The sequence below is a fragment of the Aythya marila genome (genome assembly GCF_965140915.1).
Source record: "Aythya marila genome assembly, chromosome: 1".
NCBI classification, from domain to species: domain Eukaryota; kingdom Metazoa; phylum Chordata; class Aves; order Anseriformes; family Anatidae; genus Aythya; species Aythya marila.
Window position 1 is genome coordinate 163,323,629 of NC_139042.1, and position 70,655 is coordinate 163,394,283.

Consider the following 70,655-nt stretch of genomic DNA (forward strand, 5'->3'; position numbering starts at 1 on the left):
GTTACGGAGAGGCAGATCCCCAGCTGGAAGGGACTTGGCGATGCAGGTTTACCCAAGGTGAAGAGCCGATCAGCAGGAAAGCTTAGTGGCATCCTTCTCAGCACAGCCCATCAACATTGCTCACTACTAGCATTTAGCCAGCCATTTAATCCCAATCACAGCAGAGCTCCAGCCAGGACCACAGAAAGGGATATCTACATCTCTGACACCAGACAAGGACAGCTCAGACCGCTTCTGCCCACCCCCAGTCCCTCTGGCTCTGTTGCAAGGAAATTTCTGCCTGGTTTACAGAGCCTTGCCACTGAAGCAGCGGGACTCTCATTTGCAGAGTTATAAAACACCAATTTTCTAAAGCAGCCCACAATCTGAAGGCTTAGCATAGACCAGCCTCAGGAGGAACTGGAAAGCTATTTTGTCAGGGCTCAAACAAGCAAATAAAACGTCCAGGCAACAAGAAAATAACCCAAACAATCATCTGTCTCCAGCTGTTCCCTGTTTAGCACAGGGCAAACACAGTCCGGTCATGCTGCAGTTGTAGCTCCTTGAGAAGAGGAAATGAATTGCTCTGGGACAGGGTGGGATGGGGACACTGGATGCATGCAAGAAGCCCTCCAGGGTGTCCACATGGACACCAGGGCCCAGCTGAGCTCTGAATGACCCTGGTGGGAAACCCACACAGGCACATCAGGGCACCCTGAAACACCCCAAACCCAGCCTGTGCTGGGAAAGGGTGACAATGTCCTCCATGATGTCCTGGTCTCATGCTAGCAGCAGCTCTTGGGGTTTCTGGAGGGAAGGAGGACCCAAGGGAGCTCCAGCACTTCCCTTCTCTGCTGCCTGCCTTGTACCTTCCACATTTCCAGTGATGTGAAAGAGGAGTGCTGCCCAGCCCACCAGCACCCATGTGCCATCACTGCAACAAGCTAAGCAGAGATCAGAAATATTGTTAATACAACCAAGCAACAAGAAACACTTCCCCATTATTATTTTTTTTTTTTGGCACATCTCTATGACTGTGTTGTAAGCAACCACAGAGCGTTTAATTTGATCTCCTCTCTGAGGACTGCCACTTTCAGTTGTTTTTCTAAACACAAGCAGCCTCAGTCTGAAGCTTGCTTATGACATACAAATGGGCTGCTGCATGTCTGTCTGGGGGTCTCTCAGGCCACAGAAGAGCTCCAAGACAGTTAAATCCCTCTGGCAAGAGCAACACCTGCAGAAACATTTGAGTTTTTCTCCTTTGTCCCTGGTCCAGCCTGCAACCTTTGGGCAGGTGCAGATTCAGCAAGCTGAGGGCAAAAGGGGCTCGGATCCCTCCTTCCTGAGGTCTGACAGCCACAGCAAGCTCCCACATCAGTGCTCTGGGCATGGGCACCTGCAGCAGCGCTCAGACCTCCCATGCCAAGACCAGGTGTTTGCACAGGGAGTCCTGGCTCTCAGAGGATGCCTCAAAGACCAACGGGGGCCACAGGTCTGGCTCTGCAAGCCTGCAAAGCACTTCAGAGCATGGATTAACCAGGTGTTATCTAGCCAGGCTGGTTAGAAGGAAGAGGGTGACTCCCAAGGGTGCCTCAAGATGTTTCACATCAGAAACACCCACCATTTCTGGCCCCATGGCCGCACACAGGCACACCACACAGCCGTGGGGCTCCACAAATTAGACATCTGCAGAGCTGCAGCTATCTTTTGGCCTCTTGTTTATGCTGAGGAGGATTCAGGGCTGGAACTGGTTTAAATGCCTGGGCTCATTGAAAAATCTGTGCACACCTGCACTGCTTAAACTTGCCTGAAATACTCTTGCTGTAGGTACCAGAAAAAGTGGAGTGTTTTGCACCTGCTAGGAATGTTATTGCCACTTTTCCTGTTTCTTGCTTTTATTATTTCTTCCTGTTAGCTTTCACTGCTTGATTGCATTTTATTTTGTTGTTTGAACAAGCATTTCCTATCTATTGCAGTGTCTGCTCCCATGTGAGTTCTCCATCCTGGAGAGACTCAGCCAGGCACAAGAGGAACAAGGATGGTGCTCCCAGCCCTGTCCACATAGCCATGGCCAGCCCTGCGAATGAGACGGGTAGGATGAGAAGAACAGGTAAAAACATTAGCTTAGGGCACATAGGAGTGCAAAGATACTGGGTATTTCTTTCCTCTGGACAGCTGAGAACAGCTGCTCCAGCTGCGGTGTGCACCTCCCAGCTGGTTCTCTGTACAAGTGAGCCAGGCCTCCACCACAGCACAGCATCCTGGCCACCACATCTGACTGGAGCAGTGAAGAAACATCCTTCCTTAAGTCTCCCCTTCTCACCATTTCCTCCACAGTCTCTCACAGGTTCTTAAAACTTCCTTAGGCGGAGAGGGTGCCACCATGAAGCCAAAGGCAGCTGTGAGTCTCTGTCCCCTTCAGCTGCTGAGCACACATTTGATAGCCCCGAAATGGCTGCAGCAGGGACGGGGACTTTTCCAGTGGCTGGCCATGTAGGCTGTGTGTGGCTCCCTGCTTTGGGTGGAGAGGGCTCAGCAGGATCCCTGAGGCAGGCTATGGCAAGTCTGTCTGTGTCAGACACCCATGCTGTGTGCTGCAGGCTGGAGCTGTGGGACAGCTGGCTGCCAGGCACCCCCCAGAGTAGACATGACACGATGGGCCATATGGCAGCCGTAGGGCCTATCAGACCTTGAAACACAGAGAGGTGGAAGGTGATGAAGGCCTGTACCTGGTTGGAGAGCAGCAGATGAAACCTGTGTCGTATCCATTGTTCCAGCACAGTCAAAGAAGCCCACAGTTGCAAAACCAGATAGGACATCCTGGTACTTATGAGACGAAGGTGCAGCACAGAGCTATTCTTATGGTTGTTGTAACCTCTCAAGCCACAAGGGTGCCTGCTGCCTTCCTGGCAATGAACTAATTTCCTAAAACAGCACTAAGTACCTAGGGCTGCCAACGACCCCACTTCTCCACACATGGGAACCTGCATGATTGTTCTGTAGGGTCAACAGACCAGGGGTGAGCTCAGCAAGGGCTCTCCCAACATCACATTCCCTGCCCCAGCTGCCTCCTCACCTATCCTGCAAGAAAGAGTCGGGCCTAGCAGAGCAGCAGGAAGACTGCCGTTGCTGCAAAGATCTCACAGAAGAGGCATGTGGCACTATCACTTTTCAGTGGGCAAGATCAAAAGGCCAGGCATCAGCTGCAAAGAGGGAAGAAAATCAGTCTGATTCAGACCCATGCTGAAGGCAGGTGATGTTGGAAATAGAAGGCAGGATCAGCAGGGACACACCGGGCCAGCATCTGGCAGCTCCTACAGAGGAAAAAGGGCAGCACTTACCACGGTACAGAAAGGACAGCACTTCTCACTTGTGGGACATTCAGTGTAGGTTGGTCCAGTGGCTAAAGGTGAAGAGAACTGAATACAAGGACCTCAAGGCAGGAAGGGGATGATACATGGCCAGTCCCAAGAAGAAATAAAGGAGGAGAAAAAAAAACCATATAGCTGCAACCTGGATGCAGGGTTAGAATGCATTATCTGGGACTGCTGCACAATGCAGCTGCCCACACATGTCATTTTTCTGTTGCTGTTCAAGGACATCACCCCTCTCTGTTCACATAGACTGAGAGTGAAAAGGTAATGCAAATGGTGACACTAAAAAGTCTTCCTACTTGTGTGTCATACCATTTTTGAGTCAACTGCAAAGTATCCTGCACTGGTCATCTTAAGCTTGGATATTGCTACAAATTGTGTAGTCAGATGAATAATGCAACTTCAACACACCAGCATTTCAAAGGAGATGGGTCAGGTCAGAAATCAGGCATCCAGCAGGGCACAGATAGTTTACCTCAGGCAGGGAGAACCTAAGCAGGACAACAAGTGCCAGTCTAGACAGAGAAGGCTTGCACAAGTGTAATGCTGATGAGGGGCTTGCAGCTGCACATTTCCAAGCTTTTTGGCTTGTAATGTTTTTCTAAAAAACAAAAAGCATTGCAAGCCAAAGCTCTCAGACTTCTATGCTTATGTCCCAATATCCCATTTTTCAGCATTTGGCTTCTTCAAACAGCTTTGAAAAAAAATAAATAACAATTCATGTAAAAGCAACATTCACATAAATGAATGATTTATTTGCAACTTCAGTTTTATTTTCACAGCTTTTTGATTGATATTAGTACACTTGACAGGTCCAATTTATATGCAAATCAGCTAACATTCACAGTGTAAAGAAGAAAAACTTCATTTTTCATGCTTTGGATATCATTAAACTCTCTGAACACTTTGCTCAGCCAGATGTTCCTCAAATACATCAGTTTTTGCTGCAGATCACTTGCCCTTGCTATCCATTAGGCTTACAGAGATCTCAGGGGTTGGGGAAAGAGACATTTTTGTGGGTATGCATGAATTTAAGAGTGGGTTATGCTGTACCACAAACACACGAGCACTGTAAACTACAGGCTCTTGCAGTGTATGTGTGTGTGCCTGATGTGAGAAGACCACAAATGAGGACAACAGATTTTCCAGTTCCCAGTTCTGGCTGTTTTCTCTTGCAACCTAGCTCCCAAGTCTAATTGGTGCCAGAAGCATTTTCTTAGAAAGAGCTTTTCTTCAGGACAGTTCTTGTCCCTGTGTATCACAAGATTTTCTAACTGAGACTTGAAAAGCATCCAGGATCTCTCCCGTAAATATTGACATAGTTACAGGATCACTATGGCTCCTAAATCAAAAGCTGGAGGAGGGGAAATGGCAATATGGAACAGGAGTGTGTTCTCAGAAAGACCTAGAAAGGAAGGAAAAAGAATAATTCTGATGGCTTTTGCAGAGTTTGCCGTCTGAGATTGTCCCACCATGTGCTGTGTTCTCAGGAAGGTCCTGATCTGAAGCCTGGTGACATCAGTGGAAAAATGTCCAGTGGTACCAAAAGGTTTGGGATCAGGAACTACTTCTTTTTCCCTCTTTCAAGTTTGTTTTTTAAAACAAATAAATAAATAAATAAATAAGTCTCTTCAACAGTTAAACCACTTGGTGTCTCTCTTCTGCTCCTTCCTTACTGTTATTATCTAAAGAGTTTCAGGACAGACTTGGACAGGAAAGGGTGGTACATTATTTCCAGGAACAAAATAGGGAAAAAGCAGCAGCAGCAGTTGCTTAGAAAAAACGATGCAGTCTTTAGGCAGTCAGACTTTCTTTTCTTGTATTTAGCCAATACTCTTCTCTTCTCTGACAAAACAATCAGTCTTGAGAGCTCTCATACAAATCATGGCTTGAAGAAGTGCTGGTGTCAGAAGGCCAATGTGTGGGGCTGGGAATCAGAGTGCCAGAGCCTTGTGGCTTTGGGGAAACCACAAAACCCTCCTTGCTCAAGTTCCCCATTGTGGGAAGGGGAGAGTTCACTCGGGAGCTTGCCTTAGGCTATGGTGAAGATGGAGGAGAGTTCTGGAAAATGCCTGCGTGGTCATTTGTACAGTAATTAAAAAAAATAAAATAAAATGTTGCAAAACAAAACCAAATGGCAAAATAAGCCTTCTCCCAACCAAATTCTTCCCAAGAATGTAGGCACATGTTTATACCAGGAACAACTCAAAGGACTGGCTCTTGCACAAACCACTTGGGACGAGGAGTGCAATTTTGCACGCATCTGCGCCCAGCACGCTGTGCGGGCTGCCCTTGGCCGGGGCTCAGTGCCGAAGGCTAGATCAAGCCTCGCAGCACCCCACAGGGGCGAAGAGCCCTGGTTTGGGTAAGACCGGTCCTGGCCTGGCAGAGACCCTCGGCAGAACTACATTCCCCAGCGTGCCGCAGGAGGGAGCATGAGGCAGCGGGCGGCGCGCCTGCTCACTGCGCTCTCCACCATGGCCACGGTGCTGTCCCGGGCGCTGAAGCTGCCGGGTGAGGGGCTGCGGCCGCGGCCGGCCGGGAGGGAGCGCGGGGCCGGGCCGGGATGGGCCGGGGCGGGCCGGGGGCAGCCGCTCCCGCGGCCGGTCCTGCTCCTGCTCCCGGCGTGGTGGGGAAGGGGCCGGGGCTGCGGGCGCTGCGGGGGCCTCCTGCGGGACTGGGGCTGGCTGCGGGGGGCGTAGGGCTCCAGGCAGCCTCGCAGTGCCCTGCCCGAGGCCCTCCTGCCGGTTTTACCCCAAAAAGGCAAAGGGCAGGGGTTGGGTACGTGTCGCTGAGCGTAGCCAGGTGGGTGTTCAGGGTCTGCCTCGCTTTTCTGTGTAGTTCCTGGCCGGAGATGTTGAGCGAGATGAAAGGATATGGGAACATAAGGGACTATTGTGCTGGGAGCCAGATCTTCCAAAGATAAGGCAGCCAGCAGCAGTCCAACCATTCTCTTTGGCATGGATATTATGGGTTATCAGGGTACATTGCTAAACCACGCCTTGAGTTTGCTAGGTGCTGTTGAAAGCACTGGCAGGACTCTGCAGGGGACGCTGCCAAAGCACCTGGCTCCATTACCCCAATGGCAAGGTGCCTCGGTGCCCCTCCTGGCCACGTCTTGCCTTCAGAACAGCCATGGGACAGAGGCTCCTTCCCAAATCTGCACCCCCGTATGATCCCGCAGTGCCCCAATCCATGAAGCAGCATCCAGGGCAGGCAGTGCCTTCCTCCTCTGTTGGTCCAAGAAGGTCGCAGTAATGTCTGCAGGGCCCTTCCGGCCTGCCTTTGGTAACCCACAGCAGTGCTCAGTAGTTTTGTATTTACATCAGGACTGTTTGGTCTCACACACAGATTCACTTGCTACTCCATTTCTTCTTGGTTTCATGAGACTGTTGTTCCTGGCAGCAGGAAAGAATCGATTTTACGTGAAGTTTATTTAGGACAAATGCAAACTGGTGTGTGTGTCTATTGGTGTGTGACCACTGGGAAACTGTACAGTAACAAGGACAAATCTCTCTTGGGATCTCTGGCACTAGCAAGAGCTATTTGAGATCTGCCATTGGGAGGCACTGATTTGGGAAAAGAGCACAGGCCTTGTAGCTACAGTGAGGAAAATTGTTCTTGTATCAGTCCTTAGGTGAAACTGCATGAATCATACTTTGTTCATGTGGTTAACTCCTGAAAAATGTAGCTTTCGACAGCAGTGAAAAAGCAGAAAGCCTATTGCTAGAGCTGTTTTTTCTGCTGCATCTCATTAAATTAATTACATCAATATGTGGCAACTTACTTCCCTATGGGCTGAGAGATATGTCTGCAGTACCCAATGACTGGTGCCTGCCAACTGCAAAAAAAACAAAAGAATAAACAGAAGCCTGAAGCGAGTACAAAGGATACTGGAACCAGTGTGTCATCATTGGAATAATGCGCTGAAAATTGCACTTGTCTGAAGTCCAAGGTTTGCTCTTTTCACTCTAAAGTAGATGCAGAAAAAAGCATTTCTAGTAAGTCAAGAAAGAAATATGACAATTTAATAGCTTTCAAGGCATCAGCACTAGCAATGAATATTTCATTATGAGCAGGACCTGATTTAACACGGATCACCTCACAGGTGCCTCCTTTCCAAGCTGTAGCACAATTCATCTTTTCTTCTGTGGGAGGTCACATTCTACTGCTGCAGCAGTCACAAGAGCAGCCTGTGCAAAAAGTACTGTCAGGCAAATGCATGGTGATTTTCAAATTAGTAAAGTGCATTTTGGAGTCCTACTGCCCTTGGAAGTTAACAAGCTTGGGGCATTTTCTTTCTCTTCTGCCTTGGAAAATCTCCTTCTTTGGTATTTGCTTTTTCTATCAGTGATTGCAAAAAAAAAAAAAAAAAAAAGGAGTATCATTACTGATAATTTATCCACAGACCACAACCAGCAGTTCCCCTGGTTGTTTGTAACCACAGGCCACTGACTGGGAACCTCTGTTTTATCATTAGTGTCATGAAAAAAAACACACACAAATACCAGTTAGGTGAGGTCAGGAGGGAAGCTGTTCATTAGCCACAGGTGAAAATGCAGATCAGTAGAGAAGCTGACTGCTGAGGAGAGTACTGTCCCAGTAGAGTGGGTGCAAAGTTTATATACACTTAGGGACACTGTGCAAAAGGTAGATAACAGAATGTGAGCTACACAAGTCTATTACATGTCCAAGGCCCCAGATCTGCTGCAGGCTCGTCTGGCGTCTGTTTTATTTAGTGCAGGATTGTGACAGTTACACATTGATTATTGTTTCAGGAGATAGGGTGAGATCAAGAAGAGTTTGATCAAGAAGCTGACTTATTTTTACTTGCACAGTGGAAAGTAGAAACTGCACAGGAATACTGGATTTTCTGAGAGCTCATCGCTTAAAACAATGGCAGCTTCAGCAATCTCTCGATGGACAAACTGCCTTCCCCCTGCCTGAGCCTCTGTGCTGACCAGAAAGGAAAAAAATTGAGTCTGAAGTCAGTGAGCACTTCTTAGTAAATGATAATTCTCTAAATGATGTGAGTGGCCTTGTTTTCACAAATCCTACTGCTATTTAGGTCTCTCTGTACTTTTCTGTTTAAAAATCTTGGAGCAATCAGTGGAAACCTGGTGTGGCATCCTTCCTTCCCGCGGCAAGTGACCTGAAACTCAGGTGAAGAGTCACGTCCCTTCTGCTCTTTCTCCAGCCAGGTGAATGCAGAGTTACTTACTCATTGCACTGCAGAACAGCCTCAGGAGGCTGGGCTGAGCATGTGCACGCCAGATGTGTTCCCAAAGCACTGACAGATCGTTTGTTAGGGTATTTTTGGAGCAGTGGGAGATAAGCATGTGAATCCTCTGAGGTTAGATACACACTTGGGTTTCCTATGGGCTAGGTGAGTGCTCCAGCGGCCTGTGTTAAAGGGCAGTATCTTCTCTCCTTGTGGTTTAAAAAAACCTCATCAGGGCATTTTATGCCTTGTGAGAATCTCAATTAATCTTTATTTACCTGTATAGTAGCTGTTTTCTAACATCTGACAAGTGGATTGGGATTCTTACTTGGTTCTCAGCAGGAACGGTGTTCCTGTCACAGAACCTCTGTGGTGGCTGACATGACTGTCCATGTTCCCAGCATCTCGGTCCCAGGCAGCACAAGGAGTGGGTGAGCCATAGTTTCAAGGTCCTTTCTGTTTCCTAGAGATCCAAAGCAAAACCATAGCAGATAAAGCTCATTCCTGCCAATACTTTTAGTTGCTCCAAGGATGAGCAACAAATTTTAGTCTTCTGGGTCCACTGTCTGGAATTAAAATAACTAAGGAAGTCACAGTCTATTTGAAGTGTAAGCATGCTGTTGTACTCAAAGTACACCAGGGTTCAAAATCGGGAGCAGTCTGGCTAACATCAGAACTGTCCACCTTTGACTTCCCAGGCCAAATATTTGAAATACCATTTACTCTTGGGTCAGCAGCATTTACTTTTAATACCACTGTGACCTGGATCAAGCTGGCACATCTGGATTTGTAGTGTGATGCTGTAAATACCCTGCCAGTGAGTCCTCCGTGGAACTCCTTGGTTTTGCTGAATTCTCTTTTAGCAGCGTAGCACAATCCTACTGCATAGACGGCTGGGAAACTCACACAGCTTGCACACTGCAATCTCCAAGCAGAGAGCTGTGTGCCACTGAGGTCAGGCCAAGACTTTCCCTGAAATGCGTACACTTTGAGTGCATGTTATTTCAGGGCAGAACTATGTCAAACAACGCAGTGTCTCACAAGGATACACAGTCCCATAGGAACGCAGTGCTTTTTAGCTGAGTGCTCTACTGCTTTTTTGAGTGGGTTTGTGCACCAGAGTGTTTTAATGGGAGTCCTGCGTGGAAGCACGTGGTTCAGAAAGGAAGGGTCTGATTTAGACATATGATCTGTTGGGATATCTTTATTTCCCTCTGATCAGTATGGGTGGCTTGCCCTGGCTGCTCCTCTTACTGTGAGGCTTTTGACCTGTATTGGGATTGACTGTTTTTCTTAAATCTTAACTAAATGTTACAGTACCTGTTTAACCGTGGGTCTGCCTTTTACAGGAAAAACAGAAGTAAGGCATATTATCTTATGCAGTAAGAATAACCATGAGAGTCCTTAAACTTCCACTCAGTAGAGCCTTTCTGTTATCTTAGTGTCTGAGAATAGTTATAGCTTGTGTTTTTTTTTCCCGTTATTTATGCCTTGCATGTATCCCTTCAGGCATCTCCAGGCACAAGTTAGCTCTTGTCTCAGGTCAGCTTTAGGCAAAGGGAAATGAGATAGATACCTGGGATAACAAAATCCCAGCTTGGAATAGAAGAGAGAAAGAAACAGACCGAAACCCTTTAAACATCCAAGCAGCGGCCATGGCTCCGTGCCCAGCCCAGTGGCTGGGGGCAGCTCCCTGAGATGCGCTCCTGCACTCGTAGCTCAGAGCCTGAGGCTGTGTGGATCTCACCTGCCCCCATGACCAGATGGCCCTGGCCTTAAGCCAGCAGGTAGCACCAGGCTCTGCCCCTGCCCTCATCACACTCCCTGCGGCTGGCAAGGGCTTGGGGGAGAAGTCATCCATGTGTCAGGCATCTGTGGTGCAGGGGCAGGAGCTGGGAAGGCTCCAAGAGCTTGGCTAGTTTCTTGTACCACCACCTGAAGGCATCAGCGCTATGGTGTTTATCTCAGCAAGGCCGGGCACAAGCTGTCAGCTGAGGTGGGAGCAGGAGCAGAGCAGGAGTGCTGGTTTCCCACTGTAGGGGCTGGCTGAGCCATGCAGAGAAGGTGGTGTCTCAAAGGAGCATCCCTGATCCCTTCAGACACCAGGATATACTGACCCAACAGGCCAAAATCACTTACTTTGCCATAATCTTCATGGAGTTGATACCCATTTTTACCAGCAGTGCAGACAAACCTTTCACAGAGCTTCATCCCAGCTGAGACCCTTCCATCCCTCATGAAGCAGGACAGCAAATACACCACACCAGAAGGCAGCAGTGCTGCTTGGACCGGGAAGAAGAAGCAGGGGAAAAATGAGTTGCAGATGATGTCCCCCTTGGGGGACATAGCCTACAAGTGAAGAGGGGCTGTGTTGGGATTAGGGTTTGGCAAATGCTAAAGGAGTTCAGTCTGAAGTCAAGAGAGTGTTGCAGTTTAGGTACTCAGAGGACTAAGCACGATTCATGTCCATGTAGCTCACTACCAAACAGGAAAGTATACATGCATACTTGTATCTATGTATGTGTATAGATATTTTATATATATATATATGCCTTTATCTTGGGGAAATAAATGGTTGGCATCACTTCTCCTGTAGCTCCTACTCCAAAACCTGGACCCTGTCTTTTCTCTCACAGCTCTCACTGGGATCTCACCTGGCTCACTGTAGCCTTTTCTCCACTGAAATCCTGAAAAAGCAAGGAGCTAATGCTTTATTGTCTGTCTCCATCTCTCCTCAGGAAAGAAGAGCCCGGACCTCGGGGAGTACGATCCCCTCACTCAGGCTGATAGTGATGAAAGCGAAGATGACCTCGTACTCAACATACAGAAAAACGGGGGTGTCAAGAATGGAAAGAGCCCCCCTGAGGAGATGCAGGATCCTGACTCCGATGTGGAGGTTGGGATGACAAAGCAGCGCACGTCAGAAAGCGCGCCTGAGGGTTATCCTGCAGAGGCGGCTGGGAGCTTGGAGCAGAAGGCTGCTCCCTCCCTCATGCCATACCTGCGCACAGCGGTCTTTTTGCTCACTGTGGTGATCTCGATGATTCTTGTTTTGGTGTGCGCGTTTCTCATTCCCTGTCCCCCTAGGGATTTGCATAACACCTGGAACCGCAACCTAGGTCAGGGAACAGGTGAGAAAGCCCCAGGAACAGCATCTGGCGTGGGGGAGGTGGCAGCTCCCAGGCTGGGCATCGGCGGGAGAGACCTATCTGGGAGAGCCAGCTCAGAGCAGAGACCCTTCCTCACCACTGCAGATCCTTCAAGGTAATAGACAGGCAGCTCTGTCCTGCTTGTTCTTCAAGCTGAAGCCTGCAAAATCTGGCTCCAGTAGCTAACAGTACCACAAAATCTTGTTTCTGTCAACACCGAAAAGCATTTTGACTCTTCTCCCATCCTACCTTTTTGTCTGGATGGTGTGCTCTGTTTCAGATACAGATGGCCCAGCCCACCTTAAAACATAGTGCCTCCCTCTCTAGACCCTGGGTTGTACCAGCACCTCTACACTGAAGTGTGTGGGAGTGTTTGGGAAGAAACAGATAGAAATCTTTGTGTCTCCTGACTGGCTCAACTAACCTTATTTCTTTTGTCTTGCCCTGCTTGAATCTTTAAATCAACATTTGGGATCTTTTTGCCAACTTACACAGGCCACTGATAACATTTCTGAAGTATCTCCCGTTCTGACCTCTGAAGTAAAGTAACAGTAGTTTGTGAAATAATTTCTGCCAGGTCTAGATATGTCTCTCCCTCCTTGCTTTCTGCCCCTGGCTTCCAAATCTAAGCTCTTCATAAGATGTGTGTCTCCCACATCACCTCAGAAAGTGAAGTGGGAAACAGATATCTTTTTCTGTCAGTTCCTGTATTTTTCCCTTTCCTTCCTCTGTCTCAGATGCTACATTTCTGCCTTTCCATGCAGTGAAAGATCTAGCTGTGGTGGGAGCTGTCTGGCATTACTGCTTCCCTAGCAGACTCCATGAGTCTGTTTTTTGTGCCAGCCTTCTGCTCCCAGTGTGAAGAGTGGGCTGAGTGGCTGCTCTCTCAGCAGCGCGGTGGTTCTCTGTGACTGTTGCAGGTGGAGTGTTATCCCCACTGGAGCTGTGTGATGTGAACGGCGATGGGCTTCCTGACATCCTCATCGTCTTCACAGCCTTGATGAATGCCAGTGTCATGGGTAAGCACCACAGTTCCTTCCACTCCCCTTTCTGTACTTGTCAGTACAAACCTTGGTATATTCGTCTAGCGCATGGGAAAAGTCCGTACCCCTACAAATCCACCTTGTTGTTTCTTTCATTAACATGGCTTCTGTTCTGTGACTGTGCTTTGTCATGCTGTTCATTATTTTCCTTGCAAGCCTCTGCTCCAGTACCTGTTCTCAGCCAGTCAGTCACCCATTTCCCCTCATCTCATCTTGGGGCAAGTCCATCTCTTTGTCCTGTACTTGTGCACACTTGGCTTGAGGGCAGAGATAAAGCAATCAGAAAGCACTGCGCTACAAATAGCAATTAGAAATAAGGCGTTATTTTTCCCCCTTTGCTAATTCTCAAAGCTCTTAACTAAAAAGCTCTGTCTCTATACCTCCATTTTACAGATAGGGAGATGGAAGCACAAAGAAGGGAAGCAGCTTGACAAAGATCATAGACAGGATTCAGTAGTAGTCTGGACTCTTTCCTGATCCGTGATCTGGTCTCCTGGCCATTGCTAAGGGTAGCTGGCAATAGGAACAGTGATGACAGACTGACTGCTTGAGTGCTCTGATTCTTCTGAGCTAGCTCACTGCTTGCCAACAGGGAGCGTTATGGATTTTCTTCCCTGGAGCTGCTCTGATTCCCTGTCTTCCCCGGGGCCAAAGAGGGCTGTACAAACTTCTTTTATTGCAGTGATTCTGTTGTTTTTAGAGCAGCTGCAGGTTGGTGTTGGAGGAAATAGCCCCACCTTGCTGCCTTTTTCTCCATGTCCCTCCATATCCCTACCAGGCTCCAAATGTTAATTCATGTACGATAAATTGGCTGATGGTGGGGAAGCTTCTGTGCTTGACTGTTTAGCAGGGATCACCCTTCTTCGTTCTGGTGGCTGCTTAGAATAGGTTCTGGTGGACCAAGCTGTGACATTGTTAGATATTTAACCAGCTTATACACACAGCAGTTGTGAGCTGCATTGAAGAATTAGGTGTTCTAGATCCCTGCCAACCCAACAAAAAGAATTGATCCTTAGCGTGAGCCATATGATTTTCAGTTTGAGAAGAGGGTAGGTTTAGATTTAGAGGGTGGGCTCAGACTTGATTTTAGCCAGTGGCCCAGATACACTCTCCATGTAGTCAGGTCATGCTGAGTTTTGGCAGTAAGACGGGAGCCAACAGGAACTGTTGTTATCTTGAAATGTATGGGAGTTCATCTTAAGTTGTGGTATGAATGTCCAGGGTGGAGATTGCAGTAACCACAATTGTATCTGAGGAGAGGCTGAGCTAAAAGTTGTTGGCATTTGGAATCAGAGCCAACAGTCTATTGAAACAGCAGCATAGGACGCCTTTTCTCACTGTTATTTTGTGCTAACTGGTGAATCAGGAAAAGACCCTGAGTTACACCAATTTGTTGCATTCAGTCTGTTTTTCACAGCAACAACAAAAAAAGTTGGAAAACAAAGGAAAAAGCTCTCAGATTGTCAGTCACTTTCTGGTGCCCCAGAATTACAGACAGCCCAGACCTTCCACATGAGGTGGCAGCTGCCTTGGGAGTCACTTAAGACATCCCCTCAGTGGTGTCCATTGGCTTAAGGAAGAGGGGATCGGAAGGGTCAGTCTGGTTTGACAGCAATGTGTTTCACACCAGGAAGTCAGCACAGCTCAGCAGGTTGTCCCCAAAAGGAGCTTGGTTTCTCTGTGCCCACCTGGCCACATTTCTTGCAGTGTGCTCAGGTCACTGCTAGGCTCTGCAGGCAGAGAGACTAATCCAAAGGGTGGGATCTGACCTTTACTTTAAGACAGTGTGGAGATAACTGGCTTGAGCCACTCAGCTTCAGGAGGCGGAGCTGGAACTTAAGCACAAGGACCAAAGACACTATGAAGATAGCCTTTGAAGCCAAGGGATTTCACTTTCTCTCTCTCCTGTCTCTTCCAGGTGTCTCTAAGCCCTCTGTGACTGTGGTGGCCCTTTCTGGTATGAATGGCAGCACTCTATGGTCCATCCAGCTTCCAGAGGAGACCCGGAGTGTGCAGTGCAAAGGGTTGTCTCTGGGGGCACCAGGAGAGCCCACCTGCCTTGTGACAGGAACATCTAAATTCCTCAGCCTTCTCAGCGCTTCCACAGGTAAAGGCAATTACTAGCATGTTAGAAAGATGCTGCTGCTTTTGCCTTTCTTTTGAAGGGCCAATAAGCACGAGTGATTCAGTGTTGGCACTTTGTGCTGGCTGTTATCTAGTGACACACAGGAAAGAGTGAAAGCACTAATAAGTTTCTAGTTACAAAGGGTGAGAGAGGCAGCAGACCATTGCCACTCTCTGGTAGCATCTCCATCCTACCATCTCAGAGCATTTCAAAGTGTTAATCTTATCTGTTCATCTGTAATAGCTGCGTGGCATAAAGGATATGTAAGGTCTGTTTTCATCTACAATGAGCTGTTAGTACAGCTCTGCACCTACGTAGCAGCACTGGGAAGCTGAGCACCAGATCGAGAAGTTACACAGAGACATATGCTACAGCTAGTAAACCCATCAGAGAAATTAGGCCCATAGAAAAATTGATTAAATATGAATGAATATTGCATTTTTAATCACATGGTCATGTGCATCTCCATTCTCTGATTGCTGCTTGTTCTGCCACATTAATTCACTGACAGAAATATTGATAGGTAACTATAGGAGAATGATTTTGGAATCAGAACAGAGGATGGAGAGAGACAAGAAACTTTGGGTGTAAGTGATAGATTCAGTCAATGAGCAGCAGTACTTACCTTTCAAATATTTTTAGGGACCAGATCATGTGCACGGCTCCATGTTTGCATCATGAGGACCACAGGCTGTCTTCTTTACCAGCAGTAGCAGCTTTAATAATGTACACTAGTGTTTGCAGGTCTGGCCTTTGGTTTCCTTTGTCATGCAAGGATGAACCATATCCTACACAGCAGTAGCAGCAGCAAAGCATTTTTAAACTGGTTTGAAAAATGGAAGTGCTGGCAAAAGACTTACAAATAAGTAAAAGCATCACATTCCATTTTGCCTTTTTTGGCGTTCATCTGCCAATTTGCAAATCAGGTTTTACTGAGTTTCCAGCTGGGTCCATGCTGGACTGCTGAACCATTTGACATCATGTCTGCTAACATGCTTTCACCCTGAGGTGGAGTGAGCATGCTATGCTGGAGTGGCTATTTGCTGCTGGGAATTTAACTGAAACACAGATTTGCACTTTGAATATCAGAACTGCCCATCTGTTCCCTTTCCTGGCATCCACCTACAGGCTTTACTGCTGACTGCTGTCCTGCAGACCAGCGCCACTCTTATTTAGGTTCTCCTTCCAAGAGTGAACCTCAGATATTCCCTGCTGTTTCAGGAAGCTTGTTGGGCTCAGGTCTGTGTAGAGAGATGCAGAGAAGGAAGCACAGCAGGACGAAGGCATGTCTCAAAGCCAATCTGAAGAAATGCTAGGGGAAGAACTCTACTTCCCACTGCATGTTGTCCCAGTCTGAATGCTTTTCTTCCCTTTTCTCCAGGAATGGGGAAGACAAGCTCTCTTATTCTGTCCTTCACATAGGTTTTGAGGAACTTGCTGGGGATGCCCACTGGTTCCCCAAGTGCTGCAGGTCTCTCTGGTCCTGTTCTTCCCACAGGCAAGACCATCTGGACACTGAACTCCATCCACCTTTCTGATGGGATCCTGGCTGCACCGGCTGCAACTCTTCCGGATGTAGATGGAGATGGCGTTAGAGATATTGTTGTTCTGGCTCTCAAAGAGACACAGGTACAGCATGTCCCTGCTACAGGTCTGAAAGGACCTTAACTGCTTAGAGGAAAAACAGGGACCCTTGATGTGGAAAGGTTATAACAGGCGATACAAGAGCTCTTAATTGTTGTTCCCTTAGATTTCTTTGAAAAACGCCTTCTTTCTTTCAGTGGCTCAGAGCAGTGAGATCAAGCAATAATGACACTACCTGCATTTCTTATCAGCTGCAAATGAACAGAAGGGTCATTATTCACTCCTGGCTGAGACTTGAGAACTATCTTTTTCTGCTCAGTGAATGCTTGTTTTGAAGTGAGTGTTTAGCAGCATTGTAGGAAGTCATGTTGAGTTAGATCCCTGGAGAAAGGAGCACTCAGCTTATCCAGAGGCAATAAGTACTTGTGTGATGAATTTAAGTGCAGATTTCCTCTATGCTCACATCCCCGTGATTCTAGCATTGCTGTTGTTAGAGGAGTCCGTTTCTTTGAAGTCCCTTCCATCTTTGATGCTTTTGCAGACAAGAGAAAACCATGAATGTAAGACTCCCAGGAAACCAAACTGAGCAGAGACACCACTAGTTAGACCTTGCTGTGGACGGAAAAGGCAGCAGAGCTTCATGCTGTGGGCACCAGGAAAGATTCTGAGAGTACAAATGCATGAAATCACTGCCAGAAATCTCTACATCTCTCTCTTTGCAGCCTGATGTGTTTTTCGTCTTGGTGTCAGGAAAGACCGGGACTGATTTGGGTGGGCCTGTGAAGTACAGCATCAATGGAGAAGGGAAAGTGATTGGTCCTCAAGTCCATATCACCAGCCGGGGAGCCATCTACATCCTGTTTGGTTTTGGTAAGACACACCTAGCCTCTCCAATACTTCTCCTTACTGAGAAAACATTTATTTTACCAGAAGTGGCTCAGAGAGTGCCTGGGTTGTCTGCTCCATGCTTTGCAATGTAAAATCTGGAAGTAGACAGCATGAGAGAGAGTCTCACTGCCATGATGTGAAAGAGTACCAGTGCCTGAAATATCTTGGAGTTTTCCAAAGCCAGCTCATCATGGCACATAATTCCAAGGAACTTTCAGCTCTTTTTTTGCCTTCTACTTCATGTGGCCTTTTACCACAGCTACAGTGGTCCAAAGGACCCTCTGTACTATCACACAATTAACCTTTGCAGGCATGACTTCATTTTCACTCTTCCTGGCAGGTAATGTCCAAGCAGTTGCCCTGAGGGATATCTTTACCCAAGCCAGAAACCGGGACAGCTTTCCTGCAATGCTGCAGCAGGAGGAGCCAGAGTGGGAAAAACGAAGATCTGTAAACCTGTCAGAGCTCATTGACATTTACAGGTAGGAGATAAACTGGTCATCTTGCTTCTGCTGGAAGAGGTAGGGGAGGGTGAGCGCCTTTTAGTGCTCCTAGACACGTTCCCTGCTACTTCAATGTTGTCTTTCATTGCCTCCTTGATAACAGCACTCTAGAGTACATTGTTTCCTCCCTGTCCTGTGGTTGTCCTAGAAAAAGAAATACAAAGTATGATAAAATGGACTCTTTTGCTTCTTCTGCTCCTTGTACCTTTCTTCTGCCTCCTGTGCATTTCTGGAGGAAAAAACATAGTGTTTCCAGCTAATAGAGTCCTTTTGGGAAGCCCAGCCCCTGTACAGCATTGTGGGCCAGGATTTCACAGCCCCTTCTCCATTACTGGCAAATTGTGGTCAGGGTCAGCCCAGTTAGGAATAAAGGGAAGGAACAAATGTGAGCCTCCACAGTCTGTGCTTTTTATAGTAACTCAAGATGTTCAGAAGAGCCCAGACCTGAATTTAGCCTGCTTATTTAGCCTGCTTAGAAACCCACAACAGGAAGCTAAGCTCCATCAGTGGGAAAAAGATGGGCTTCTCCAAGAATAGTTCAAATTTTAGGTAGCATGAATTGTTATGTGGACAAGCAGGTAATGCTGAGATGCGGGAATACAAGCCTAGGAATCTTCTCTCTGCTTTCCATTTGTCCCAGTGGGGGTGTTGAATTCCTGCAGATGATGAAGACACCTGACACAAACTGCAGCAACCTGCTCATCACCAGCAAAGAGGGCTTGATCCTGCTACAGGGACAGGACCTGGAGCCCCGTTGGACTCTGGAAATGCAGAATATCAGCAGGTTACGTACTGGGAACATTTTTCTTTCCTATATCTTTCTGTTCTATTTTCTGCCTTTCACCTTCAAGCACATGTTTTCCTTGGAAAGCAATCAAGTCCAAAAAAAACAAAGTCCATAGAGAAATCTAAGAACTGGGGGCATGTGGATACATTGCTGAGCAAACAAGGAGGGCAAAGAAAGCAAAGAGCAGAAGACATGAAATCTTTTGAGCTGTGTGCTCATATATGAAGGGCTTGATTCAGATACCCAGCACTGATGTCATGACTGCTGTGGCACTGAAGCTCAGGGGACTACCGGTGTGTGATTCAGCCCATCTGCTGTCCACAGCTGCCACTTGCCAGCTCAGTGGAGAGGAGCAGGTGCATTAGTGTGTTAGCATCCAAGTCTTCAGAGAAGGTGTCTGAATATGTCCCACAGATATTAATATTCCTTGAAAGCTGGAAGTCATCACTCTGATGGCAGTCAGTCTATACTAAATGTAAACCTTAAAACAATATTGCTCATCTTCTTATTTCACACATGTAAATTAAGCAATTAGCTAGATCTAATAAATTGATAATAACCAGCAATTTCAGATTGCTCTGTATTAAATGTATGCAAAGAGCAGTTGGGCACAGTTCAAGGAAATTATGTTGGAAACAGATTGTTTGCTCTGCTGTCTGGAGGAAAGAAAGCAGCTCTCGTTGCAGTGTTACCTCTCAGCTCAGTGTTACCTGTCAAGAGCATCCTGAGAGCTGGTGGGTAACATAAGCAGTGGCTTTAGGCAATGGCTTATGGCTAGATCATCTTGCTGTGGGGAAAGGTGGTGGAGTAAAAGTATTTTTGGCCTAGAGTCTGCAGACTTCTGGATGTGTCTGGAATCTAGTTCAAAGAATAAATACATGCTGACTAAACAAAGCCAGTTCAAAGAAGCTGTAAAAGCAGGAATACTGAAGAAATTTCTAAATGGAAAAATTGTAGGGGGTTCAAATCAAAAAGGACTGAAAACTGCTTTTCCTGTTCCATTCTCAGAATCACAGAATAATTGAGAATAGAAGGCACCTCTGAAGATTATCTAATCCAACCCTTCTCAAGCAGGTTCAGCTACACCAGGTTGCTCTGGGCTGTGTGCAGTTGGGTTTTAAATAGCTGTGAGGATGGAGACTTTGCAACCTCTCTGGGCAACTTGTATTTCAGATTGCTGCACTCCAGCCATGTTTTTTCTGTTTCTGTGACATCCCAAGGGACAGAGTACAGTATGTGTACAGAAGCTGCCAGATAGGTCATTGAAAAATAATGAAAGCAATTCTTATTCAAGGCCACTGTGCTAAAGTCCTAGTCTGTCTGTTTTCTCAGAGTTAAGGGAGATAAAATCTAGTAGGTTGAATATAGTGTGCATTCATTTAAGATGGTATTTTTTATAGGACTTAGAGGTTCTGCCTAAGCAACACAGGGTGGGGAACCAATTCAGTTCAGAGGTGTCACAAGGGATTCAAACAGTCCCAAACTGTGATCATGTGATGCTGTGAAACCCGGGTCATCATCAGCCATAGTGTACAGAACCAGCTGAGAGCTCCCCTTTACTTGGGTAAACCTGCCTCAAGCTCCATCTTGCTCCAGCCAAGCTGACTAACTCCAACCTTTTGGGAGCATTCTCTGATAAAAACAGCCTGGCTGTTGCAAGTGTGCTGCATTTCCAAAGAGCTTTTGACAAGATCCCTGGAAGACCATAAAGGAGAACCAGTAGTCATAAAACAAGAGTGAAGTTCAGAGACCATGAAATTGAGTAAGCAGTTGAAAATTGTGTTGTAAATGGGTGTTTCAGATGAGAGAGGATTAATAGCAGGTTGCTGCGGGGATTACTGTTGGGCAGGAGTAATTACCAGCCTTCTGGTTCATTTGAGAAAGTGCCCGTGGGATTTTTCAGTTGATGGTAGCATCTGAAATACATTTGCTTGTCTACGCTCAGTTTGTAGGATCAGTCACTGACTGTAGCCCTAAAGGGACATGAGATGTGTCATCTCAGGAGAGAGTTTAAGTTAATGCCCATAGGATAGAACTACCTACTACTTCTTTTTGATACAGGAGAGTTTTCAAGCTATGGGAGTATCCCAAAATACTGCCTTGGAAGCATTGGTTGTGGTTGCCAAAGGTGTCTGTAAAGTGAATTACATCGTTTGAAGCATTAAGTATACATAGTGAAGCCACTGCTGTACTGTGGCATTGCTGTTCAGGAGCCATTCTAGTCTGCACATTTTAAAGTGGAAGCTAAAAAATTTGGAGAAAAGGGCTGGAAAAGTGCTTTAGCATGGAAGATTTAAGTTAGTGGGCTTAGATGATCAAAGAGAAGCCTGAGAGGTGAGTTCATATGCGCATATAAGTCACAGGAACTAACAGATTTTTTAATCTTGCCATAGCAAGAACAAGTGCCTTGGAGCAGAAGCCACTCATGTTCAAGAAAATGAAAATGTTTCTATGGATGGGATTAATCATTAGAACTGACTGCCACAAGAAGTGATGAATTTATCTCCTCTTTATATTTCTGTAGCAAGCCTCAGGGCTGGGTAGATCTAGTCAGACTCAGCCTACTGATACTTGCTTAATTGGATGAAATAGAGTAATCTGTCATAAATAAGAGGAGGGAGGGCATGGTGTGATCATCTCACCCTAAAATATATGATTCTGTGGTTTAAAGGAATCATTTATGCTTCTTAGAGCCTTATGTCCAACTGTGCTGAATTTAAGAAAGGCAGAGCTGAGACTCAGAAAGCCAAAGGCAAGTAAGACAGTTTGAAAAGAGTTACAATGGGAGATTCAAGTAGTAGTGTTATGTTGCCCGGAAGGGAAAGGATGGGAGGGGGCTTCATTTGAACTCCTGAAGGTTATAAAAAGGCTTGTAAAATCACCAACAGTAAGAAAGCAAGGATTCATGGGCTGACATTAATGATGCGGATGTTAAGAGCAACTTTACACAGCTAAGGCAGGCTGGGACATTCACTTTGAGCAGGAGGTCAAATCTGCTGATGAATTTTGAAAGGGTTAGGAATTTTTTTATGACCATAACAAAACTGTATGGGTTCTCATGCTAGGGAAAGGGACATAGAGTCTTGGGTCATAGACAGCCCTGCAAGAGTTGGCCCCAACACAGACAACTCTGAAGAATGGCTAACAAGCACAATGAGCTGCTTGATCATTTTTCACTTTTCTGATCCACCAACAAATGATTCCTGCCTGTAAGAACAGTTCTCAGTGGATGAAAGATTTTACTTAGTATTGCAAATCCTGCCTCTGTAAAAGGCAGAATGTACTATGAAAGCAATTCCTGCTTTTCTGACGTAGGGCTGAATGTTTCTTTGTCCAAATTTATAGCCAGCCTGTGCCGGGTTACTTCAGTGCTGATCAAACTCTGGACTTCATGCTGCAAGCACAGACTGGAGATGGGAACAAAAAGGTAAAACAAGAGGAGGCAAAGAGGGCAGTAGCAACATAGTGAGGGAGGCTGGGTTGGAAGGGGCAGTCATTCCCTACTCCTGGCTGTTCCCATTTCTGTGGCTGGCACTGGTCACTGTGTGGCCAGTCATGACAGGGAGCAGCACAGGCTGTGCCAGTGGAAGGAGACTCCCGTTATGATGATACCTGAACAACCACTGAAGCTATATCTCTTTCCCTGTTTTGAGGTGGTGGTGATAGATGGCAAATCTGGCATCCCTGTTTGGAACCAGGAACTCCCATGGCAGAAGCAGCAACTTGATGCACTCTCAGTCATGACTTTGGACAAGAAATCTGTTTTCCTCTTTTGGGCTGATGAAGCACAGCCTGTGTTACAAAGTCTGGTGAGCAACCATACTTTCTTCATTTTTAGGCTTGTCTGTGAGACACATGCAATTTCTCTTTTATTCCTAATGCAATTTGACCTTAAACATATTATATGAGACTGCCAGGAACATCTTTTCTTCTTGGTTTGACACTCAGACCTCTCTGAGCCTGCACACAGGAGCTTATATGTGATTTCTCCTCCAAAAAGTTCCATTGACTTAAAACTCATTTGTTCAAAACCAAAATTTTCTGTGTGAATTTCACTTTTTTTTCCTGCAACATTGAGATTTTCTTACTGCGAATTTGTTCCCAGCCCCTGAGAGCTTCTTCTCAGCATGCAGGCACACAACTCAGCATGGAAACTCCAACTTTCAGACTGTAGCTTGGTCCATCAGGATGGCTTTCACAGAGCCAAATCTCAACTTTACCAAACGTAGTCTGGGAAGCAAATTCTGTTCCAGAAAGAAAACTTTCCAGGCTTTCAGCTCTGCAAAACCATTATTTTTTTGAATCTCTGAACCAAATGAAGTTAGTGCAGTGTCAGAAAACTTCTCTGTTTCTTTGGTAACACTAGATTGCTTTTTGCTAGCCATCTGTAACATTTTTGTCTGCCTTTCATTCCAACAGCAACCTGGTCCCAGATCTGAACGCCAAAGGCTGCACCACCTTTATCTCCTCCATCCTGTTTTCCCTACAGTCCTTTTGGACCTCACCAATGCAACAGACAAAGTCATTGCTTCAGCAAGTGAGTACAAATGGAGGAGAGACTGCATAGGCTAAAAGAAATAAGAGGAAGGGAGAGTTAGCTATGAGAAACAATATGGTATCATTTTGCCTACAGTAAATGTGTGTGATCCACCACACATAAACCAGAGATGGGAAATCACATTGCTGTTCTTCCTGAAGGAAGGTCCTGTCCAACCTTTACTTTGTAAATAAAAGACCCACCAAGTTTCATTTACACATTTAAAAATGGGAAAGTCGGAGTTTGATTTCACACATGTTTTGTACCAGAGAAGTTCCCTTGCTTTCCATGGAGCTGTTTATTATTTAAGGCAGTGCATGAAGAATCACTATGGAACTTCTTTGTTACCTCAGATACACTTCTGCCTTTGTTGGCTGTGTTCTGCTCTCTGGGATAGCAGCTGTGTTGCTGTTTCCACTTTCTTTTTGAAAGTGAGAATCCAAAATATTTAAATGTGTGTTTTTAAGGAACAGTGGATCTAGATTTAATGTCTATACAAGATCATACAGTCCCTGTTGGATTTCCTTGCTTTTCTAAAGTAGTTCAATCAACAGCCGACTTGTTGGGCATGACAGGATGTGGGTTAAAAAATCAGTTCATGTAGGACTGAGTCCAGTTGACCAGGAAGCAGGGAGAAGATGCTACGTAGCAGTATGTTTAATCACAGTTGTATCAAAAAACACAGCTTGGTCAAAATAAATAGAAATCATTTTAGAGGGGTTTATTAGAAACTGGGATTTCTGAGATCTGTACATATCATTCTGTGGTGGCTGGAGTGAACAGACTTGCCTATGTCTTACCAATTTCCCATTCTGTAGAGGTAAAAATATCTGCTAATAGGAGTGGGAAGGAATGCTCTATTCAGGTGAACTGCATTAATTAAATATGTACATCTCACATGTCAAACTCAAACCAGCACCTGTAATGAAAAACTTCCATTTCTGATTTCCTTTTCAGTTTATTTACACAGAAATTTTTTAACTTAAAATTGTTTGCCCTAATGAACACATGAGCATGCAATTGGAAAATCAGAATATACCCTCAGTCCAGTGGATGTTTTGTCTGAGTAAAGAGGAGGGTTTCTTTTGGGAGAAGCATAATCATTTACTCCTTGCCAATATTTTCTCTCTCTTTTCTGATGGGCCAGTTGGAATTAACGATCTCCAGAAGGATGCATTTCACATCACTGTGACAACAACTGCAACCTCTGAAAAACAGCCAGGATTTCTCTCAGTCAGCAAGCTGGGCTTAAAGTGGGCCATGATGACTCAAGGTCGAATGGTGTGGCTAAAGGACTCCACCACTCCCAAAATCAGCCGTGGAGAAGTGAGGCGATTTCTTGCCCGGCTAAAATTTGTTGACTTTCCTCACAAGGTGAGATTGTGCAGGAATCTTTGATGAAATCCAGGTTGTTGAGGATGTCTGATCTCTTCTGTACAAGCACATTTAGGTGCTCTTTATAGGGTGGGATGCAAATTGACTGCAAGGTGACCACCTGCCCCTTTGGGCATAAGCTGGCCAGAGTATGAGGCCAAGCTGTAATTTTGACAGTTGGACAAGGAGAGGGATCTTAAAAAGAACCAGGGATGGTAACCATAAGGGACTGAGGGACTCTCAGAGGGAATGGATAAGTAGAACAGAAATCCCTTGTTTTGACATGGGCAAACATCAATCCTTTTTTTAGTGGTGCCGAGGTTCAGTTGCTCTCCCATGAATTACCAGTTCTATCTACCAGACTAGATGGTAATGGATTTTGGCTTTGTTTTTTGTTTCCCTTTCCTTTTGCAGCTTTAGCCTAGTGGTTCCTCAGATTTTGGCTGGACCTATGGCCTGCATGGGGAATAGAGGAAGCTGCTCTGTGGATCTTCAGGAAAACTGCTGTGTAGAGAGAATGGGGGCTAAAAGCACTTCCCCTTTCTTCAGCTCTGGGGAATGCTGCTGGAGGCAGGTTTGTCCTAGGCAAACCTGTCCTGTACCAGAGGAATCTTGTTCAGCGTCTCCCCCTCCATAATGCTGTTCTTGCATGCTTCCTTCCAGGTAACATGGAAATGTGAATTTAGAGCTTATATACATACATATATATACAACTAGGTTATATATATATGGAAAACTGTTGTTTTCCAGATATATATATATATGTATGTATCAATTTATACAATACACGTATATTTTTTGTATGTTTAATTTATGAACAGAGGTAGGACACTCCTTTTTATGTCCAAACAGTATTCCCAGGCAGACAAACAAGCTCTAGGCCTAAGGTGGGCTATGATGACTCAAGGCAAATGGTGTGGGTAAAGGACACATCTATTTTAATGTTTATATTTTTGGAAAGAAGCCTCCATTTGGCTCCTGCAGGGCAAGTCTTGTCTACAACCTTTCCTGTGCTCTCAGTCCTCTTCTCCATTCTGTTGCCAACCTCACAAAAAAACCGAACTCTTTTGCTGAACTCCCCGATCTAGAGAAAGTAGGCTGCAACAGCATTTCCCAGCCTTTGCACTTGTGTATTTTTTTTCCCAGTCCCAAGTTCAAAACAAGTTAATGTGGGTGACGTAGAAGCAAAAGGTTCGTATCTCATTTCTACCTCCTGTTCATCCATCCTTAAGCTTTTTATGAACCTGAAGTGTCACTGCAATGTCATACTGCAGTCCAGTGGGCTGAGTTCCCCCTCAAAAAGCATTGCAGCCCTTTTGGGATAGACTCCCAGCAGATCCCTGCTGGCACTGTAAAGATGACAATAGATCCAGTTGCAGAGAAGCTGATTCTCACTACTGCTTCAGGCTTTAGAGGCTCAGACAGAGAAGCAGAGATGGAAAGCTTTTCTGTGCACTTGACCCATATTCTGGGCTCAACTTGACCATTCTCCTGCCAGCCCAGCTCTATGTGTAGTTCCAGAAAGAGCAGACTGCCCCCGGGGCAGGTTTGCTCTCAGTACATTTAGTGCTTTGAACTGTGCCTCTGAGTGTTCCATCAGTCTCCCACGTTGTAGTTGCGGAGCATCTACATGAAGCTTCCTACGACAGAAATGACCATGTATAAATTGGCCACTTTGGTGCCCTGGTAGCTCCCAACAGTGCAGGACAACAGCATGTTGCCTGTTTTGCAAATATACCTTTCTGGGCCTGACCATTGCCATTAGGCAGAACCAGGCTGAGGTGAGAACTGCAAATGGCTCTTCTGTCCTCCTGCTGGCATGTAACCCTTCCTGCCTCCCTGCACTTTCCTCCGAGTGGTGAGGTGATAGCAGGACTTTGATCCTTCCTCCACATGGGCACAGCTACCATGGGTTTACTCTCCTGGGCTCTTGACACCTCTTCTTGCGATGTCACCCTTTCTTCTCCCTCACTGCATCTATGTGCAAAGCTTCCAGGATAGCTCTTCAGGATTAGCTGCAAACCCCAGGGCTGGTCCTTGGGCCCTTCTCTCCTAATGTCAGACCCTGAAAACAGTTTGTATATGTTTAATGGTATTTTTGTGTAAATAGCTTTGTATATATTAGCACAACTGTAGCAACAGCTCTAGGCCTGGGATTTTCCTCCAGACAGAGGTTAGTATTTATAATATTCAGTTAGTTAATACAGATGCATAATAGGGACTAAAACCGTGAGGATCAGTAACATATGAAGATTAAACAGGAGTGCACCTTTCCTCCTGTCTAGCCACCACCTTGCTGGGAAAGGTGAGGCATCTGTTACCTGTAGTTACTCTCCTGAGGTTCTTCCCGAGAGAACTGATACTTGAGTGCAGTGACACTAGCTCCTCCATAATGTGAATTCACCCCACCCGCACACACACGTCCCCACTGTGAATAAAGAGTCTGTCTGTATATTGTTGGGAAAATGTATTTGAACTGTGAACCGCAGTGGAGCAAATAAATACTGTGTACAGCATCAGTGTGTCATATGAGCCACCATTTCACTTTTGAGGGATTATGAGTTTGCTTGATACGGGGCCTGTTGGCATTATTTTTACAGTAGGGGAAAAGGGGTCTGGTGTAAAGAAACAAAAACAAAAAAGGAAAAAGTCCAGATGAGTCTTAAAGGTTGTGGGGAAGCACAATAGAAAGACAGACAGGAAAGTATCTCAGGATGGGAGCTGGAGGGGGCAAAACAAGGAGGGAGTATTTATGGGAGTCGTTACAGATAGGAAAGAGAAAGAGAGAGGTGTTTGGGAGCAACCCCCCCATTCTTCAGCAGCACTTTTAACCTGGGGGTGGGGAAAGGTGACAGGGCCTGGAAATGAGGAATAAATAGTGTTCAGAGAAGACTGCAGCAAATCAGTATGGGCACCCATGCCCAACTCTGAATCAAGGGGGCTTGCTGGAGTGACAGTGTGACACCACCCAAAGAGGCCCAGCACTACAGTTTGCCAGCTGCATTGCACTGAATGTATCTATGCCATAGTGCAGTACTGTTGGGATTAGGACACCTGCCTCAATTCTGTCAGAGAATGCTTGGATACAGCTGGCACCAACAACATCTACCCCCATTTCCATCCTTCCCAGCTGAGGACACCCTTCAAGCTGTGGTCAGAGAGGACCCACATTGCTCCTGTTGGCACTGCCATTGCTCTGTCCCAGTGTCCACTTTTTCTTCTCACTCCCTGAATGTTAGAGGAAGGAAGAGCTCCCCATGAACTTGCTAACAGTGGTGTTGGTGTTTGGTTCAGAGCTTTTTGCCTCCCAAACCCCACTGCTCTGCCCCAGTGCATTGATCCTTAACAGCGATCTTCCCCGATCGTCTGCCCCAAGACCTCATCCAGCTCCAGCTCTGGTTCTCGCTGTAGCACTTTCTGCTGCAGCTCAGAGTAGAAGTCAACTCCCTCAGACACCGAGTGGAGGGGCTTGTCTCGGGGCTCGTAGTAGCTGCTTATTTGCTGTTGTATGAAATACTGCTGGTGCTGAGGCTGATCCTTGAAGCTCGCTTCGTAGCCCTTGATGTGGTTCCGTTTGAACTCCAGCACTGTCTTGGTGTAGGTGTTGAGAGTGGTGACAGCAGAGGCCATGCAGCAGGTAAAGGAGGCCCAGGCCATGCTACAGGAGAGAAAGAAGAATAACTTATGCCATGAACTGAACTGCATGCACCTTGATATACCCCGATTAGCCAGGCAGAAGCTGCTGGGCAAATGATCTAGCTGCTGAACTAGAAAGACTAGAGGTGTCAGGCTCATAACATTACAGTGCTTCACTGTTATCCCACCACCAATCCTTCTCCTTAGTCATGGGTTAAACACTGGTCATCCTTGACACTGGGAGGAAGGGCTATGGGGAAAATAAAAAGGGCAACAGGAAAGTCTATCAGAGCAGGGCAGCACAGCTTGGAAGCAAGCTCTGTAAAGCAGGGCCGCTCGGTGTCTTCCCAGACACAAGGCATATGTATCTGAGCATAATCAGATGGCCATGCTGACGCTTGATGTCCACAGCTGGCACATGACAGTGGAGCATTCAAGTCTTAAAAATCAACTGGCCACCATCAGTACAGCATTGCAAACAAGAGTCTGTACCTTCCACGGACATAGCAGGCCTCATCCAACTGTTTTTCAAGTCAATTTTGGTATATCAGCTGTGTCATTTTTTAGCCTTCAGAGAAAACAATTCCGAGCCACCAGCTTTTTGTATCTGCTCTTCCTGGTTCTAGTGTCCAAATCTTTAACCATGTGCTACAGGAAGAGGCCTTTTGGACCTTGCTCAGTGAAGATGTCAAACCAACATGCAATTTTATTTAAACGGCAGAAAAGCAAGGTATGTTTGAGAGCAACATCACAGGTGTGACCATGGCCTCCATACACAGGGAAGAGCTGAGACTAAACAGGGCAAACCAGCACAGGGACAGGCCTGATTAGTCAGCAGGTTATAAGGTAACTGTTGAGGTGTGACTCCATTGTTTTATGAGTCCTTGGTAGCTACTCATCTAAGTAACTCAGTAACTATTTGTTAAAGCAGGGAATGAGGCAAAGGCAGGAGATTTAGCAGTGTGAGAACTATGGTACACCTGTCTTTGGAAGCACAAACAGTCTAGAAGAGGAAGAGAGTTTTGCCGAGGTATGTTATGGCTGAAGACCAAGTGAAGATGGTTTTAGAGCTCACATACTAGAAAGCCCAGCCGTAGTCCCATGAGTGTGGTCTCCAGTCCTCTGGTCCCAGATTAACCGTGGCTTGGAAGACTTGAGTGTACATCATGTGTGCCACCATCCCAAGGAGACCTGATGGGAGAAGACAGGAAAGAAAGGAAGTTATGGAAGGAGCCTGAGCTGCACTTTTCAGCCTTGTGTGGGAGGGGGCATTCCTGCTGCTGTGCATGGCCAGAAGCTGGAACACCACCTCTGCAGGGTTGCACCTACACCACCATCTCCTTGCAGTTCCCCATCACTGTTTCTCCCTGCTCATGTTCTCTTCAGCCACATGCTTTTTACTGCCCTTTTCACTTTGATTCTCATCAGCTGTGGTGAGTGAATGTGAGAGGCTCTCAGTGTTTTATGTGTTTTTTTCTGCCCACATGTACCTCTTGCTGCCATGCCTTAGGGTAACACACTTACCTGACAGCACTGAGGAGACAGCAGCAAAGGCATTGAGCTTCAGACCACAGACAGGATTGCCAGTATGCAGCATTTCCACCATCAGGAGGATGAAGCTGATGAGCAGCAGGCTGATGTACAGCATCTCTGACCCCAGTGACAGCCACAGAATTCCTGCCAGGAATCAGAAACCCCTCATATCAGTGCCAGGTGGCTTGTTTGAGGGAGAGTACTCCCCCTTCACAACCCAAACTTGAAAGGATGTCTGTTGGAAAGAAGGGAGAGAAGGAAAACAACCAGCCCCCAACAGCAATCCCCCCAGCCTATGAGCAAGGGCTTGAAAGATGCTGAAGGGGACAGAGAATCTGCCACAAGATGGCTTGACTGCAAAAGATGAGAGGACCTAAAACAGCTATCTGTATATAAGCCAGAGTTATTCACAAACAGCGATGAAGAAGCCATGGGAGGAAAGATGGAGGCAATACCACTGAGTATTAGCACAAGACCTAGCAGTCATAGGCAGGCCGCAAACATCTCAGCTGGATGTTGAAAGGTTCTTACCCATTAGTGCAGTGACATACAGAGCAGATTTATAATCACAACAGTGGAACAAAATTAATTTCAATCTGGAGTTCATCTGGTTAAGAAGAGAACTGCATGGTTCATCCATGGTGATAGCTGGGACCTGGGGCTCTTGAATTCACAAAGCCCCAGGCAGGCCTGTATTTCTCACTGAAACCCCAATTAAATTGAAAATGCATTCCTGGGGGTGGATACCCAGCTAGAACAGTAACATTCATCACCCGCCCTGCTGCTTAAATGGAGAGCAGGTAAGGTTCGTGCTGGGTTCATCAGTGGGACATGAGTGATAGCACAGTTCTTAGCACGGCTCACTGTGTGCCAGGACTTGGAGCTGAACAGGGAAAGGCACTCTAACACTGGGCTCTGGAAGGGTGTGGGAATCACTGAAAAAGGCAAATGAAGAAGCACAGTGGGCACTACTGTTAGCAACTGTTAATGGCCTTAGAAGAGCCATTCCACTGGGGAAAACAAATGTGAAGAAAACCCTCATTAGTGGGGTACTGACTCGACTTCTTAGCATCATTAGTCCCATGGAGTCACCCAGCTCTTCAACAGCAACTGATGGGATGCGTTCCCAGCTTAGAGGAGCTGCTCCGCAGGCCCAGGCCATCCTGAGGTGATGCTGTGTGCAGGAGGGGGTGAAGGCAACTGATGGAGCTGTTACACTGGGAGTGTTGCTCACAGTGATCTTCTAATTAATTTTGAAGAGCTCAGTGTCGTACACAACAGGGACTTTCTTTCAGATTTGTGTTGAAATGAGGCAAGGAGCAGTAGGAGGAGTGCGAGGGGGGACAGACAGAAAGATTTACAAAGATGCATACTTTGGTTGCATAAACCTATTCTCTTAGGAAAACTGGCTATAGGGAAGACACTGGAACCACTAGACCCAGAGACCTGGCCAGGGAACAGACCACAAGATGGTGAGAAAGCAGAAAAATGAATTACTGCTCCCTGTGAACTGAGCAGCTTGTGTTAAATGCAAAAGTAATTCTTACTGCAGTCAAGTCATTCATTTATGACAAAATGGAGATCTACATGACTTCAAAATGATCTTGTAACATCATCACTATTTGATTTCTGTAAAATGCTGTTTCCAAAAAGAATAAGCATGAGACATTACCCTGCCGTGCTGTTCTGCTGATACTGACCCAGTTTAATCTACACAGTGACTCCACAGCGCATCACTCACACTGGACCCCCCCCCCATGCCTGTGAATGCATGGGGCTTTACAAAAGCAGGTCGTCATTCTTTGCCATTGTTTTTATAATAGGGAAAGCAAGGCAGAGAAAGAAGATGAGCTCCCCAAAAGCACTCATCTTCCTGGCAGCTGTTACAATACCCCAGTGTGTATTCCAGCCCTTGCTTTCACAGCTTAACCAGTGGTACCTACACCCCAGGGCTTTCCCCTCAAGCATGAATGTCCTCTGAAATGACATGCCTCCAGTCTCCAGTCCTGGGAGCAGTTAGCAACCCCACACCACTTGAAAAGCTTTTGTTAAGAATCCTAAATGAAGTTTCCATCACATGTGTGCACATACATCCAGGTAACTGAGGTTTAACAGAATCATAGTTTCCCTCAGGATAATTTGAAGCATCTGGGAGGAAATCTTTGTTTGTTTGTTTGTTTGTTTGTTTTTCCTAGCATCCATGAGGCCAGGATTTCACACCTGACTTCAGGGATCCACCCTGCTGTCCTCACAGCAGTGGTTTTGCAGGTCACTTGTCCCAGGGGGGTGGTACACTGGACGGCTATGGCGTGATACATGGATTTGCTCTTACCTCTCTCTGCTGGTGGGGAAAGCTCAATAAAGCTACGGCATTTCTCCTCTGAAACACAAAAACAAGTGTATTAGCTTGTAAAATAATGTAGGGTAAAGCAAAAGAAAACCTCTCCCCCTCTCTCTCACTTAACTGCATAGCTCCAGTCATCTGAGCCTACCCACCAGATCTTCTCACTTCTGCTCTCTTTCTGACCATCTTTCCATGCCTTCACTGGGGCATGGCAGGAGAAGACAATCTCCTAGGAATGTCTCCACCTCTCTCTAGGAGGTGGCCTTTCTAGAAAAATTTCAGCAATCTGTAAATGAGCCTCTAGTAAATATATAAATCTGTTGCTACATATCCACCACATTACTACAAGACTTTGATGACTGTTGCTCAGGCCAGTTAAGGTGTAGCTTATAACATCATAGGCCGAGCACTGTTGCTGAGTACATACACTTCTACTCACCTCAGGCTCAAGCAAAGCAATTTACAACTCTGATTTCCCAAGAAGAATAAAAAAAAATCTTTCCTGTGAAGTTCTCCTGTGATAGAGAATCACACAGAAGTAAAGTCTTCTGTCCTCACATTTTAGGAATGCTATTTAGACAAATTCTTTTGTTTGTGTTTGCTTTGGCTTTTTATAGTGGCCAGATGCAAACTGTTATCTCAGCTGAGGGTCCACCATTATTACGTGTAAGTCTTTCTTAGCACTACTCTATACTGCATTTGAAGGTTCTGTCCTCTACATGGCATGGCATTTTCTCCCAGAAAATACTAGCCCGCAGCTTTTTTTGTAAGAATCTCATTTTCTCGATGTCTATCCCCAATTCTAATCTCTCCCAATCCCCTATATTACTTCTATCATCTCAGGATGCTACCCAGTTTAGTGCCATCTGCAGTCATCATTAACTTGCTGTTTGCTGCTTCACCTAGAACTTTAATGAGGTTCTTCGTAATGGCTCATCTAAAGCTGATCCTGAGATTAGCCTGAATAATGAAATCCAGCTCAACTCAAACTCCTTTTGCTGATCATAGCCCCTTTTTTAGTTGTTGTCTCTGCACTTGTTTCCAAGACCCACAGCAGTGGGTGGCTTGTACTCAATTCAGAGGCAGCTGGGGACCAAGGCTGTCTTTGTATTCTACCCCATGCTCTGCTGCAATCCAGATGTAACCTGCTCTCAGCATTCCTTCAGGCACTGAGGTTATTCCAGGACTGCCTGGTGGCCAGACAATTCTTTCAGAGAAAGCTGTCAAATGATGTAGTCCCATTTCCATAAGCACCATGGAAACACAATCCAGCCCAAACCAGTCCCAAATAAACACACCTCCTTCCACAGCATATCTGGAAATGCTCATAATGAAGCAATCTTCTCACTAGGACATGAGTTTCAAGCACTTTCCTGCTCCTGTCTCTCTTCTGTCTGCCTTTATTCAGCTTTATTTACTTATGTAATTTTCAAACTCTGACAGCAACAGATAAGAAAGCAAGAAATGCTATACTAGAGTGGTTGGTCAGTTAAAAGAAGATGAGATGCTTATGCTTGGGGAGAACTGAAGGGAGGGCAGTAGGCTCAGGGGAATGGGCCTGATGAAAGAAACTTTCATGATTGCATCTTTAGTTACAAATCTCTCTGTTGGCCACCTTCTGGGTCAGTTCTGATCCCTGATGTGTGAAGCAGGCTGTAAACAGCATCTGTGCACTGCAGAGTTTCCACCTGTACTGGTGTGGCACCGGTTCATGCAGAAGGCCTTCAGCAGGGCTTGGAAGAAGCAAATCAAGGGTGAACGGAGACACCAAGGGGTCTAGGACAGGCTGCATGACCAGCCCCTAGCACTCCAGGGCCTACTGTGACAGCCACAAATGGTCAAAAATCACAAATCAAACCTATCACAATATGAAAAAAATATATTAAAAATGACAATACTGCAGCTCTAATCCTCAGGTCAATTTGCATCCTAATTTTGGTTCCTCTGTGGTCAGATCCTCAAGTTTTTCCCTGCACTTATAACATAATACTTCCTTTTTTTTTTTTCTTTCTTTCTTCCTTTCCCTTTATTGTTTTGCATTTGTTTAAAAAAAGCCCAGTCCCTATTCAATTCATATAGCTCCTCAGTTTGGTGATTTAAGGAGAATACCAACAATTGCAGTCCTCACAGTTGTCAACTGCACACTGACAACACTGAATAAAATCACCATGCTTCAGTTTCCCAGGAGATGTGCACAAATGAGCCCTTTAGAGCATGAGCTGAGCTTTGTGTAGGAAAGAGAAATGAGACCCACTCCAGTTCACATCAGGATGAACGGTGCCACCACTTTCACTTCACAGCCCCTATTCCAGGCAGAAGGGCACACCAGAGACAGACATTGTCTCTTGCCACCCCCATAAACATCTCAATGAAGGACAGAAATATAATGACAGTGTGCAGGGCTGGTGCCATCTAGGAAAATGAAGATGGCTTTTCTCCCAAGCATTGTCAGCCTCTGCCTTTCATTTCCAAACTCCCGTGGAATAAAATCAAGGGAAGAAGCTGGGTCTGGCTGGGCAAGATGCTACCTGGCCCTTCCATGCTCTCTTCACAGGAAAGCCACATCCCCGTGTGGAAGTATCTGAAGGCAAAGCGGTCATCCCCAGTCTCCCAGCTGTAGTGCACCACATCCTGGGATGAAGCATTGCTAGCACCTGCATCGGGCGGCATGGGGACACCAATGCACTTGGTGGCTTTACTCTTCCCACACAAAGGCTTGGGCACTTTCTGGGTCCCAGTGCACCAGTAGCTGCCGAGCAAGGCGGTGGTGGAGAGGCTGAGAGCCAGCAGGTTCAGGATGACTGCCAGGAAAGCACGGCGCCATGGCAACACCTTCAGCAGCTCCATCTGCAACACACAAACGGTGGGACTGTCACACCAGCCATTTGTCCCACCTCATGTTATGAACCCTAACTCTTCCCAGGGGGCACTTGTGGGGAGGGGATATGTGTCGGAGAAACACTCTGCCCTCCCCATGATGTCCCAACATCTCACCCAGCAAGGAAGGACAATTTCCTAAAAGCCAGGGCGACAGAGCAATAGCTCAGTTTCAACCACTTCAACATGCACCAAATGTGTGTACGGGGGAAGACCAGGTGACCCTGTGGACCTACCATGGCTGAGTGCATCAGTGTGTTTGAGTACAAGCAACATGCAAGGGGTGATCATGTTCACCCCATCTCGGAGATGGTAGGGAAAAGCTGTTAACCAACTTCCCCAGAATGTCATGTATTTCCATTAGATAGGGCATGATGAATGTTTTGTCCAACTAAATGAGAATTCTTGCTGCCAAGTGTCCCACAACACTTCTTCCAGCATCATTCATACTGCACCTAGAAGGGCAGGTAGGATATTGATTTCATAGTGGGGAAAGGCAGGGAAATGTTCCCAGATCCCAGTGAAGGTCACACTTCAAAACAGTGACCTGCCCAAGAGGGACACCCAGGTATTCACACCTAGCAGTTTGAGTTCAAGCCACAGAGCAGCACCTCCCACATGAAGCAAGCACTGCTCCGCACATCAGAAATTTGGTAGGGTTGGTGGATGACAGTGTCTCTACTTTCACACCAAGTGCGAAAAGTGTGTGTTTTTTTTAAGAGTGAATGTTGTCACAAACACTCTTCCCAGTTTCTTCTCCTCAGAATAAGGAATTCTGAAAGCAGGTTGCATACCAGGGTCCTTCGGTCTTTCTCACTCAGAGAGAAGCTTAAGATTTTAAGGTTCCTGTAAAACCCTTCACTGACTTCTGAGAACCCCATCTTATCACGCCATGGATTGATTAGATGTCATCTACCCACACATCAACTTTCATGTAATCAGCGCATACCTCTTCCCACATTGTACTCCCTATGTTTGGCACAACTTCATCCAGCTACTCCCACCCTTTCCTATTTATGACTCTTAAAATCTATTTGGCCATGAATAGATTCAGTTTGTACAGACATTGCCTGCTTCTGGGCCTCTTCACATAACTTCTGTTGACTCACCCAACATTGAATGTGTGAGAAAGGCCCAGCACACTGTGGACACCACTATAAATAAATGATAAATAAATGATTGCATTGTTTGTGACAGTCTTACAGGATACAGCCAAAAGTAGTGCAGTTAGAAGCATTTGTTAGAACCAGCAAGCTCAGAAATGTGGTCAATAAAGATGGTGCTGAAGCTCTGCTTGGAAGACAGGACTCGATCAGCATCTCATCACAATGAAAAAACAGTGCCTAATCCAGAACATTCTCACCAAGGGCACAAAAATACCCAGCTCCTGAGAAATTCCTACATTGTCGTATGCTCTGGCTTCTTTTGTCTATTCTTCAGAGCATTTCTTTTTTTCAGCAACAGAGATGCTGCACCCTGGAGATGGTACTGTCTCAGTGATACAATAACAAATGACTTCCATGATCTGAAGGCATGCTGGGTACAATCATCTTTCATAGAGTGGATATTTGCCAGGAACACATGAATGTATGAACATATTAGATGAATATATTATTATATATTCAATAATATATTCAATTAATATATATTCAATATATTAATATACATTATCAATATACATTATTAATATACAAATATATCAATTATACATTATTAATATACATTATACAATATCAATATATTATATACATTTAATATATATGAATATAATATATATATATATAATATACAATTATATCCATATAATAGATATGGATATATTATATGAAGGTTTGTGGCTAAGGTTGGTGGCAAATTCTTCTTAAAGTTTTCTCAGCAAAAAGTTTGGTTTCTGACTTAAAAGGAAATTATAGATAAAATTGTCTCAGAAACACGACTTTTCATCTGAAAATAGAAGCCTTCGTTGCACAGTTTTTCAGTTTTTCTTCAATTCTTGATTATATTTTCTGTCACCAGGTTTCAGTTTGCTCATACTTTCACTCAAAATAATCTTTCCACTCATAATATTGACACACACACAAAAAAATATTCTAATTTGAATCTTCAATATTGGGAAAAATATTCTCTCCATTTGATTTGTATTAGTAGGTCAAAGGCCATATCATTTCAGAAGAAGTGGTAAGGAAAAAAAGAAAAAGAAGAGAAGAGAAGAGAAGAGAAGAGAAGAGAAGAGAAGAGAAGAGAAGAGAAGAGAAGAGAAGAGAAGAGAAGAGAAGAGAAGAGAAGAGAAGAGAAGAGAAGAGAAGAGAAGAGAAGAGAAGAGAAGAGAAGAGAAGAGAAAAAAGAAAAGAAGAGAAAAGAAGAGAAAAGAAGAGAAAAGAAGAGAAAAGAAAAGAAAAGAAAAGAAAAGAAAAGAAAAGAAAAGAAAAGAAAAGAAAAGAAAAGAAAAGAAAAGAAAAGAAAAGAAAAGAAAAGAAAAGAAAAGAAAAGAAAAGAAAAGAAAAGAAAAGGGACTAGTCAGAAGAAGGAACTGGATCAAGGGTGCCGAGGATGTAGGAGACAAGAAGCAAATCAGAAATACTTCCTGATGAGAATACTTTCAGAAAAGTTTCCTTCCATAAAAGCCACACACTTACTGACAATAACTGACCACAGTATCTAGATAGCCCCAAAAGGAAAGAGGGTTGAATTTACCTTACCAGGAAGTCCTTGAAGTCCTGTTAATTTGGAGGAGTAATACAGAAATGGAACTCACACTTTGTCTTCTGTTTTGCTCATCTCTAAATTTTCCGAGAAACCAAACTGCTCCAAACCCTCTTTCTTTTCATCTCCTCCTCCTCCTCCTCCACCCCTCTCCCCATGATTATTACAAGCTATCCCTCCAGCCAGCAGCTGTTTTGTGGAAAATGGTCATTTTATAATCCACAATGCAATCACGGCACAGCTGTTCTGGGAGATTATATGGGAAGTGCTTGGTGCTGTGGGCTGGGATTAAATGCAAAAGGGCGACCTGCATTCAGCGAGTAAAACGTTTCAGTAAAACATGAAAAGATCCCAGCCATCTCTGGACACTGGCTCTTTGGGAGCTTGAATGGAACGAGCTGCAGCTCTCTGACTGGTGCTGCAGGGGACATGTGACCTTAGCTCAGAAATTAACAACACTATTGGCATCATCTAGCCCCTTGCCCTGTGCACAGCCTCAGTAGGTGACAAAGACCACAAGCCCCCAGCCCTAGGATATCTTCCTGGCCAGAGATGCCAATCATAGAAAGGGGAGAAATAGGGTGAAGAAAGTTCATGCAACTGCATCTGCTCTGAGGACAGCGGTTTCAGACCCTAAAGAGATGTCAATCCAGTGTTCCCCTTGGGAACTGGAGTTTTAATGAAAAAAGAAGCCCATTAGCAGAAGCAGTGCTGAGTGACACTGTGGCATCACCACAGGGACAGAGGTCTGTGAAACAGTGACAAGTCAAGCCCAGAACTCAAAGGATGCTGTCCCTCGTAGTGGCAGCCTTTAACAAGGCATAACGTTCACCAGGAATTTCAGCTCCCAGCAGCTTCACATTGGATGGATTTGGCAAGCTAGTAAGAGAGACAGAAAGATTCACATTCACTCCAAGTCCCCTCTGAGCTCTTGTCCTAAAAGTGTAAAGGTCCTACTGTACTTGAGGGTTTTGTAACAGCTTGTATGGCATCAGAACAGCAGTAAGAATGGCATCACCTCTCATGAGAAAGAGCCGTCGCTAGAGGACATGGAGCTGCTCCACACCGAATCGAAGTACAAGGGAGAGGAACATCCCAAAGGTGCACACCGCACCATGCCCACAGGACCCCACAGCTTTGCTCAGTGCTGTGGTGAAGTTCCTACTGCTGCAGGAAGTGAACGAGGCAGGAGGTGCCCCACTGCTCTGCTGGGATGGAGGAAACCAGCAGTCCAGCTACTTTCATCCCCTGCGTCTAGCACCAGAGGCAGGTGTACAAAGAGCTCTGGGTGCAGGACAGCCCGGGGCAGCCCCTGTACAGCACAGGCAGCAGAGAGCCGAGAGGTTCAGGAGTCTGCACATGGGCAGTGCTGTCACAGGCTCCTGACCCTTCCTGCCCTCAGTGGTACAGCTGGGAGCTGTGTGGTTATTTTAATCCTAGCCACCGGATAAGCTCCTCTAATATAGATAATCATCTCTAAGATGGGCTAACTGAAAGTAATGCTGAATGTTTTTATGCTTCATAGGCTGTCTGCAAGTTTTTTGATTAATAGCAAGGCTCTGTTCAACACAGATGTACTTAATGTACTGAAGGAGGTATAGTAACAGCTGATGCTGTTTAAAAAGGGAGTGGTAATATTTTTTCATTGTTCATTCTCTCCGCATCTGGACACCTTAAGTTTGGATTCTTTATACTCAGTTGGGCTTCTAAATGCTCAAAACAAAACAAAACAAAAACTGGTTTTCAAGCTCAAAGATACATACAATTAATCTCAATACCAATAGTCCCCAATGTTAACATGTTCTTAATTTTATGCATGATGAATGTCTCAGTAAAATCCAGGATGCTATGTCACTTTCTAAAGCTAAGATCGTGGCATATATATTGATGAAAAGAGACTGAATTTACATTTATATGGATAAGAATTCAGGTTTAAAAAACAGATTTATCAGAATTGTACTATGGCTTCAAAAATATATCAGACTTAGTATTCTGAATAATGGCATATATTTATCCTTCCAGAAGATGGCAATATTACTCTAGTCTTCATTCTGGGAGTCTGATGCTCACATGTGTGCTGGGGGGAATTGACACCCAAGTTTAGACTTCTATTCCTTCCCTTTTTTTTTTCCTCTCTTTTTTTTTTTTTTTTTTTCCATTGCTATGAACAAATTCTCTTTCCTTCACTGGATGGATGTGGGGGGTGGCTCCTTCTCTTTCAGTTGTATGAGAGCATGAGAGATTTTTGAAATCAATGGGGAAAGAAAAAAAAAAAAGAGGACTAAATGGAGAAGCTTAGTGGGTCATTTGCTCCACCTTCTGCCCTGCACAAAACTGTTCTTTTTAATATATTTTCCAGTATTTTGTCAAGTACCATATTAACTTTCTCAGCATGTTTCCATTCCCAGATTATTGTGCTCAGCTCATAGAACATCAACACCAGAGCACATTTCCTGATGTTCAACAAACTTCCTTTAGTAAAATTTTATGTTATTTCTTTTAAAATCTGCATTTCCACCTCACCTAAATCTGACCAACTAGGGACAGGAAAACATAACTCTATCTGTCTTTCACCCTACTGTGCCTTCCAGTTTTCTCCTGTTTGTATCTGGCATTTCCCACCATAACTTGGCTTCACTAGAGGTTTTGGATGTCTCTTTCTCTTTGAACTCAGCAGCAGCCAGTCCCTGGTGGCTCGTTTAAAGTTCACCCATTGAAGTGAATGCCCATAGCAGTTGGTTTCCTGTGCTATCAGCCAAGTGCTTTGCTTATGGAAACAAAATGAGGAAACAAAATGTACAGCACAATCTTAGCACAACACCTCTGTGGAGATTGCCAAATCTACAGAAGCTCGAGGGTTTAGAAGTGAAGCATTTTCATCCCATCCGTATCACATATGTGCGTAAATGCCACAAATCGTTTATGCCCCTATCACTTAGGGCATAAGTGCCCAACAGTGACACCCTCAGCTCCCAGGGATGTTGGTGGGAAAGGAGGGCAAGAAGCCCTTACCAGATAGGGCCCAACGGTTGCAATACTTAACTGGCAGATTTCAAGAGGCACATGGCTCTTCGTAGCTTTCCATGCAGCTCTCCTCCCCCAGGGTACTAGGGATCATACGCTGTCCTGACATCAGCTCTTCAGCCATCCTGAAGAGGAAGAGAGAGGAGAAACAATTACACCTATAAAATCGCTATTTACACCCATAAAGTTCCATAGAATCATAGAATCATAGAATATCCTGAGTTGGAAGGGACCCTTAAGGATCATCAAGTCCAACTCTTGACACCGCACAGGTCTACCCAAAGTTGTTCTTTGAAACCTGGACAAAGGCAGGCTCATACTCACCCCTCATTCCACACATTCTTCGCACATGACACTTCCGTGTTCCGTCCACCCACCGCTCCTGTTTTTGCTGTTTTTACAGGAAGACGGTCCAGCACTGCAGTCCCCTCCCTTGCTGCCACACAGAGAGCAGGATGTCTCTGGGTGGCAGTGACACTGAGAGAACCAGACTTCTCTAAGCCGGTGACAGACTGCAAATGCCAGATTTCTTCCTGAGCTCTGAATAATTCCACTCAGATTGTAACCTTTATTTAGCTGTTTGCATGATGCATTAACTCTTGCTCTGCAAATGACCTCACCAGGCAATTTTTTTTAGTCAAAGCACATTTAAAGGTGAATTCTGTTTTTAAACATGAACAGCTTACATTGCTAGACAGCACGTCTGTGGCAGAACAGACATAAAGATTGAATTGGAACAAGTAAATTCATCTTAAAAATGAACAAATAAACTTGCCATTATTTTAAACCTAACTTATTTTTTCCCCCAGACAGGTCTTAGTTGGCTAGATTTTTTCCATTTGATCTGTATTATTTGAAACACTCAAAAAACAAATAGAAAGTAGACCTAGAAAAAAAAATAAGTCAGATGCAGCAACATAGACTTTGAGGATTCACTTAAAGATTCTAGATGCCACAATTTTTAGATTTGCAGTATAAGACTAGTTAAAGGGAGGTTGCTTTTCACATAGTACTTAAACTTGGGCTATTTTAGGATGTGTTTAGCTGAGCACACAGAAAAAAAATGTTTTTTATCAAATTTAGTCAACTGTAAACTATAAGCAGACAAGAAAAAGACAACTTTTTATAGACATCTGTAACGACATTAAATAAGACCCAGTCTTAGAACAGGGGCCATACCCCCCAAGTATATAACATCTTACCTTACCCATTGCTCACTATCTTCATCAGCTCTTCTGAGGCATCCAGTGAAATATTGCAAGGTGAGCATGGATTCACCCCACTTCTTTCTTTCTTTTTGACTAAACATGCAACAGTCAAGAAATTCTATGAGATCTTAACAGATGCTTTGAAATGTAGCAAGTTTGTCATTTTATTGATGAGTTAATTCTTTTCTCAGCTTGCTAATTCATCACAGTTGCAGAACCAGCAGGGCGTCCACCTCTGCAGAATGCATCTTTATAATCTGGAAATTATAACATTCTCCTTTATGAAAATTGTTGCCAGTTTTAAATCTACCAGTTATGGGATCTCAGTTTGTTCCTGTACGGAACCACAAACACCCAGACTCAATGGCTGTCATGGGCTCTTTCTTTATTATTATCAAGACAAACCACTACTACAACAGTCTGATCTCCTCTGTAACAGAAACTAAAGAATTTCAATCATTTCTAGTGAAACACAGAGCTTCTGCTGGAGCTACAACACTTATTTTATAAAGCTACCTCATACCATGCAAGAGGATATGATGGGAAATCCGTCACATCCTTAGGGAAGTTGTTCCAATGGTTACTTAACCTCATTCTTAAAACTTTGTTCTTGATTTGCAATCATAACGTGCCTGCTTTGGTTTTCCCACCTCATCAGGCTGTTCCAACACACAAATAAATAGCCAGTGAAATGATTTCCTAAAACTGTTATTGCAGGAGTCACAAATCAATGCATTTCATTAGAGGCACACAGTGTGATCTAATAAGCTGGCTGACAGCCCAAATTCTTGGTTCTGTACTTGGCTGTGACACATAATTTTCCCTTCTTATAGGCCAAGTCATTAGTGGTACGTTTACACTGCAGTCAAAGCAGTGGCAGGGATGAGGAGTAAACATTTGGTGCTTGTTTTAATTGGGTGTTGCTAGCAATTTCACTCCAGCAGCAAGGAGCACAATGTAGGATACAAACCTCAGTCCAGAGAGAGGGTAAATTAAACTGTGCTGAATTCCACATTGCAATGGCTAGACGGATAGGTCAAAAACAGCTTGCTTCCTTACATTAAAAAGTTGGGTCTTCACAGTCATTCCTACAGACACAAATCTATAGCACAGCTGATCCTCATTGATGTTGGAATCAGCATAAAGCTGGTGGGAAATATACATTATTTTGATAATGAAAAATCTCAGGGATCTAAAATTAGTATGTTCACAGAGTGCATTGCATATGTAGGTGATCTTGGTTTCAAAGTAGCATTTAATGCCAGTTTTAAAGAAAAAAAATAATAATGAAACAGTACAGTTGACATATATTGCATTTGGGTTTCATGTATGGAAATGGGTAAGTCAAAGTAATAGTTCTGAGCTTTGATTTATATTTTCCTGCATTTCACTATGGTGAATCAGAATGAGAGCCAGAAGAAGCCCCCAAAGATCACCTAATCAGTCCATCTGTATCAACATGATGTAGGCACCATGAAGACCTTCAAGCCTACAGTTAACATTTTTGGTAAGGCAGATACTTCTACATCCTGGATTAAAATCAGTCTATTCCCTTATAATATCTTGATTTCAACCTATACAAAATATCCAACAGAAAATTTCAGCATCTCTGCTAAATGCCTAAGGTGTCCGTCCCACATACGAATTATTTACTCACGTGGATTGTCCCCTGGAGGTCATTGAAGCTACATGGTTTACTAAAGTTATACTCATGAGCTAGTACTTGAGGAACCAATGCTTCAAAGGCAGACTCTAAGCTAGCTGGAGAGGTTTGGAAATCAAAAAGAGTGAGTAAGACAGAGAGTTAGCTTTTTTGAGGTGAGGCGTGGGAGGTGTTTTCGTTCTTTAGCTATTAAAAACTCCTTGCTTTGGCATTCGAAAAGAGAAAAAAAAAAAAAAAAAAAAAAAAAAAAAAAAAGAGAGAGAGAGAGAACTGGGAAGGGGAGGATTCATGAATAAGGAGGCAGCATGGCAAGCGGCACAGCAACCTGGGCAGCCAGAAGGCACGAGGGAGTTTCTCAGGCTGGTTTCCCTGACAGAACAGTGTTGGCAGTAAGTGCAGGTCAGAGGAGATGAGGTCAAAGATGTCGGTCTAAAGGAAATAATAAAAGCACCCTTCTTTAGAGCTCTGAGCAGAGGTTATATTACAGAGAGTGCTTTGAAAGCACCAGTGCTAAATATTGAAATTTGATGTTTTGTCTTTCTGGACGTCCTGGTAATAATCCAGGATTCAGGCCTGAGGGCTTCTCGTTATCCCAGACTTAACGAGGATTTCAGATCCCTCTCCAACCCCTTGTGGTGCTTTGGAGCTACCTCTTCACAGATGGTCCTGATGCTGAGCACCATCCTCATGCCTCCCCCACCCCTGCACACTGTAGCAGGAGCACGGCAAGGCTGCCTGCGTAGTGGGCAGGGCACTGGGCCTGAACACAGGGTGAATGCGGCACAAGCTTGGACCCCCAGCTCTGCACCATAGCAGGCCTGGGTGCAGCGGGCAGTGATGTTTGAAGGCCTCCAGGGGAGAAACAGGGCTCCGTGACCAGCACTCTTTTGCGTGCACTTCCCCACCAGCAGCATGGGCCTCAGGGCCCAGCTGCAGCACGGGGCGCCCAGGCTTCCCCACGCGTCCAGGGGGAAGGGAGTTCCCCGCTGGTGGAAACGGAAACGAGAAGTATTTTGGAGACAGCACATGAAGAGCTTGGGCGTCTCCCTCTTCTCTCCTGCATTTTTCTCCCCTCCCTGCAGCCAGATTTCCGGGTGCCAGAGCTCCCCCCTGCCCTCCCGACAAGCCCAGCAGCAGCATGAGCAAGGCCGCTGCCTCCTGCCTCTCCTGGGCTGGGGCGAGGTGCCCTGCAGCCACTGCCCAGCCCTACACACAAGTAGAGGGTAACCCGGGGCCCTTGGCATTACTATTTCCATCAGTCACGTTGTTAAAAAAATAAAAAAATAAAATAATAAAATAATAATAATAAACAACTGTCCTTCCCCCAGTATTGTTTCTGAGTAGGCTCAAGCTGCAATTACTCAAAGGCTCATTATTTAGCCAGATACAGGGTGTGGATTTTGTGATAGATGGCAAAGGATGCCTTCCTGACAGACAAAATAAATAAATAAATAAAAATAAAAATAAAAATAAATAATAATAATAATAATAATAATAATAATCATAATAAAATAGAGGGAGATGTTGCTAAGAGGGGCACTTTTTTAACAGAAAACATCATTGAGATTTCTATTTTTTTTTTTTTTAATATGGATAAAACAGAATATTCCCTTGCCAGCCTTGCTCTCAGAAACAGCCAAGTGGTTTTGACTGAAATTAAAAACAAAACCAAAAAGATCTCAATAAAACAGCTGAAACAGACGTGAGCTAGATGTTGGCTCGGAGTTTGGCAAAGTCAAAAGCAATCGAAGCCAAATCTTGTGATGGGTTGTGTCAAGTGACTATAATAAAGAGACAATGCTACTAGCAATGTCTTGCATGTTCTGCACACCATTAACATATTATTTCACCATTAGCTTTTCCCATGTAGCCAAGGATTATAATTGCTGAGCTTTACAGCTAAGTATTAAGCGTTGTGGCTAAACAGCTTGACAAAACACAAATTATTTGCCATCACCTGAACAGAGTAAGCATGAAGGAAGGAGAACATTTTGCTAGCGTGCAACCAAGGGCAGAGCTTAGAGAAATTAGGTCAGGCAGAATGGAAAGAAAACTTCAGAAATCAGAAACCTCTTCCAAAGAGAGAAATGCAGTCGTCTGTGGAACAGTCTCTCATGGGAAGCAATGGATGCCCGGTGCTTAAGTCATATGCAACCAAACTGCATAATGCACTGGAAAATGTACTGTAGGCAAGAATTTTGCAGAAACCGGACTGAGCAAGAATGTGAGAAGATGGATTGGATGAGCTAGCAAGATTTTCTCTGTAATTCTTTTCTTTTCTTTTCTTTTCTTTTCTTTTCTTTTCTTTTCTTTTCTTTTCTTTTCTTTTCTTTTCTTTTCTTTTCTTTTCTTTTCTTTTCTTTCCTTTCCTTTCCTTTCCTTTCCTTTCCTTTCCTTTCCTTTCCTTTCCTTTCCTTTCCTTTCCTTTCCTTTCCTTTCCTTTCCTTTCCTTTCCTTTCCTTTTCCCTTTTTCTCTTTTTCTCTTTTTCTCTTTCTTTCTCTTTCTCTTTCTCTTTTTCTCTTTCTTTCTCTTTCTCTTTCTCTTTCTCTTTCTCTTTCTCTTTCTTTTTCTTTTTCTTTTTCTTTTTCTTTTTCTTTTTCTTTTTCTTTTTCTTTTTCTTTTTCTTTTTCTTTTTCTTTTTCTTTTTCTTTTTCTTTTTCTTTTTCTTTTTCTTTTTTATTTTTTCTCTTTTCTTTTTTTTTTTTTTCCTTTTCCTTTTTTCCTCTTATTGGCTGTAGTTGGCATTGCTTGAAATTCCTTCACAGGAGTTGCAGAATCTCTGAACGAGGCAAAAGATGGGACTGGAGAGGGAGAGGTGGGTGTGTTCCTTGGATGACACAGGAAAAAAAAAAAAATAGAAGAAGTTTGCAGCCTTGCAGAGGCTGTGGAACTAGAAAGACTGGCTGGAGAGAACAGGAGGGAAAACAGCTCAGAGGAGCTGCTCCCTCTGGGCTGATACTTGTGCAGCTGAGCTACACTAAGAACACCATGATTGAGGACTAGGGGTTAGGAAAACGGTGAAGAGGGCAGTCTTGAGAGAATTGTGACCATAATTAAACAAGTTGTGGTCACTTGTTATCAGTCTGCAGCACTGGGCAAGAAATAGGAAGACTCAGCTCTAGCTCTCTGCCCAATTTTTAAGCTAACAGAACATTTGATTGGGGATTCTCTCCCACCCTCTTTCTAAAGCAATAGTTTTCTGTTCTGCATTGTTTTTAAATTGTCTTTCTGAGATTTGGTTTAAAACAGATTGTAGAGCTGCTCTTTTGCTCCCTCATTAACCCAGTGCTGGACACAACAAACATCCTGCTCCGATTTGTCCTGAGGCCTCACACACATCTTTAACTTTGCATCATACTTTCAAAATCCCTAACAGTTCAGCTTATGGCTGGATGCAGTCATAGGTCAGCTGTTCCCCTCTAATGAGACTCAAAGCAGGTCACTGGCCCATGCTACAACCCTTTACTGCTCCTGTAAGTCTACCTGTGATTCAATCCTAAGGATGCCCTGGCTCTGCTAGTGGGCACCTGAAGTTCAAAGCAATTCTCAGTCAACCCTAGAAAAGTAAATCTGTCCTACTGTACTTTTACTAATCCAGCCTTGAAATACTTTCTGATTTGGGCTAAAGCAGCAGTCTAGAATAACACTTCCCTCTGTGATTGTCATGCTCTGGGTTTGGGCAGACAACAATGTTTGAAGAGCAATATTTCTAAAATTCTCAATGAAACCATTCTGTAATTTACTGGTGTTTCCTTCCACTCCCAGTCTATTACAGACCTAAATGTTTTTTTCACAGCTTTGTTGGAAAATTAAACTATGGAATGACTGAAACTCCCCACAATCCTTTGTAGCTACTTTTACAGCTAGTTTACCCTCAACACTGAAGATCTGGAGAGTGTTCTTTTAAAGGTTCAACTGAAGTCCTCCAGAAGCTTTGAGATCCTTTGGGATGGAAGAGCTACTGAAGTCTTTTTGTTATTGCTAAAGAAGAACACATGGGTCACAGATCAAAGCTGGTGAGGCACAGTGAGGCCCAGTCTGCACCAATTGGTGTCTTGGGGCTGTATCTTGTCAAACTGAAGCAGGAATGTCAGAGAAGCTGCACCTCCAATCTGGCCTTCCGTACTGTATTTCCTCATGGGAAGATCCCTCTACTACTCCTTCTCCACCTCCTCACTCCCAGGCTTTCAGAGGCCCGGACTCAGACACCCAGTTCACTACTGCACAGCCAAAATGTACATCCAGGGAAAGTGACGTGAGACCTGCAGGACCTCAGCCAGCTTATTCCATCACTGCTTGGAAAACAGCCATGGCTTGGAATGCCTACATCCACCCCCAAAAAGCTTCTCTCTTTTATTCTGAGCCCCCACAGCCACCCTTGGCTTCCAGGTTATGTGTAGGCACTGAGACTTCCCACAGAAGAGAACAGAAGGGAGTGCAACTTCCATCTCCTAACCTGGAGGTGGAGAGATTTAATCAAGCGTGTTCCACACAGCTTAGGGCTCCTAGCAAAGGTAATGGAGAATAATAAGCCTCGTTCTGATCCTAAAGAGTTTCTCACAGAGACTTTCCCTATAGTCATCACACTCTTCAGGGACACAGGTTCACCTGCTGGACACAGCAGAAGCCTGATCTAACACTCTGCAAATCATTCACCTTCAGGCTCTCTCCAGCTCACACAGAGGCCATGGCTTCTGTTACATCCCTCTCTTTTTAGAATGACATCCAAGCTGCACTGAAAGACTTTAAATGGTGAAGAGCTTATGTTCCTAAACTGTCCCCCTGGCTAACCAGCCTCACAACTTGGAGTGCACACCCTTTTTCTAGATGGATTTCAACTACCAGCCACTGAAATGACTTCTGTATTAGTAAGCTAAACAGTTCAGGCCATGCACTCAAACACTGGCATGCAATTTGCTGCATTGTTAAACTGTTAGTGTGCTTCCTGGCAAGTTTTGGCTTGTGCCAGCTACTACTCTCCTAGCAACACCAGGGCAAAGTCTGATACCACATATCAGGGCATCATTCCCAGCAGGTGGTTTGGGCAAGGCTGTCTTCTTTGGGGGAGAAGAAATTTTATTTAGAGGGATGCTGTGCCACTTGCCCTCAGGTTAAGAAAACTGGCACTGGATCACTTTATTTACTAGTGTAGGTGTAACCTAGATTGCAACAAGACCTTTTCTTCCAGCATTGTTTACTATTAGAAATCTCTCTCCCAAGTGAAGTATTTGTAGACTGTGATTAAGTCAATTCTTAACTTTCTCTTATATAAACTATATTTTGAGTCCTTTCCAGTTTTCAGCATCTTTTGACAACTACAAACAGAAAAACAGAAGACAGGCTTCCATTGCTCCACCATGACTTCAACAACCATGTTTGTACTCCAGGTCCATCCCAGCTTCCTCTCCCTTTTATAAGCATAGCAATAAGGCAACAGACTCTCCCTGTCCTCACCTGTGTACCTCATTTCCAGGGTCAGAAATCCTATAGGATAACTGTACAACACACTGGTTTGGTCCCTGACATAAACTCCCAGGAAACTAAGAGTTTACAGGAGGCCAAGTTTACTCTTCTGTACTCCTCTGCTATTCAGGTTAGATATAGTTGTTAGTGGGACTGAAAAAAAATAAAAATAAAAATAAAAATAATATATATATATCCCTCTTGTTATTCTACCTATTCTACCAATACATTTAGCAGTGATGATGTTCCTAAACTGTTTTTGGTTGGTTGGTCGGTCGGTCTTTTTTTTTTTTTGGGGGGGGGTGGGGAGGGGAGGGTTCTAAAGATTGTTTTCCATGAATTCCATATCCTCCATAGTGACAGCATGTTCCAAACTTTCCTAGTTCCCTGTTGCATCCTACGTGCACTGTTACAAGAAGGTAGCCCTCATGTTTTGTTGTTGAAATGCAATCAGGAGATCCAGCTCTTCCTGCACGATTTGAGCTGACCTTGTTGTTTTTCCCATCCCCACTATTATGTGTGTGACACACAAATATTGTCATCAATGGCCTGACATTTTCCTAACAAATGAGTTCAGTACCATCAGGCTTAAATTTTAGCCCCATATCAACGTTAATGTCTGTATTTGCTGATTTTCCCCAGCAGGTACTTTCTGAAGTTTAACCTTGATAAGCTTTCAAGCCACACAATAGAGGTGGTGTTGATTATCTGTGCCTGTAACACTGCCATCCACAAGAAAGTTTTTGTGTTGCAGCCCACTTACTCTCAGTTGCTATGGTCTTGACCGTTCTGTTGTAAAGCAAAGATAACTGTACTACAAATGAAAAGATGTTTTTGTGTAAGGCGTTGCTTCTGAGCACAGTTCCAAGCTCAGCTGTACAGATCTACAGAAATGCCACTTGGTCACTTCATCTCTGAACTTTACGAGGACAGCAAGGCTCAGTTGTCCCTGTCTGAAGGGACATTGGGGGAACTGAGCCAGAAGCCACTACAGGGCACACACTGAAGTTACGTGAGCACGTAGACAGTGTCACCCTGTTACTACATCTGCTCTCATGACTCGGGGATACACTGATGCAAGCACTGCAGTGTTGCAAAGCAAATATTACAGCCTCACCAGCCCTCCGGTGTGACACAGCTGTCACAGCGCTGCCACACAATTGTCATCAGCTTGCTAAGCAACCTTGACAACAAGGCAGCGGCCTGTCAGTGTATGGCATGAAGGTCACAAGGCCAGATTTTCAGCAGCAACCTCCAGGACTTCTTCTGTAGAGCTCCCCTTGGCTGAGCAGCTGAGGAAGCCAAGATGTTCTCCAGCAAGCAGTATTTGCATGGATAATTAAATAATAATAATAATAATAAGCTGGGGGTAAGGAAAAAAAGCCTAAGCCTGCTTTGCAAGCACAAGTGCAGCCTGCAACTCTGACTGTGAATTTCCCTGTTGTCAGAATGAATATTCCTCCATATCTGTTGTCCCTTCCTTCTGCTCCGTGTTTTTTTCCCTCTCCTTTGCACTCTCTAAGCCAAAGGTGAAGTTTCAGAAGTTAAATCTGCCCCCTCTGGTAAACATCATACCTGCCACCTTAGGATCATATTGTCAGCCCTTGAAAAATGACAGGTAACTTCCACTGGGGCACTGCTGCTTATAGGGACAGCTCTTTCCTTCAGCAAAGAGCTAAGTGGCATTAAGTGTGGAACATTAGATAAAGTCAAGTAGGCAAGCGACTTATTGTGCTAACTCTTATCTCCAGAAACACCTTTGACATGCAGAATGTTTGTTCACAGTGATTACCTGGGTGGAGAGGTTATTGTTGCTTAAATTATTTACTTTTAAAACCTCAGCTATTTGCCTCACCCTCCTCCTGCTGCCCTGTGCACCTGAGCACTAACACACCTCAGCATAGCTGGGGAACACCAGGAAGGACTATAAAGAGTGCTAGGAGGGTGGCTCCTCAGGGACACATCTGACGAAAGATGTGAGACTTCCAGTGGGGCCAGTCATCAGCACAAGAGAGCAAAACAGTGTCACCTGCCTCTGCCATAAAGGCTGCTGGGCAGGAGTCCCAGAGGAGCAGAGGGCTCAGGTGAACATCAAGCCTGGAAAGAAGGCATATCCTCCTTCCCCACTCCTTGACCCTGCCAGATAAGAGGACGGAGTGAGTTTCTGCTAATTGAACAAATAGAGCTTTAAAGGCCTTATGCACAGTGCACAGGATGGATATGCTCTCTCCCATCCCTGTGGGTGTGAAGCAGGTCTGGCTTCCCCTTCCCAATGCTTGGTGTATCTTGGAGACTCTTGCACCATTCCTTCACAACTGGCTGAAGGGAATAAGAAGCAGAACTGAATGGAAGGACATGATTTTAGATATCCTGGTGACTTTGCTACCACCAGTGCATTGAAAAGAAACGCCTTTGGGTGTAGAAGGGAGATGCAAAAGCAGCACTGGGTTACTGCTTGGAAGGAGTCTGTGTTCCCTGAGGTCACTGGCTACACTCACATTGTTTTTTTATGGTGGACGGTTACACCCACAGTCTTTGCCCTGGCCAAACCAAGTTTGTTTCCTGGCCTGAAGTGTGTTCTGTGTCCTGGCCAGTTCTGGAGACCAGGAGTGATAGGCTAGGCTTCCATTACTGGGCTTCTCTTGGGAAGCTATTCCACACGTTAACAAAAGTCAGTCACAAAAATTTCCTGATATTCAGCTGAAAATTTCCTTTCACTCAAAGCCTTTCCATTACTCCAGGTATTTTCTTTTGGAGCTTCTCCCTTAAGCAGTGTATTTTGCTCACCTCCATCATCCCAAGATAAAATTTCATTAGTGTCTGAAAGCCCAGCTTTTCAGAACTGCCTGTCCCATCCCTGCCCTACCCTGGTTCACCCTCCTGTCAAAAGGAAGCATGCAGCTTGCCGTGCTGGGAGCAAGAGACAGATTTTCAGAAGTGATAGAAAGCCACAACTCCAGTGCAATCTCTGGGAGCAGCAGCTGTGACCATCTCCAGCTGCCCACAGCAAGTGAAGAGCCTGTAGTCCAGGTATGACTGGCCTGGTTGCTTCTACAGGCAGTTCTCATGGCTCCCAAAAACAACCATGCAGTCATCAGCAATAGAGTAACATCAGTATCACAGGCCTAGAAATATTTTCCAAAATATCCACACTGAATAGTGTATGAAAAGCAAACAGACTGGCCTTTGCATTCTGAAACAGGGACCCAGATCTCTGTGGTGGCCACATTAGTGATCACTACTGCATTTCAGTGTCACATTTACCTCTAAGTATAGCAGTGGCTCATTATATTTCTGGACAGCACCCAGCACGTTGGGGCCCTAGCCTCTGGGCATTGCCATGGTGCAGATAACAGTACTAACAATTAATAATACTGTCTTGTTTCCTCAAACTGTTAGAACAAGGAGCCAGTAAGAGTATTAAGCACTGTGTTTGTCTTTCCTACCCATGTAAATTTAATCCCAGTGCTACAAAGGTATTCCTTTGGGTATATGAAGCCTTAGGGACACTTCAGCTCACAGCACAATCAACTGTATTTCCCAAAATACATGCCTATTCCAGGTCTTTTGATGACTGTATCATTCAAAGAACAATTCCAGCATGATAAAAGAAAAAAAAAAAGAAAAAGAAAAAAAAAGCAACTTATTCCCTGGAGCTATTGAACCCTTGTTTCCTCTGCAGACCACTCAGGAAAATAGTCACAACACCTGAGTCAAACTCAGGTAGCAAATAGGCTGCATATGGTCAGATACGTGCAGACCATTGTACTACATTACGTGGGGCAGCCTAGAAAGACAAGTCTTTATGAAATGTGCCATGGCTTAAGCCACTCGTTTTCAGTGCTGTATTACTATCCTCTCAGCTTGTGTGAGCTGAAGGGTGCCTGTAGTAGTGTGAAGTAAAACAGAACAGCATCAATCACTTGCTGCAATAGTTAACTTTTAAAGAGGTGAATGTATACCTTTAATGTCTCAGCGGCTGAGAACTAGAAAATTAGTACAACTCTTTTATAATATATTCCCCCACCTCTGAAATGTATGCACCTACACATGTGTCTATTCTTCTCGTAATCAGGCCCACTTACTTTCAGGGTAAAAGTTCACCGACCAGCCAAGAACAGCTCCCAGATTATACTACTGTACAAGAACATAGCCTTGCTAGCCTGCTTAGGCTTGCAGCATAAGAAGCAACATCAAGATAGATGTTTCCAGGCAAGCGAGCATGCAATGAGAGTGCAACAAAGTCGCACTGTGAGGCTAGAAGTAAAGGCAGCTGGACCCATCTGGGTCCCAGAGACGCAGCACACTGCATCGCCTGAGGCTGTTGCACAGCCAGAACAGTGAGTTCCCCCATGAATGGGCTGTGCTATGAGGCAAGGCACGGAACAGCTGACATTATCAGAACATAAAAGTGGACAGAATCTCGTTGGGGAAACAAACAGGACACCTCCTCACCTCTTTTTATTTAGGGAAAAGACACACCTGCTTCCTCTGTGACAGTCCTGAAAGACCTCAGCAGCAGCTCATTGATCTTTGTCCTATTAGTCACGACAGGAGCAATTATGATAATGATGAGTGTGGTTGCTAGCATTGTAAACCACTCAGTAACGCAGTCACAGACGAAAGCATATACGGGCTAAGCAAACACTGAGATAACAAGCAAGTCTCTGTTCCAAGGTATTTAAAATGGAATTATGAATTATCCACCTTCCTGGTAAGCAGGGGTCAGATTATGTTACAGGAATTTATTCTGACTGGGCAGGGGAACGTGAAAGAATAAAACTTCAGTGGTGGAAGCGTCACGTGGAAGCTGGGTGAACTGCTCAACAGACAAAATGCAGCCCACAGGCCACCAGCTGGACAGTTCAAACAAAATCAGTTGTGGATCTTGGAACCTACAAAGTGCTTCAGACAGATTCATTTAACTGTTGCTGTGCATGTTTAACACCACAGAAAAAAAAATAAGTCCCCTGAGCTTTAGGTTACTTTTGCTTTCAAAGTGGGGATTTGGATAACTTTAAACTAGGAAGCCCTAAACCAAATAACAATTGCCTTGTGGGGAAAAACGTCTGCAATCCTGAGGTCTGGCACTTTCAGAAGGATGTAGGGGTCACAGGCTGCTTCACTGACTCCCTTCACAAAGCCCCTTTCTGCCATGCATGCACAGAGTATTTAGACAGAAGGTTACATGGGTTGGATTTCAAAGCAAAGAATGTCAGAAGAGATCTTCCAGCCGTGAATGGCCTCCAGATGTGGGTTGTTCTTCTCCAGGCGAGGGGGAAGGGATGAGAATGCCTTGCATTTGTCTCACAAAATTAAATGGAAAAACATTGTCTACTGAGTAGGCTGGGCAGGGAGAGAAGGTGGAGTCAGAAACTGGGCAGCACAGAACAGAAAAGCAGAACCACAGCTTAAATGGTTTGGCACATGTATTGTCCTAAAAGCTGTAGTCTCCGAGCTGGTCATTAAAAACACAGCAGATATCGGCAAATGGACATGGAAAGCACTGGATAAACCAAAAGGCAATTTTGTTTGCAGAAAGTATATTTTCCCCTTCCCAGAACTCAGCCAGGATCTTAAGTTGTGAAACGCCCATGGAGAGGCTGCTCAGGAGGCTGTGGCCAGGACTGCGTGATGGTTGAAACTGTGCTAAGCCACAACCAGCACGTTTCTGTTGCCAGCACCCAACAGTCCTCTACCTAGCTATCTTTTCCTCCAAAAAGATTGTCTGTAGACAGCCTCCTTCCAGCTGATTCATGCAAAATTACTCTCCTCGACTGATATTTGGCCCCAAGCAATGGATCTGTGCAAGCTGGAAAGACAGCGTCCCTGGGGACAAATTTTGCTCTCAGTTATTTCTGCAAATGTTCTACTCGTGGTTGCAAATACACAGAATCCAGATTTCGTTACTGATATGGAACTTGACATTTCCTGCTCGGACAGGTGTAACTGTTGGATCAGACAGCCAGAGCATAGGAAACCAGAGCATTTGTTCAGCAAGGGAAGACTAAGTCTGTCTTCTATCTCCTAAACGTCTAAGGGCATCTACTGCCCTGTCCGAGCTAGTAGGGAAAACAATGCTTTTCTCTTTTTAATAACATAACCACAGTGTTTGCTCACTTTCTCTCACATGGCCCTGTTTCTTGTTTATAATGCGGCCTAGCACACCAGTGCAACAAACATTAGGAATGTCCACAAGAGATGTCAGCTGTCGGTCTGCAGTCTCCTCCAGCTCATGGGCTCACTTTCCACCTCTCCTGCAATATCTGACCAGCTGTCAGATAATAAATTGGGAAGTGGCTGCAGGGGAAAATAAATAAATAAATAAATTGGGAAAAAAAAAAAAAAAAAAAAGAGAGAGAGAGAGAGAGATTTGCTAAAAATATAATTCCTTTAGTAGCCCAGACCAAAAGACCCAGCATCTCTTCTCTAACTGCCACCAGGTGTTTAGGAAAGTAATATAAGAATGAGAGAAACTCATAAGAATGGGATGAACTACATCACAACCTCCATCAGCCTGCTGTTGCAGGCACTTCTGATGCACACCTAGCGTTTGTGCTATTGCATTCAGCAGTCATGAAAGGAACTATGTTGTGCAGTTGTGCCTAACCTGCTCGTGCTTCTACAACATTCTGTGGCAATGAGCTCCATTATTCCTTGATGCGTACGTGGAAAATTAAATAGCTTGTTTGTTTTAAACCCGCTGCCTGATCATTTTATCAGGTGCCATTAGTTTTTGTGATACGAGACTGCATGAATGTTAGTTCTTTGTTACGTTCTCCATGCCATTCATGATTTCCTTTCAGGCATCTGTTTTCCAAGGCTACAACTCTACGCCTATTCAGAATCTGTCTCCTATTTCTGATAATTGTTGATGTCCTCTCTATTCTTGCTTGTGTTTCTCTAAGCTCTTCAAAGAAAGGACCAGAACCACTTGCAACTTTCAAACTTTCAGTACCCACAGACATATTCATATTCTCTCCTTCTTTCCATACTCACTCTTCACATTTCTCTTTGCCTTTTTGACCTCCACAGAGTCTTAAGACAGTTTTCAGCAAGCTGTCTGCAACAATTCCAAGGTCTCTTTCTCTGCTGGCAGTAGCTGACTGAGAGCTGCTTGGTGTATTTGCACAGTCAGGTTGTTTTCCTCCTTGTGGAATTCCCTTGCATTTGCTGCCACTGAATTTCATCTGTCAGGGAGTGCCTCGTCCCTCCATGCCAGGAAATTTTCTGCAACCCTTCGCAGTCAGCTTTAAATTGCCTCTCTGGAATGATTGCGGGGCAAAAGTAAACTGTTAACTTGCTGTTCATGTTCCTCTCCAGACCATTACAAGTATGTTGAATAGCACTATTGCTAGCACAGAGCCCTTAGAGGTAGTTCTGATGAGCTCTTTATTGAGACTGACCACTTGAAGGGCTCAGGTTGATGTTTGTTTTCTTACTTGCAGCCCCATCTGGCAGAGCTCCCCACACCTCCTTCCCACCTTTGAGAGTGGCCCAGTGCACAGGACTGCCTGGCACCAGCCTTTGACAGATGCAGTGCATGAGGACACTCTTGGTGATATCCAGACCTAACCCTTTTAATGTCCTGGAACTTAAATTCAACAAACCTGGGGATGGCTGAAACTGAACACAGACACTTAGTTTCTGTACTGCTGAGTTCGGGGTTATGCGAGGAAAAAAATGGAAATTTATGGAAAAAATTTCTGAGTTAAAGCATGGGAAAGGTTGGGACTATTCATGTCAGTGGAGGATGAGGTGCAGATCTGTACCATTCCCTTACACATCTTCTCTGCTCCCTTGGCTTGTCTCATGCCTGATGTGCCCCTTCCCTTTCTCAACAGCTGGCAAGGGCAGGCAAAGATGCGCTGGGCAAGTTTCCACCTGCTGTGAACAAGCCTGCACACAGACGGATCCTCCTCAGGCCATCCATCAAGAGTGGGATGGATCAGAAAACACATCAATGGGCCAAGTGTGGGCATAGCACACTCTCCACCCTCTTCTGCCAAACCACAGGCTCTCTGAGCCAGAATCGCTCAGAGCTTTGTCACCCTGATACTCTCCTTTGAAACACCCCAGCTCCTCCACATCCAGCCCCTCAGACTCCCCCAGCTCAGCTGGGATTCTGACCTGAAAAATCTGCCTTCTGCCCCTGAATTTGCAGTGGTAAATAACACCATGGTCATGCGGCCCATGCTTCAGGTGCCACACTGTCTCGGAGGTGAGAGGGGCCACCTCAGGGGAAAGTATCCCAGGCATGAAATGCCTCTGTGGTCCTTGAGACAGGAATTCCTCTCACACACGTGTGTTTTGTCCCCACCCCACTCCTCCATTCCCCCCGCTGCTCAGTGCAGCTGAAACCCAGTAGCAACATTGGCAGACAGGTTTAGTCACTGCACCACCTGGGTATCGATTAGACCTGCAGGTGGAAAACAAGTAATCAAAGCCAAGGTGTCAGCTTCACCAGAGGATTCTCCCTGGCTCCCAGCCTGGGCCTGGTGCCAGCCCTCACCCTGCTGCATTTCAGCATCCCGGCTCTTCCCATGGCAGCCTGGCAGGTGTTTATTCAGGCAGAGGCATTTCACTTCACATGTCTTCAGCTTTCATGGAAGGCAGAGAAATTCCAGAGCTGCTTTCCTGAGCAGCACGGAACAACCCAACACTGCTGACAGCCGGGACAGGCAGAAAACAACAGCCTCTTTGTGTCTAGGTCAGACCCTCTGCTACTTGTTACTGCCCGCTGACATTTCCCTACACAGCTAAAGGATTTTAAATTACAGTGACAACCTGGCCTTTCTTGTGTTCAGGGCTCAGCTTTACAAATAGCATGTGGCACCCAGCAAGGCACGGGCTGGTCAGCTGCCTTCAGCATCGGGAGTGGGACAACCAGCAGCTGCTGCTTGTGAGTGCAGTGGATAGTATAGGTTTCCAGGAAAGAGAAAGGCTGGGATTTCATGTCTCCAATGCACCCACATATTCTGCTCCCTCAAAAGGAGACATCAGAGACAGCAGTAAAACCTCTCTGAGAAAAAGATGAAGGTCAGCTACCAAAGTCTTTGCAGCTTCCTTGTTCATTGCTGTTTCCACCCTGGTTTCACTCTGCCTTCACTTGTTTTGGTGGCCATGACATGCAGAGGTGTCTGTTAATTGTCAGAGCTCCATCATGCCCAATATTTGGCCCATGGCATGGAGACAGTCTCTACATTGAGCTATGAAGGTGGAAACATGTAACTGGAACAATGGATGGAAGACAGCTCAAGGAACCTCCATAAGCAGCTGTGCAGCCTACAGGCATTCATTGCCTGGTTAGAACTGGTTTGCCAAGACACGCTGCTGCTTCTGTCACATGGAGCCTGTCCTTGCTGCAAAACTTGGAGGGGCCAAAGGAGACTGGGACCTCTCTTCTCCTCCACCCTGACTGCTTTTCTGACAGAAAAGGACTCTACAGTTAGGTGATACCTGTCATAACAGCTGCTCTGCAAGTGGTCTATGAGGCCAAAAGGCCTCCTTCTACATCATGTGTGGATAACATCGTCACCATAAGGAGTATAGCTAGTTATAAGCACATAGGTGCTCCTAACACATGGCTTGCTGCCTGTACAGCCACAGTGATGGAAATAGGATGTCCAAGTTGCCCATCACCTTGCCTGCATACTGCTCACCTTGACACACAGAGCAACACTGTGAAGAGGATCAGACCCTGCACTCAGAGGGCTTTTGCCCTGTTCTTCTGGAAGTGCTGAAGACGATGGTGCCTCTCATCCATCTGTCTTTTACCCTGTCTCAGTACACTCAATATTCACAGCCAACCTGGCCATTGCAAGTTATAGTTGGAGGTTATTCAGCCCATGTCTCATTTTGCTCAGCTTCATCCTCTAGTCCAATTAGGACCAGTTTTGTAAAGTAGATCCACACTCTTGCATATCACAGAAGATGCAGCATTTGTTCTCAGAAAGGTAGTACCTGCAGCTTTGAGGTTACCCTTAAGCCACCATCAAAGGTTCAAAAATCCCTTCAAATAGCCACATCCTCTTAAACATTTCTTCTCTCCACCTCCAAGAGTCCTCCTTCACCTGAGAGCTCTCTTTACCAGTTTCTCACGTCCTTTGCTTCAATTCATTCATTCTCATTTTCTGTTCAGCTGATCATGCGTCCTACAGGGATGGCAGTACCCAGACATACCTACTGAATTCAAGAAAGCCTTTTGTGCCATTGAGATACTTGCATAATTCTTCATAAGCACACTTGCAGTCAAAAAGCCCAGGATTTTCTGTGTTAATCATCCTCAGAGCCAGGCAATGTGGTGAATGTTCCCTTTTTCCTCCTCCTTATCCAGCTCATGTCTTCTCCCATGCTTCCAGCATGGAGCTGCACACATGGTGCCTCTGTTAGAAGGTTAACACTATATTTGGTTGCATTAAGCAAAGTATCACCAGCAGGTCAAGAGAAGTGATCCTTCCCTTCTACTCAGCACTGGTGAGGCCTCACCTGGTGTGCTGGGCCCAGCTCTGGGCTCCCAGTATCAGAAAGACTCAGACATACTGGGGAGAGCCCAACAGAGGGCCACTAAGCTGATGAAGGGAGTGGAGCACCTCTACTATGAGGACAGGCTGAGAGCTGGGGCTGTTCAGCCTGCGGAAGAGGAGGGTCAGGGGGGAGCTCATCAATGTCTATATCTAAATATCTGAAGGGAAGATGCAAAGAAGACAGAGCCAGGCTCTTCCCAGTGGTGCCCAGTGCCAAGACACAAGGCTGGAACACGGGACAAATGGGAACACAGGAGGTTGCCTGTGAACAGCAGGAAGCACTTTATTGTGCAGGTGACTGAGCACTGGAAGAGGTTGCCCAGAGAGATTTGTGGAGTATCTCTCCCTGGAGATCTTCAAAAGCTACCTCGGCATGGTCCTGGCCCACATGTTGTAGGTGTCCCTGCTTGAGCAGGGGGGTTGGACAAGATGACATCCTGAGGTCCTTCCAACCTCAACCATTCTGTGATTCTGTGATACTGTGTCTTCTACTTTGGAGGTGTCACAGACAGCCAGGAAACTCCTCAGTCCCACAGTACTGCTGGGACTAGAGCAATTTCTTGTCACAGGATTTGAGGCAAATCCTCTCAGCAATGAAAACATTCAGCCTTTGCTGTCATTACCACTGACAGAACCTCTCAGAGTAAAATATGGCTCTAAAATTTATGTATGTGAGAGGGATATCAGCAGCTCAAGATCTCTAAATGACATTGTCTGCCTGTTCCCTGGCTAAGTGCTGTATCGCATTGCAAGCTCTTCTCCAGCTCCGCTGTCCTTGTTAAGTTGCTTCCAATTTTCTTTCTTTTGCAAGTTCCAAAGACTCCCGCCCTTTGAATAGCTAAGTTTGGGTTTATTTTCCCCCAGATAATAGGTTTGCATTTTTCCAGTTTGAATCTTGCGTTATTATTTCCTGCCCATATCCTGCCTCAAACACAAGGGAGCCACGAATGTGGTGACTGTACATTACAAAAGGAGAAGGAATGGAGTCATGAACATTTTTGTGTTTCTGAATGCACAAGGCACAGAGAGGGAGCATGTGTGTATGAGGGGAAGCAAAGCATAACTTATGTTCCCTCTGAAAAGACCAATGGACAGCTGGCAAGGAACAGGGGAGCAGGGAGCAAAGAAGGGGGGAGACCTTAGTTTGATGCTCAGTCTCTGTACTGAGGTGACAGGTTTTTCCCCCTAACAAGTTCTTGCTTTACAACCACTTTCTTTACAAAATGGCACTGTTTCAATCCCTGATTCAAAATCAGAAAGGCTGCCATGGAGTCAATGCAAGTTGTTCCAGTTCTGTGCTGCTGTGGCTAAGCTCAGGAGGTGGCCCACAGTGTAACAAGTATGGATGTTTCCTCTTTCAGAAGGGAACCATGCCTCTGCAGTCACGGGAATCATTTCCCTCTTTGTCAAGGAATGAAAAAGGAAACCTAGAGATCCTCCCCTCCCTTTTGCCATGCAGCAGCAGCATGAGAGAAAGAAATTCCCAATCTCCTGCCTGCCCTCTACACTTTGATCAGGGACATGGAGCTCAGAGGCACTTTCCTTGTTGGCCTTATCACCCACCATGTTCATTCCTCTCTGCTCTGCTCTGACCCAGTCAATGCCCAGTCTGTCTTTACTTCTCAGCTACACTTCCCTGTTTTCCTTCTCCTCCCTCCTCACACACATTCAGACTTGCCTTTTCCCCTCCTGCCATCCCTTCCCCTCACCCCAAGACCAATACGGATACCACTGCCATTCCAAGCAAGCCTTCCCTGGGCTTTTCCTTTGGTTTAGTTGAGTAAGCAGTCTGCGGGCTTGGATTACTCATAAGCCAGTTCCCCTGCAGTCTCTACTGTGTCTTATCTTTCTAGGCTAGCACTTTCCCTCTTGCATACATGTAGGGCCAGTGATATTACAGTGCTACTTAAATAAGTGATATTGCAGAGAGTGAGAGACAATACACTTACTATTGATGCACCCTCCCAGATCTTATCTCTGGCTGCAGAGGGAGAATCCTAGAGCCTTCAGGACACCAACACCTACACTAAGAAGAAAGTCCAACAAAACTTCTGTGGAGCTGACAGCAGCAGAGAGCCCATGGGAGCAGTGCATAGTGGTCTATTATCAAATGTCCCATAACCAAACCTCATACACAGCATAAATGGCACTGCTCCTTAGCTAAGGTCTGTTTCTACAACCAATGACACAATAGCAGTCCATGGTCTGGCAGCTAATTCCTTTTGTCAGCACTGAGTGAAAGGAAAAAAAGAAAGCACTCTCATCTCATGCCATTTCTTGGTGCTCACAGGATTTTATTTTATTTTTTTCTCCACCAACACAGTAAAACCTGTTGGTGCACAGTGTGTACTGTCAATACAGCAGCCACAGAAGGCAGAAGTAGAAATGAGCCAGGAGCAGGAAAAAACAACAAAGAAAACCTCCTTGGCAGCCAGAATGGATGAGAGAAACCTTCATGAACAGGTGGAAAATACCACCAGCCACTACCTCTTTGATGTGGAATGGGAGAGGTTCTTGGGGAAAGTGACAGCTCAGGGCTGCTGGGGCTGAGGTACCATTTGCACGTTACAACCAAATGTCGTCAGCTACTGTGTTTCCAATGTAATAAAGGGAAGAGAGTGAGGCAGAAGTTAAAGGAAGGGAAAACAGATGTGGCATGCTGTTCCCTCGCTCTCACAAAAACAGGAGAAGACTTCATTTCAGATGGCTCTCATCTTACTACACCCTCTTCTTTTGCTCCAGAACGTGGAAGAAAGTTACATTTTCCCTGTTTCAAGTCTCTATGTCCAGCACCAGCCATCTCACACTGCCTCTTCCAGGTGTTTAACACCTCCACCTGAGGATCACATCCAGCCTATCCAACAGCTCCTGGAAAGGCAAAGCACTTCTGAGCTAACTGATCCACTGAGAGCTAGTCCAAACCCCTCAGCCAGCTATGAGTGAATTACCATTTATTCAGTCTGGCAGAGTCTACAGATCTGCTGCAGAGACCACAATGTGCACGTCAGTACTCCAAGACAGTGTGAGATGCCAGTGTGAGATGCCAATCCATGCACTGCATGGAGGAATCCACCCATCCTCACCCCCCTCTCCAACATGAGAATGAAGTGTATGGCCCGTCTCACATGCAGGGACAAAACTGAATTCTAATCACTATGAAAAGTATGGAAGGAATGCTCTCCTTATCTCATGCCCTTCTTTTTTTATTTATTTTTTAATTCCTGTTAAGAAACATGGACAACTTTTGGACTTCCCAGATGTGGTAGGTGGGATGCAGGGAATGCATTATGACATTGAACCCATCCATAATGCTTAACTCCTAGGGGGAACTATAGCAAGTCCTCAGCATCAAAGCTTTCTGCCATACTGCTCAAACGCTACAAACCCAGGGCATTTTGAACACTGTACCTATCACCTGCTTTCAAAAGGTCAGTCAGACTGGCAGCCCTAGCTGATTTTAGAAGAAAAAAAAAATATGGATTTTTCCATAGGTTTTGTTTTTCAAGCAGTTTACTGAAGAATTTAGGCCAGAAATCAGCCCTGCCACCAAAAAGAGTAAAAATAAAAAATCAGCTGAGTACAGGGCAAGTTACATCTGTTCACTGCTGACTGCAATCCATTCTTTTCTTGTACCACTGAGCTTGTAAAGTCATCTTCCCTAAGTGATGGAAATCTAGCATCCTTAGGGGGACAGGAGCATGACAACAAACATTAGAGAAATGACCAAAACCATAAAGGTGTGAATTCCAATATCTGCTTCCTCAGAGCACAGCAAAGCTATAAATAAGAGAACCATCACCCTCTCCTCTCTAGTGGATGAATGCTTCCATTTGAAGCCCTGCAGGGTCATGCGTGACAAATGCAGTTTATCACAGGGCTCTGAGATGTATCATATGTCTCTGCAAGTTACTGTATCACATGGATAACCCCAGGATACACACACAAACACATCAGTTACACCATCACAGAGCAGTATGAAACTTGCTGGTTTCTATTTTTTTAAACCCGCATATAAGCTCAGGCTCAGCCCCACCTTCTCTGTGTCATGACAAGTGGAGAAGTAGCAAACAGCATGGAGCATATCAATTCCACCTGTCCTGCAACCCGCCAGCAGGATGTTGCACAGAGCAAATAACACATCTAAGAGAGAGGAAAGGGGTTAAGTGTTTTCAGATGGAAAGCCATGCTGTTTAGACTGGGGGGACGTAATATGCAATGTGTGTTTGCAGATGGTTATCCAGACAAACTCACTTGCATAGCACGTGTATGTCCCATTGAATTCATACTAGAAAGCATCACAGAGAGCATGGGAACTCCGCTACCATGGTCTATTTACCCTGGCACCCCTCTCTAGAAATGATCTCTTCTGGATGCTTCCAGCTGAGCCTGACCATGCCTTCCCCATAGCTAACTCCACACTTCATCTCCTCTTCCTCCATTCCTCCTTTGATCTGGGCTTGTCAAAGTTTAATGTTTGTCTTTCTTATCTAATGTCAGTGCAGATGCTCTTCTCGTTACACCATGGACTACGGGTCATACACAGTAGTGATGTCTGCAGACGTATGGCAAAATAAGCAGACATATAGCAGCTGCAAGCTGTTTGTTTAGGAAGAGCTTCAGCAAAGGCTTGGCATGCATGGGAAAGTTTCACCCTCTCATTGCCCATGGAAATGCCAGTCCAGATTCCCACAGCTTAAGTTCTCATGGCTTTGACCTGACTGCCTCCTATTAGTCGGCATTCAGAAAATCCTGTGAAATGAGTGATGCTTAGGTCAAGGGACACCATGAATTACGGGGTGTGCATCTTAGGCAATTCAACCTTCACATGTCAAACTGGCAGCACGTTTTACACTTTAGATCCCGTGATGAGACTTTTCACATCACAGTTTCCACTGCAACCTCCCTTATGAAAACCACACACCCTAAAGGGAGAAGTTGCCAGAGGTACACAGAAAGACCAGCCTCTTCTCTAGATGGGTGGGTAGAGCTGGCTCTCCCTCACACATACAGAAAGGCTCACTGAGCTAGTGCTTCGTCCACAGACAAACAGTGACAGAAAACAAGACAAATGTCATCAACTTGAAATATTCTCCTGCCTTTACCTATCAGTAGGAATTTCTCTTAATTATACCCTGTCTTCTCCCTCTCCAGAAAGACAGGTGGATGCAAGGATGGAAATATCCCAAAATTGCTGCTGATATGCTCAGTGGAACTTGAGCTGTTCCCTGACCTCATCATACCCTGACGTTAGAGGGACCCCCTTACTTGCTTAAACCATCATCTTACCACCATGCAATGTTGCTCCCAAACAGGAGCAGTTATCTGCACCTTTGTTTGCTTGACATTCACTGTTACCCCCCTCACACCTAGCTTGACAGGTGGAGCAACAGGGATGAAGCCAATTGCTGGTAGCATAGCAGTGTTCCTCCAGGGCCACAGTCACAGCATATGTGACCTGTCTGGTTATGTTTCTTTACTCCTCTGGCCAGGCACCAGTTTTTCCAGAAGGAGAGCTAGGAAGAAGCACTCCTGTGGGCAAGCTGCTGCTGACACCACAGAATGCTGCTACCTCCCTGCAAAGAGCCTGATGCTGGCCATTGCCTGGCACAGCTAGAGAGCAACTTGTACAAAATGAGTTTGCTCTCTCTGGACAAAAACGTTTTGCCAGTCATGGGTCACTTCACACTCAGTTTCTTAGCAGACTCCACCAACCTTGCCCAACGTGTGTTTTAGATGCAGGTGTTTGGGCTGTTGGGTCTCAGGCGAGCACTTCTGCAGCAAGTTACCCTGTGGCTAGTGGGCAGTCACTTGTGAGCAGCTCTGGGGAAAAGAGCAAACCCATCACCACCAAACTCTGGTAAGTGGACCAGAAGGGCTGCTTTAGGACCACCTGGTCCAGAATTTTGTGTGGAGCTGAGCATCCCTCACTCCAATAAACTCTGATGGGAGAACAGGAAGGGGAAAATGGACAGTGCAGCTCAATGCAAATGCCAGCTCCTTCTGCAGGGTAAGTGAATGTATTTTACTTTCCCTGGATATCATATTTATATATATCACCAAAAAAAAAAAAAAAACAAAACAAAACAAAAAACAAACAAACAAACAAAATACATATTCTAATCCATATGTGATAAACATAGTTAGGCTTATTACATCCTTGGGGAACAAAATTCTGTCTTTATTTTCCCTCAGTGGCAAATTTCCCATGGAACTGTCTGGGCATAAAGTCTTTGCCCACCATATGTGTCATATTTGTTGCTGTTTCATCCACAGATCTGTTTTTAAGTTGGTTGCTACGGTCTAAAATTAGACTGGGACAAGACATATCAATAACACCAGAAAGAAGGAATAATTGAAATATAGCAAAGTTTTTTAATTTGTGTTGTCTTCAAAGAATACCAGCTTTCTTTTTTGAATAGAAGCAATGCAGCGTCATCCTCACTAAAGAGATAAAAACTTTTGCCAGTTATTTTATCAGTATCTGCTCATCCTTTTCTGTGCCTCTGCAAAGGAAGGTTTGGTTTCTTACAGTAGCAGATCACCAACTCAGTCACAGTATGGATCACATCTTAACCGAGATGCTGTCTCACAAACTTCTTCCTCCTTCTCCAGCATGTCGAGCACATCCCCATTCAGTGTTGCCTGTAGCATCCACAAGACAGCTACCTCACTCAATTCTCTGCAAATGTAAAGAATCTATTTTTAGAGGTCTTTAAGTTGACAAGAAATGCTGACCTCAGAAAACTGTGAATCACAAACTCCCTGTTCCATCTTTCCTTCCCATGCTCTCCTTGTGGAAGCAAACCACCACCATCTGGCCAGCTTGCTCTAGAGTCACCACCAGGCCAGAGCTGCATTTTGAGCATCTCTGCTCTTTGGTATGTTCCCAAAAGTCTTGCCCGTGCCCATCCCACAGGTCAGATTTGCATTCCCTCACACTGCCAACCTTGGCAATTTCTCTCTGTGCAGAAGAGGGCTGAGGGATGTGGTGACTCACCCAGCTTCACTACGTCCCATGCCAACCGGCTGTTTGCTTGTTTGAGGGAATTGTATTGTTGAAGTCTCGTTGCCACATTTGTAACTACACAATATTTTTTATGACAACCAGAAGTTCAGTTTTATAAACAGATGCTGTTGTGGGCCTCTATTACTCAGCTGGATCAGCGTCAGTCTTTTTTTTCCAGGCTGCGGTCTCTGTGCTGAGCTCTGAGTCAGACACAACCCTACACAGATTTCTTTGAATCGCTGGTTTCCTCCCAGTGACTCTTGACACCTTGCCAACAAAGCAGGGCGTAGCTTATGAAACTTTTTTTTTTTTTTTCTCCCTCGCTTTAAAGGCAGACTGATTCATAGTAACTCCTTTAAAACAGAGTGGAGAGACACCACCCTTGCGCACCACCGAGGAAACTTAAACCACCAGCAGGTCACTCCCCTTCACTACGGCTCTGCGCTCCGGCACAGCAGCACCGCGGCCCCGCACGCTCCTGCTTCCACAGGTGCCAGCACCAGCCCCAGCCCACACGGTAAGAGCTTCACTCCAAATCCTCAGCGACTTTTCTCACTCACGGGTGCCTGCTCCCCTCGTCCTGCAGCCCAGCTTGCTTTTCTCCCTTGCTCTGCCAGTTTGACTTGGCATACGAGCTCGCCACGGGATTCACCTCAACTTTCAGCATTTGCTTTGAAATCCAGCTGTGTTACGGGGTAAAACAATGCTGCAAGTATATAGCACTGGCTCCAGCAATGTAATTCTTACCTCCAGGGCATGTGCAGCTGGGACACCAGCTCTGAGAGCCCAGGCTGGGCCAGCAGTGACATGGGAGCTGCCACACTCCTTCGGAGCAGCACTGGCATTGTTTACAAATGTGGGAAAACGCCCGCTCAAAGTTAGGGCTGCTGGTTCAGCACTTTTGGCTCTTGCTCACATTTTTCTGCATGTCTCCGTTCTCTCTCCACTCCGTCAGTATTTTGCCAAGCTCTAATTTAAAACAACAGCCCTTGTTCCAAGTGAAGCTGGAGAGGCTTTGGGGTACTAGGGGGAGCAGCTCTCTCATGCTGTTGAGGGTCCCAGCTCCTGAAGCCAGCCCCAGCTGGAACATTGCAATGGGTGGAAATTCATGCTGCACCCCCTCCTTGGCAGCACAGACCCGGGAGCAGGGAGTGGTGAGAGGCAAAGCGAGGGAGAGTGTGGACTTGATAGGGTGTGGTGGGGGCAGGCACTGATGGGAAGTGTGGGATCGCGGAGACTGGCAGTTTTCCCTACTCACCTGCCTTTCTCTATGCAACCTCTCCCTCTCCCTCCCCGTCTACACCACTTTTCTCACTTCATCAGTCTGCTGTGGTTTGTGTCCTGCGGTCGAATCCCTGAACTATTTTTGAGGTCTGAGAAAGGGAGCGCAGTTTGCTGGCAGCAGGCTTTGGTTCCCGTAGCAGGAACCCAGTCCGCCCCTACAGTTTCATGGGGCTGAAAGAGCCCAAAATTATATTCAGCTGAGAATTGCTGGGGCTCAGGTTGGTGCTGTGGACAGTTATTACAGGGATGTCCAAGAAGCTGGGCTGACCATGTCTTGTGGCAGCAGGATGGATTTTGTGACTTCTCGAGGTCCCCTCTTGCTTGCAGCTCGGTCACGCAGGGATCCCTCCTGCCCAAGAAATAGATGTGTTTCAGTGGTCAGGAAGCTGCCTGAGGCAGCTGACAGTCAGTCTGGGTGGAAAGTGTTCGGGGGAGTTGTCATGATTAACAATGAAATCGGTTTGTTAAAAAAATAAATAAGTAAATGCTGTGGCCGCAGAGCAACTTTCACTCAAAGGCTTTGAATTCCTCAAGGCACCTCTGAGAGTAGCGTGGCCCACTTGACATTTCTGGATGGAGTTGGATTCTTTCCTGAGCAAACACAGAGGGAGCAAAGCATGAAGATCATGAAAGCATGGAGCTCGTTAGCTATCGTTCCTGTGATAACAGGGGGCTAAGTCAGCCGAATGTCCCCATGTCCCCACCCAGCCCACCTCACCCAGCTGCCAAACCTGGGGCCTGTGTGCAGAGGGAGCATGGGCTGGAAGGCAGCTTGCTTCTATCCGCCCCACTGGGGAGCAGCATCCAAAGAGCTGCAGCTCACTCCCGCTCACACGGTGGTGCCTGGAAGCACGGCCTGGCAGGCTGCTGCTGCTCACCCACCCGAGGAGCTCCTCGCTGCAGGCTCCTGTGGCCGGCTCTCCCCAGCTATGAGCAATGCCTGACTCGCAGACCGGGCCCTTTGTCTCGTGAGAGAGCTGGGCATCTCCGCAGGGCACAGGCTGTCCCAAGGCAGATGTACAAGAGAGGTGGAGCCAAGCCGCGCCCAAGAGCACGCTAGCGGACGGGGAATTTGGGATGCCGCCGGGAGACACCCAGCTCTGGGGTGGGTGCCATGGGGCTGCTGGTGCTGCCCGCTGCCCTGCTGGGGACAGGGGCTTGGAGAACCGGCCCTGCTGGCCTAGCTGCTGGTCTTTGGGTTTTGTGGTGTGTGAGCAATGTGAGTGCACGCGGGAATTGCTGCTGGGCGCCCTGGGGTGGAGCGGAGGTAGCGTTTTGAAACAGCTCTGGGAGATCTGCTGATAACAGCCCGTGTCTTTTTGGTGAAAGGCCCACCTGGGGGCCTTGCTTACCGTGACAGAGGAGGGGTTTGCTGCAGGCATGAATCCATCTCTGTTCATCACCCTCCCAGCTACAGGGCTGGCACATGGGAATGCAGGCTGCGTCCTTAGCTCTGTCCCCACTCTCACAGGGCTCCGCAGCTCCATCAGCCCCAAGCTGAAGATGTTACTCTTCGATCCACAGCATGTTTCTCCTTCCCACTGGCTGCCTGATGGGTGCTCTCTTCACAAAGGGGAAGGGACCTGACTAGTGCCCAGCTGGGGTCTGCCCTCAGACACTCAGGCACCCCACCAGGCAAGAAGTAGCACTGCTAGACCCCCTGTATCTCTCCTCCTCCCATACCCTTTGATAGGCAGATGACAGCACCGCCACACAGCACAACACAGGGCAGGCTGCAGGGTGTGGTACTCCCAAATTTTTTCCTTCCTGCTGTTCGCATACAAAGAAAATGATGAAAAGGGACTAAAAGCTGAGCATTCTTCACCTTTCCTTTAAGGCATGGAGATGTAAAAGCCCCAGAGGTGCACCCCCAAAAGGGAGGGTGAGGAAGTAGATTTCCATCTCCCCATCTAAAGATGGATGCTTAATGCAGCACAAGTCTTTTCTGCTGAGGCAAAGCACCACACACAGAAAAGGAGACTCTTCTCCATGGCCTTGCTGAATTGATAGCTAACCAGTAGCTACAGTGCTGTAACACCAGCCCCGAATGAATGAGCTGAGGCACCAGCCCAAATGTGACTGTACAGATCCTCTGCCAGTGTCAGTCATCCCATAGCATGACAAAGGGTCCAGCAGCAATTCCCCATATAAACAGCCCAGAGAGAAGTCTAGAGTACCTCCTCTTTTACACTGCTTTCTGATATTACTCTCCAGGGAGGGCAGCAAAGCAGTACATCCGGGGGCTGCAATCTAAAGCAGGATTTCTTCAGTCCCCCCGGGAGAGTTTTGGAAAGTACCTCCTGAGTTTGAACAGCTGGTCAATGAACAAAGGAAACCCGGGCCAAATTTACAGCTCCACACATCCTCCTCCTTCTGAACTTTTTGCAGCAGGGCAAAGAGTACATGGAAGCTGTTCTCTGAGTAAGATCAAATGTAGTCCATGCTCTGTCATGGTAGGGAAGGACAACTCTGCTCCTGAACCCACCCTCCCTGAGGACCGACCATTTCTCCAAGCTCTTAGTTAAGATTTAACCCTTTTCCCTCATAAAAATCAATCTGCTCCACAGGCATGGATGGGTATATGCCAACAATGAGCTTCCAGGAACAGATCGTGGACTAGGTCATCCCCAGGCATGCAGAGAAACACAATGGGCTATTGAGCACTGGGTGGCTGAAGGCAGGTGAGCAGTGGCTAATGCTCAAGGCTTAACTCTTGCGAAATAGAGGATATCTTTGGATTTGAGGAAATCTGGGGTGAAGGCCTTCATTGCCCTTTTGCCCTCACAGGGCAGAGTCTGCTTAAGGTGGGGAGTTGTGAAAGCA

The 70,655-nt window shown here is 45.6% G+C and overlaps 3 protein-coding genes across 5 annotated transcripts in view; 2 read left to right on the plus strand and 1 right to left on the minus strand.

Moving 5' to 3' along the window:
- Positions 1–5,824: 5,824 nt before the first annotated feature.
- On the plus strand, positions 5,825–26,881 carry FAM234B (family with sequence similarity 234 member B). The gene is made up of 13 exons (XM_082765962.1): positions 5,825–5,867; positions 11,313–11,705; positions 12,644–12,742; positions 14,685–14,873; positions 16,390–16,520; positions 17,198–17,345; positions 17,704–17,845; positions 18,507–18,650; positions 21,999–22,080; positions 22,307–22,462; positions 23,073–23,190; positions 24,338–24,564; positions 24,979–26,881. Exons 1-13 carry the CDS (start codon positions 5,831–5,833, stop codon positions 24,982–24,984), a joined length of 1,872 nt encoding a protein of 623 aa, XP_082622088.1. The 5' UTR covers positions 5,825–5,830; the 3' UTR covers positions 24,985–26,881.
- A 135-nt stretch (positions 26,882–27,016) lies between these two features.
- Positions 27,017–42,348, minus strand: GSG1 (germ cell associated 1). 3 transcript variants are annotated; one of them, XM_082765977.1, is made up of 7 exons: positions 41,889–42,348; positions 40,701–40,806; positions 34,606–34,924; positions 32,066–32,113; positions 29,725–29,877; positions 29,280–29,391; positions 27,017–28,222 (listed from the first exon to the last, which is right to left on the minus strand). In XM_082765977.1, the coding sequence occupies exons 3-7, from the start codon at positions 34,922–34,924 to the stop codon at positions 27,907–27,909; spliced, it is 948 nt and encodes a 315-aa protein (XP_082622103.1). In that variant the 5' UTR covers positions 40,701–40,806; positions 41,889–42,348; the 3' UTR covers positions 27,017–27,906. The 3 variants fall into 3 exon arrangements, with proteins under 3 accessions (XP_082622103.1, XP_082622104.1, XP_082622105.1); XM_082765978.1 differs by lacking the exons at positions 40,701–40,806; positions 41,889–42,348 and adding an exon at positions 36,064–36,407; XM_082765979.1 differs by lacking the exons at positions 40,701–40,806; positions 41,889–42,348 and having other exon boundaries at positions 34,732–36,407.
- Positions 42,349–66,906: 24,558 nt separating this feature from the next.
- EMP1 (epithelial membrane protein 1) overlaps positions 66,907–70,655 on the plus strand; it is a 14,521-nt gene continuing 10,772 nt past the window's right edge. The window contains exon 1 of the mRNA XM_082784250.1: positions 66,907–67,065. The gene's annotated coding sequence lies outside the window, so the exon portion shown is untranslated. The remainder of the gene's footprint in view (positions 67,066–70,655) is intronic.

What these genes read in the sequence shown, in the direction of transcription:
- FAM234B (XM_082765962.1), top strand. Translation starts at nt 5,831, where the DNA reads ATGGCCACGGTGCTGTCCCGGGCGCTGAAGCTGCCGG. An exon ending in GAAATGCAGAATATCAGCAG is followed by an intron (nt 18,651 to 21,998) that starts GTTACGTACTGG and finishes CCAAATTTATAG; the next exon opens with CCAGCCTGTGCCGGGTTACT. An exon ending in CAAAGTCATTGCTTCAGCAA is followed by an intron (nt 23,191 to 24,337) that starts GTGAGTACAAAT and finishes CTGATGGGCCAG; the next exon opens with TTGGAATTAACGATCTCCAG.
- GSG1 (XM_082765977.1), bottom strand. Translation starts at nt 34,924, where the DNA reads ATGGAGCTGCTGAAGGTGTTGCCATGGCGCCGTGCTTTCCTGGCAGTC. An exon ending in TTCCCCACCAGCAGAGAGAG is followed by an intron (nt 29,878 to 32,065) that starts GTAAGAGCAAAT and finishes GATTCCTGGCAG; the next exon opens with GAATTCTGTGGCTGTCACTG. An exon ending in GACTACGGCTGGGCTTTCTA is followed by an intron (nt 28,223 to 29,279) that starts GTATGTGAGCTC and finishes TCTCTCCTGTAG; the next exon opens with CATGGCCTGGGCCTCCTTTA.